The sequence below is a fragment of the Haliotis cracherodii genome, unplaced genomic scaffold (genome assembly GCF_022045235.1).
Source record: "Haliotis cracherodii isolate W230 unplaced genomic scaffold, xgHalCrac1.p SCAF_5, whole genome shotgun sequence".
In the NCBI taxonomy this organism is placed as follows: domain Eukaryota; kingdom Metazoa; phylum Mollusca; class Gastropoda; order Lepetellida; family Haliotidae; genus Haliotis; species Haliotis cracherodii.
The window spans coordinates 23330883-23402971 of NW_027266308.1; the positions used below are offsets into that span (position 1 = coordinate 23330883).

At 42.2% G+C, this 72089-nt stretch overlaps 3 protein-coding genes across 3 annotated transcripts; all 3 read right to left on the reverse strand.

Moving 5' to 3' along the window:
* Positions 1 to 9170: 9170 nt before the first annotated feature.
* On the reverse strand, positions 9171 to 26320 carry LOC139443607 (salivary peroxidase/catechol oxidase-like). The gene is made up of 12 exons (XM_071224566.1): positions 26197 to 26320; positions 24171 to 24306; positions 23299 to 23441; positions 21907 to 22086; positions 21248 to 21323; positions 20988 to 21094; positions 15461 to 15562; positions 14778 to 14876; positions 13525 to 14239; positions 13057 to 13226; positions 12051 to 12153; positions 9171 to 9555 (listed from the first exon to the last, which is right to left on the reverse strand). The coding sequence occupies exons 1-12, from the start codon at positions 26318 to 26320 to the stop codon at positions 9171 to 9173; spliced, it is 2340 nt and encodes a 779-aa protein (XP_071080667.1).
* A 10453-nt stretch (positions 26321 to 36773) lies between these two features.
* Positions 36774 to 48036, reverse strand: LOC139443608 (salivary peroxidase/catechol oxidase-like). Its single transcript, XM_071224567.1, has 14 exons — positions 47868 to 48036; positions 46899 to 46935; positions 44537 to 44673; positions 42889 to 43018; positions 42552 to 42694; positions 41933 to 42112; positions 41693 to 41774; positions 41362 to 41468; positions 39957 to 40058; positions 39241 to 39339; positions 38169 to 38883; positions 37824 to 37993; positions 37604 to 37706; positions 36774 to 37050 (listed from the first exon to the last, which is right to left on the reverse strand). Exons 1-14 carry the CDS (start codon positions 48034 to 48036, stop codon positions 36774 to 36776), a joined length of 2451 nt encoding a protein of 816 aa, XP_071080668.1.
* A 2471-nt stretch (positions 48037 to 50507) lies between these two features.
* Positions 50508 to 52851, reverse strand: LOC139443609 (flagellar attachment zone protein 1-like). Its single transcript, XM_071224568.1, has 3 exons — positions 52751 to 52851; positions 51484 to 52317; positions 50508 to 50922 (listed from the first exon to the last, which is right to left on the reverse strand). Exons 1-3 carry the CDS (start codon positions 52849 to 52851, stop codon positions 50508 to 50510), a joined length of 1350 nt encoding a protein of 449 aa, XP_071080669.1.
* Between the last annotated feature and the right edge of the window lie 19238 nt (positions 52852 to 72089).

Genomic DNA, 72089 nt, shown 5'->3' on the forward strand with positions numbered 1-72089 from the left:
CGGAGCGATGGGATGGTGTATGCTAGCGGTCGACGTTCGATTCACTAAGTACCTCGCGGCTAAATGTATATTTTAGCTCGTTTGTTTCCTTCATAAAAAAATATCCTAGAGCACCGAAATCACGATGAGTAACCTTGACACCGTTGTTCATAACTTGAATTAAGAGATATATCCTCATTTATGTTAAAGATAGGACCACTTTGTACACCGTAATGAACACGTTAAATATAGGACCACTTTACATATCGTAATGGACATGTTAAACATAGCACCTCTTTGTACATCTTAATGGACATTCTAAATATAGGACCACTTTATACATCGTAATGGACATGTAAAATATAGAAACCACTTTATATATCGTCATTGACATGTTAAATATAGGACCACTTCATACATCGTAATGGACATGTTAAACGTAGGACCACTTTTTACATCGTAATGGACATGTTAAATATAGGACCACTTTATACACCATAATCTACATGTTAACAGAGGAACTCTTTATACATCGTAATGGACATGTTAAATATAGGACCACTTTATAAATCGTAATTGACATGTTAAATATAGGACCACTTCATACATCTTAATGGACATGTTAAACGTAGGACCACTTTATACATCGTAATTGACATGTTAGATATAGGACCACTTGATACATCGTTATTGACATGTTAAATATAGGACCACTTCATACATCGTAATTGACATGTTAAATATAGGACCACTTTATACATCGTAATTGACATGTTAAACAGAGGACCACTTTTTACATCGTAATTGACATGTTAAATACCATGGCCGTTGCCATGATGCGTTTGGGCGATCGGTTTTATTGTCATCTGCTTTGGGGTTTTTGATCATCAAATTCATTTTTCAGGACAAAGTAATGTTAAATTGTAGAAACTTTGAAATAAAATACCCAGTTATATAAAGGACAACTTTTCATGCACTGTTACATGGGGTGACGTTTCTTTTGCGGTTCAGTTTTATTGAAATCGTAATTGACATGTTAAACAGAGGACCACTTTATACATCGTAATGGACATGTTAAATATAGGACAACTATATAAATCGTAATTGACATGCTAAACACAGGACCACTTTATACTGTACATGTTAAATGCTGTACATGTTAAATATAGGACCACTTTGTTCACCGTGGTGCACGTGTTAAACATAGGACCACTTTATACATCGTAATGGACATGTTAAACACAGGACCACTTTATACATCGTGCTGTACATGTTAAATACAGGGGCACATTGCACATCGGGGTGCACGTGTTAAACATAGGACCACTTTATACATCGTAATGGACATGTAAAACATAGCACCACGTTATATATCATTAAGTACACGTTAAACATAGGACCACTGGATGAAAGAATAAATATGAAAAGGGTTTTGTCGCTTTAATACACATTTGCAATCGTGTTATTATAACATACGGTTGTCTGGTAAAGATTATTATTTACATACCGCCGTCATTTAACCGGAATATTGCTGTATATTGCTGCATTTTGCAACAAACAAACAAAATTTTGATTACATCTGCTCTATTCAGGTCGATCTTGAATAAGTTTGTGGATGAGCAGTGCGGGATTGTGGTTCATAGTTCACATTTCTTTGCCAGCGTGGTGGCACGTGGTCAGGTGAAGGTGGTCGGTCTCGGAGAGTAGTTGGATGGGTGACCACGTTAAGCAGCTTGACTCTTGAGAGTTTCTAGGGCTTCGGTCCTGCCCTGCGCCGAAGCACATGTACCACATGTGGTGTCTCCTTGCCACATGTGGCAAGTGACTTTGTTCGAAATGTGCCTCTGTTCACCCATCAGTGAGTGGGTATCCGATAGGATGAGATGGTAATGTGGCTGTTAACCTTCTAGCGCCTCACAGGCAGCTTCCGTTGTATACTCTCCAGGGAGATGAGAATGAAATTCGAGTGCTCACTGATCCACTGACCGGGGTAGTAATAGTGCAGCGCTATGGGCATTCACTTGGTGAATGGAGTCTGGCGCATTATAAATGCAAAAAATTTCAAAAAATTGTTTTATGGGAAAAAAACCAGCTGCGCTTCATGTGCGCTGCCCGGTTACACCTCATGGCGGGAATCAATACGTCACTTAAAAGATATGACGTAAACGGTGACGTCATCCACGTTAGCTTTCTGATTAACGCGCATCTCCACTTGGATAGCCGCCCGCTCCAGATGTGTTTTGCCCTGTCTCATTTTAGCAACTTAAAACCACCTCCTCCCAAGCCTCCTCCTCTCTATCTCGCTATTTGGGTTCCTTTTTCTTAGTCATGTGCGTGTATGCGTCGATTCCCCCACTTTTGTGGCTTATTTCATACAATTTCGGATTGGCGAATTGTATGCTTAGGCGTTTATATATACCTTGTAATAAATCTGTCCGCCTTTTGTGAGGGCATAAACAACATTATAAATGAACTTATTAAAGCAGGTCATGTGTGACAGATATACATGTGTGACTGCACGTTGCATATTATGCATAATTAAGATCTATTTTCGCTTCTACGCAGCCTCTCAAGGAACATAGTTTCATGTTGTCAACCACAATTGTCATTGTCCGACACCCAGGAATAATCGCATCTGTATTCAATATGTCATGAAAAAACATTATTTTACATTTCGTTAATTTAGTGTTGCTTTCCAATTTCATTTTATTCTGCTTTGGATCACGTAGTTTTCACATCAGGCGTGATTCAGGATACCAGCTCTCAGCCCAATATCTCTCAGAGAATTTAAGTTTTGTCTAGCTCTGGACAATGGGCCTAATCGGATTGATAACGGATCATGCCGGAATATACTGTGTTCGATTTCGTGTCAGATACCTGGACCCGGAAGATCCGGGTTAGAATAGGTCTTCAGTAAGCCATACTTGTCGTAACATGTGACTGTGCTTGTCGTAAGAGGCGACTAACAGGATCGGGTGGTCAGGCTCGCTGACTTGGTTGATGCATGTTATCGTATCCCAATTGTGTAGATCGATGCTCATGATATCAATCACTGGATTGTCTGGTCCAGACTGGATTATTTTCAGACTGCCGTCATATAGCTGGAATATTGTTGAGAGCGGCGTTAAAAACAAACAACACCAACTCCAAATACATCGCCATCGTCATCTTTAACAATATCAGCTCATCCATCTTCATTTGTGGGGGGCACGGGTGGCCCAATCGTCTAAGGCGCCGCGATTCGCTGTGTCGAGTTGCGTCCCTTGGGCACGCCAGAAACCTATGATTCTGGGTTCGAATCCCGGTTCGCCCCGATTATGTTTCTAGGTTTGTCAGCACCATACCCGTGCTCGTGGGTTTCACCGAAGTTGAGTTATTTTATTACACAATCGGTTTGTACTGTGTAATATTGAGAAGGAAACCCGAAAATATACATCCCACAGTACATAATATAGCATGGTAAATCACGCATGCTGGAGTAATATATATTACTCCAGCATGCGTGATTCACCATGATTTACCAGTCATGAGGAAGAAGTCTGCACCAATACGTTACTGTTCTTGTCATACAGATAGACTGTTGAGGGAGTTTGCCACACTCTCCAAGTACCATATTATTAAGTTTATTCTTAGAGAGACGAATATATCTTTACTGAACGATATTTGGACATTTTCAATTAATTTGTTGCACTATGTACCCCAAACCTTCAGCTCCGTAACACAAAATCGGAACGACAACACAGTCAAATATTTTCAAGGCATCTTGAAATGATAGGTATCCATTTTTCTTTGATAGTAGTTGATGAATCTGATTGAGTTGTTTGCTTGAGCTGTTAGACTGCTGAGGGTCCTACTCCACGACTTGGGGGTGAAAACTGGACCTAAGTATTTATAAAACATTCACAACTTAAGTACCATTTTTCGAAGCTTTTCAATATTTTATTTAAATTTACTTCAAGAACATTTAATGTTTTTTGTAGCTGTAAAGTACTGTCCGCAACAGACGGCCCATCGTCTGAGTATAATAATGCAAATAGACGTGGTATCGCACTACTAATAAATATGCCTTGACCACCATTTTATTCCATCACTGTGAGTTCATTTAAAAAGATAATAAAAAAGTTTTGGGCTCAAAACCGACATTAAAGGTGAAATAATAAGAAAGACCGTCCTTCATTAGAACACTTTATGATAAGTAAGAGTACCACGATTCTAGTAATCGTAGAAAGTTCCAATTTATTCCCACTTGATTTAAAATTTTAAGAATGGTGTGGTTTACTCTGTCGAAAACTACGAAAAGTCAATAAAGATGCAGTAAAATCTACCCTTGGTCTCCGATATGTAAAACTCAATCTCATTGAAAGCAGATCTCAGTTCTCGCTGCCGCTAAACAAAGATCTGAGGACATCCAATTACAGGGTCACGTCAGACCGACCTTTCGCGAACTCTGACCGACCAATGGAATTACTGACGACATTAGCCGACATTAGCCAATCAGAAGTCAGCTTTCTCGTGCTTTACGGCACTAACTGCAAATTGGCGACTACGCTTCGAAACATATTTTGACAAATTCTCGCTTAAAAATTTAAAAACCTGAACAAAAGAACATTCTCGAATGGCTAATATATGGTCTGTATTGTATAGATTCAGTCGTTAAGCAAGTAACTATCGTTCGGAATACCCCGTTTTAAAGTTTTCGAGGCTGCATAATTAGAAATCACATTTCGACTGTCACTTTCATGATCTGGTAAGCGACGCTCTGATTGGTCGGATGAAAGGTCGTTCTGACGTGACCCCTAATGGGATGTCCTCAGATCTTTGTCTAGCGGTAGCGAGAACTAAGATCTGATTTTAATGAGATTGTGTAAAACTATACAGATGCATGGAGTAAATATTTGGTCTGTGTTGGATTATGCTGGTCTAAAACCTGTTTGTGGTTCACTTAAGATATTGATATTGTCACACCAGGACTGGAGGCGTCTGTCCAGAATGGAAGCCAATACCTTACATAAAGTGTCATTCCCCTGTAATTATCTGGTTCAACCTTATTACTTCCCTTGAAGTTGGGACAGATTATGCTCTTTCCATACTCCTCTTTAAAAACTACAATGTGAAGGTGAGTGAGTGAGTGAGTTGGGTTTTACGCCGCTTTTAACAGTATTCCAGTTATATCACGTATGGTGCTGACAAACCTAGAAACATAATCGGGGCGAACCGGGATTCGAACCCACAATCATAGGTTTCTGGTGTGCCCAAGGGACGCAACTCTGCACAGCGAATCGCGGCGCCTTAGACGACTGGGCCACCCGTGCCCCCTACAATGTGAAGGATTCTGTTGAACAATTTGGTTCCAAACAAAGATGCTCTAGACGGAAAAGGGAGCACACGAGAGCTCCACTTTCTATTTGCAAGTCATTTACTCAAACCTGTTGGAACTCGTTTTTGTTTTCTCAAATAATCTGACGTACTCAGACTTGTTTTTCTTCTACCTTCTTAGAAAACTAAACGAAACTTCAAAAACTATTTTAACATATAGATGCTGATTTTTCTCATGGTGTTTTCAAGAAACACATGTGCGGGCTATATGCGGCTTTCCTTGCCTCACCAAAACAAATTTATTTAAGTCCTTGAATGGCAGTGAGTGTTTATCTCCTTTACCCGAAAAGCTCTATTGAGCACTAGCTTTGAAATTCGGCGTATGTTATTTAGGCAGCCAGGAAGACACATGTCAGGTTGGAATTCAAGCCTGGAACTCAGTCCTCTACTCCCGTCAGGCTCTGTTGCAACAGATTGTTCAAGAAGAATAAATACCAGGCTTCTATAAAGTATGACTTTGTGAAATAATGTTTCAAAATTGCATTGAGTTCGAACAGGGAAACAGATGATGCCAAATAAGTACATACATTTTCCATATTGTTTGGTATTATATAAAAACAAATTGTTATCTATGTGTGGTGATTCCTCAGGGTGCAAAGTTCAGCACAGTATTGTTTCACGTTTGTCATGTTTCTATATTGTTAAAAATGTTTGTTGTCACATATAGAATACCTAACCACGTTCACACCTTACATATTTAGTTTACTAGTAACTGTTGTTTTTTGCTTCATTTCAATTACAAGGTTTTTAAGCGTTTCATCATAATTTTATGCCGTCCATGCTCCTTATCATAAAGGGAGCGAATGAAACCTCTGCTATTCTTAAAGCCCCCAGAAAACCATTGTGATAAGGGATAATATCTTATGCCAAAAAAATATTGTCCAGTAATTGATACCGCTCAACATGACTTAGTCCTTTTGGGCACGTGTCACATATACAATGAAACAGAAGGTTGCATTTTAATGAAAATGTCACTAATTCAAACCATTCTGATTTTTGTTTGTATTTTCACATTACCTTCCTTACATTTCCGTCCTATGAACAAAACATTTTCTGAAAATAAAGCTGCTTCCTTTTTGTTTTCTTCTACAGTAGTTCGTTGTATGTAATGTATGATTCTTACCATTGTATATGGTGCTTTACGGTAATTTAGTTTACTTAATATATTCATATAATCAACAGATTGGTCTGTAATTTTGCAATTCGTTCACTAAATTGGTGTAATATTTTCCTTTGAAAATGTTTGCATGATATATTCACAATGAGGTGAGGTGAGGTGAAATTTGGTTTAACGTCGCGTCCAAGATTATTGCACTTATATAGCGACGTGCATGTACGTGTGTGTGTGTGTGTGTGGCTGCTTGTACTAGTCCGGACTGATGCCGATTTATAGTGCTAGCCCACTGAGATACCATGCCGTAGTTTAACATGAATACCCCTCTCAGACACAGTATACTGACTCCGAGCCGACCAGTCCTTGTTTTAGCCCCTTAATGCCGAGCGCCAGACAAGGTAACACCAAGTACCATCTTTTAACGTCTTTTGGTATGACGCGGTCGGGGATCGAACCCCGAACCTTCCGCTCTCCGGGCGGACGCTCTACCACAAGACCATGGAGGCGGTCTATATTCACAATGGTGGGTAGAACATAGTCAACATTCTTCTAAACATACTTTAAATGTAAACCGGAAGTAATCACACCACAAACCTTGATCGCCAAACTGAATAGTAAAAACCGTATCAAACTATCACACAACAAAAATTCTAATACCAATAGATTTTAGTACTTAACACCATTCCTCTCGTACCATTGCTATGCGTACTATATTTGTATTTGACATTATTCGGAGGAAACATTTGCTGTACTGCATCAATGTCTACTTGTATCTATTTGTACCAAGCAATTATGACCGCATCGATATTTCCGCGTTATCTCTCTTAGACCAACCAGAATGGTTTTACGCCGTTTTGGGCAATATTCTAGCAAAATCACGGCAGGGGACACCTGAAATGGACTTCACACATTGTACCCATGTAGAGATTATGTACAAATAGTTGCTTCATATCTGTACCAGGATTGTTTTATTCATATATTATTCAATTTGTAGATATATTATTCTCCAAGATATGGTTGATGTAAGTCTCCTACAATCCATCAGGGACTTTAGGACATGATTGGTTTCCCTGCAAATCACATATTTATGCAAGTGCATACAGAATTAACAACAAACTATTTGTATATCCTAGAATTCACAAATCCCTCTTCGAATAACTCACTATCCCACATTCACACTTTTTGCCTTCATTCAAACTACCCTTACATAACCTTTTTCACATATGTTTTGTTATCAATAAACCGAGGGAGAAAAGAAAGTACCCCGAGTATGTTTTTTTTGTATTTGAACATTGAATTTTTTTTGGTGTTAAATTTGATTATGTCTATTGAACCCCTCTCCTGCAACAGTTTGTAAATAGTAGCTGTGGCTGGGTAATTTTGTGTAAAGATTACTTAGTTCAGTGAAGACTCAGCTAAGAAAGGAATTTGCAACCACATGATCCCTACAATGGTTGAAATGTTGTAAATTTGTGCCGAAAAAAGCCTAACATTGATTTTTAAAGATAAATGCTAAGGTACACATCAGCAGTTGTGTTTTATGTGAATTATCTAAGTACAGTTATTTTTTAAAACATAATAGCGCGGACTTAAGATATTTGGAAACTGAAAATACAACATATGATAAAATCAACTGAGAGGTATAGATTATTTTGCCCCTCAGTTTATTGCAAGGCGCCATGCGCCGTGCTTTATTTGTTTTTGGTTTGAGAACGCTACATGAGGATGAGTAATATTTGTAAAGATGTAAACACGCTTTTAAAAGCAACGTTATCTCTGTCTCAAAATATGTATAATGCTATGCGGGCATACGTGATACATAATTATGAAAATATTTTGAAAACTGTACATTAAAACGCTAAACACGTTTGTGTTAGTCGGTACACTTTTTAGAGGGAGCTTCCCTCTGTCCTAGACTGGTTTGCCTGCCTTAGAGCCCTTGCGCATCTCGCCTGCATCCGCTAAGAGGCAAAGAGCAGGGTACCAGTCTATCTCTATCCGACCTATTTCCCCGTACAGCATTTTGCTGCGGTGAAACGTCGACCCATGTCCGTGTAGCGGATCTGCCTGTCGAGAGGTCTGGGATAGGCCTGCAGCATATCGCTTTGCAGGAAACGTTGACCGCTTTCAGTGTAGCGAGGTATGCCTGTCAAGGTGTACGGGGACTGGCCTAAAACATATCGCTATCCAGGAAACGTTGACCGCTTTCAGTGTAGCGAGGTCTGCCTGTCAAGGGGTACGGGGACTGGCCTAAAAGATATCGCTATGCAGGAAACGTTGACCACTTTCAGTGTAGCGAGGTCTGCTTGTCAAGGAGTACGGTGACTGACCTAAACATATCACAGTGCAGGAAACGTTCTTGTGTAGCGCGTAATTAGCACTTTTGGACAGCGTGAATAATTGTCAATAATTGAATAACTTTACCACCATAAATATATCAATGTCAACAATTTCATGCATACCAATATGATTGTGTCAACTTAATACCCCTTGTCCTTCAAAACAATAACAAATGATTCAGGAAGTTTCAGCATTGTTGTGAAAACATATTACTAGTTTTGGTTTTATTATGTGTCTTTTCTACTTATATATTACTTAAATATTTATGTGCGCTTTATGTATCTTGTACAGACTAAATATAACAAATCGAGTTCAAGTATGCTCTGCTTTATTTGATCAAGAAGCTGAGTGAGAACATGTCTCAGTTCCAGTGTTTAAAGATGCCATACATTCTTTTACACCCTATTGTGTGCTTGAAGATGGTGAACCGATCACACTCTTTTGACTGGAAGAGGTCCCCGTAGCGGCACCTTCTACAGGTGCACACGCGTGTTCTGTAGCGACACCCCTGCACACAGTGACCCCAGGACGCCCAATGCCCAAACGTACACCCCGAGTTACACGCCTTCTTCTCCCTGGACGCCCCGGGACATCCACGACTCTTCCGCTGACATCTCCTAGTGCGTGTCCTCTTTCCGAGGTAGCAGCTTGACCACCTTGACCAGTGGGACCATATTCCTTTCTTCGAGTCCCGCCAAGCCCTCAAGTCCACTGCTGGCAGCTTTCTGCAAAGTCTCATTTTGTTCCTGTAACACGGGATAAATTGTTTAAAATCGGTATATCATTTCGTGTGGAATAGGTGAGGTGAAGGTGAAATGGGGTTTAACGTCGCGTCCAAGATTTATAGAGCGACGTGCATGCACGTGTCTGTGTGGTTGCTTGTACTAGTCAGACTGATGCCGATTTACAGAGATACCATGCCGCAGTTGAACAAGAATAGACACAGTATACTGACTCCGAGCCGACAAGTCCTTGTTTTAGCCCCCTAATGCCCAGCGCTAGGCAGAGTAACAACAAGTACCATATATTTAGTCTTTCGGTATGTTGCGGCCGGGCTTTCCAGGTGGACGCTCTACCACTAGACCACGGAGGCGGCCATAGTGGGAAAACATATGTGAAGGTGAATCTGGCCGAGGATCGAATCCCGGACCTTCCGCTTTCCGGGTGGACGCTCTACCACTAGACCACGGAGGCGGTTCTACTGGGGAATACATGTGTGAAGGTGTATGTTAGATATTAAAGTTTCTATTAAAGTCTGATTCTGTTAATTCTGTTAATGTAACATTAAGAGAATAACCAACGAGCTTCGAGGATTTACGGATTAATTGTCCCAAGGGATTGTAAGCCTGAGTCGACCATTTTATGTTCTCGACAGGGTTGGGGTGGGGTTTGAATGGGGATTAGATCAAACATATTCAGCAACAGCTGCAAAACCAGATCTTTTTTAATTAGTGAGTGAGTATGGTTTTACGCCGCTTTTAACAATATTCCAGCAATATCACGACAGGGGACACCACAAATGGGCTTCACACATCGTACCCATGTCGGGAATTGAAACCGGGTCTTCGGCGTGACGAGCAAATTTAACCACTAACCACTAGGTTACCGACCGCCCCCTTTTTTAATTAAACCTATGAGCCTGAAAATATTTTTTTAAGAAGAACCCCTTGCAACAATGTATTTTTTGTGCCTGTTAAGTCCGCCTGACCTGTCAGAATTGATTTTAAGCAACCCATGCTTGTCGTAAAAGGCGACTGACGGGATCGGATGGTGGTCAGGTTCGTTGATTGGGTGAAGTCATCGTATCTCATTTGCGTAGATCGATGCTCATGATTTAGAGACAGCCGTGATATAGTTGGAATATGGCTAATATGAATATGGCGGCGTTAAACAAACCAATACAATCACTTTGGAACAGTGCCTTTTTCTGGTCCCCGCCGTGATATTGATGAAATATTGCTAACCTAATTACTCACTCACTAACTCACAGCCGTTGCGTCTCAATCTCTTTTATCAAGTGAAAGTGTTTTTTTAAGGCAGAGATATCACGGCGACCTGTCAATAATTTAATCGGGATCAGGCAAACCAGCGACAGTGCATGAGCACCGATCAACGCCATCAGGGCAGACAACACATGCAATCAACCAAGTCTCATAACCTGACCAAATGATCCATTTATCCGACAATCATATGTTGTTGAGGACCACTTCTACCCCGGAATTCTTTTTAGAGGTACATTCAAATCATTTCATTTAACGCCAACTGGAATCTGTTTCAGCAGATAATCTATACTGATTATTCCCTAGCGTTGACAATTTGTATTTACTAAATACAGGTAGAGGTACATTAGTTGTGGCTGTAGATTATCAGCATCTGTATCTTGTAAGTTTAAGTGTCTGTATGTGTTTTAGTTCAGTATTGTTATATGGCAATATAGTTAGTTAGTGTATTTGTAATGATTGTCAGTGGCAGCAAAAGATTGAAGCGCTTGTAAAATGTCGAGTACTGACGGCGGCACGGAGTGAGTGGAATATAGAGTTACCGCCCCTGGTTTACCAATATGTTAGGTTTGATCTTTCAAGAAGTTTCGGACTGTATCTAGAAGGCTGTAATAGAGCGTTCGAGACCCTTTTCGGCCTCAGCTGCATGTATGTCTTATCTATTTGCCAAGTGTGGATTGGATACCTATCTGAAAACACTGAATTCCCGCCAGCTTCAAACACTATTCCGTTTTCCAGAATGGACACAGGTCTGTCACAGTGACCAAACATATTATGGGGCTTGTTAGTTATTGCGGCTGTGTATATTGTAGTGTGAGTGAGTGAGTTTGGTTTAACGCTGCTTTTAACAGTATTCCAGTTAAATCGCGGCGTGTCAGCATAATGTGGGAGGAAAGCCCGAAGTGATGCAGGTCTCAGACGTTTAACACTTCGTTGAAATCCGAGGGCACGGGTATGGTGCTGACAAACCTAGAAACATAATCGGGGCGAACCGGGATTCGAACCCACAATCATAGGTTTCTGGCGAATCGCGGCGCCTTAGACGACTGGGCCATCCGTGCCCCCGTGTTTATTGTAAACCTACAACTGTGTGTTTCAACATTTGTATGGATTACTAAGTGATTCAGTGTGGTCATTTGCTGATTTCCCAATTTATTTTTTTACGTAACGATTTCTTGGTCAACTTTAGTGCTTCAGTTTGAAAGTAACCTCGTAGCAGTATTTACAACCATTGTACACACCCGTTTCCTATTTTTCTAAAGGCGTTAGGCTGGATCTTGTAGGTGTCGGTGTTGTCGCAGACCACACGGGAGAGAGACGAGGCACGGAGTTCAGACAGCTGTCCTGATGGGAGAGGAAACACACATTAGCAGGTGAGGTGAGGTGAAATGGGGTTTAACGTCGCGTCCAAGATTATTGCACTTATATAGCGACGTGCATGTACGTGTGTGTGTTTGTGTGGCTGCTTGTACTAGTCCGGACTGATGCCGATTTATAGTGCTAGCCCACTGAGATACCATGCCGCAGTTTAACATGAATACCCCTCTCAGACACAGTATACTGACTCCGAGCCGACCAGTCCTTGTTTTAGCTCTTTAATGCCGAGCGCCAGACAAGGTAACACCAAGTACCATCTTTTAACGTCTTTTGGTATGACGCGGTCGGGGATCGACCTTCCGCTCTCCGGGCGGACGCTCTACCACTAGACCACGGAGGCGGTCACACATTAGCAAGCAACACTACCTAGATCTTGGTGTCCGCCGAAGTGACATGACTTTCGCAGATTTCAAAGGGCGTCATGTGACACTTGTTCAAAAGATGTGTGATCAAGACCCAAAAGGTTCTATGGTAGTCCTGTGGATGAATGTCCGATGTATGTCCATATTTTGGCATCTTGCATCATTATGTTTGGACATCGGAATTGCCTTTACATGTGACGGGTGCCACCGGTGGGACAGGATACGCTCACCAATTCGCGAACACCTGGTATCATCGGTATATGATGGTGATTTATAAACACATGCTCATGATACAGCCCATGATATAGCCTTATTATTATGGAAACGGATTTGTCTCTTTTATCAAACATGGATTATAAAGGCGTGAAACTCCCACTCACTCAAATGCATAGGATAAGTTGAACTATTGATATAATCCGACATAAACATATGCAACCAACCATGTCGGATTAATGGGACTTGACTGTATCATGAAATACTCGTCTGATGTTCACAGGGGGCTACATACCTCGGGTAAACCTGACGACATCATTATTCGTCTCATACCAGAATCTGTCGCCCACTTTCAGCAGTTCAAACTGACGGCCAACAATACAGGAGAACGTGTTCCCTAGGAGACCTCCACCAACTGGGCGTTCAGACACGCCCCCGGAGAACAGGTCGATGTCTTCAGGAGATCTATAAGTATTAAATTTAAAGGGCATTTATAATTAACACTGACAGCATTTAATACAGCCTTGACGAATGTCATACAGACAAAAACTGTTTATCTCTTCTATAGTGCCCACAGTCCAATCTCATCTGATTGATAAGCTAGTACCTTAAAAACGGACAAAGGCAGCCTCTTAAATCCTGACCTAAACTCTACACACCACCGCTCCCATTCCGAGTTTGATCAAGTCTCTTATCGCTATTATCTACTTTGGATTATCCTTGATCTCTCCCTGTATCAGACTTCTATCTGCTTTCAACGTACCTATACACCAACTCTAGAGCAGCTGCAGCATCATCAGGATGATCCACAAGACCTCCACGTTTTGTTTTAAAATCTTTAGCTTCTGGGAGCCCACACCATCTCCGCCAAGCATTGTACCCTGGTAGGCCATGGTCGCGGCCACGTTGAATGTTTAAAGCCATCAAATCGAGACTGTTACCTTCATCATCTGGGAAGAGGAAGTCTGTAACTTCAGGGGTGATGTGTCTGTCAACGGAATTGGCCCTATCGACCAGCAGCCCTCTTGTTAGCTCGTTTACAGCATCACCAGCGGATGAAAGAATAATGGATGTGTTTCCAAATGAGTCTCTAAGTCGGAGATCTTTTCCACCCCTAAATCTCCTGTTTGGACGACTAAAGAAGGATCTTATCATAGAGTGGCCGAAGCGGTAGGCAGCTGTAGCAAAGGCATTGCGAACACTGGCATCAATACTGGGATTGTAAATATTAACAGGACCAGTCGATGGTCGGAGACGAAACTTGTTGAGAAACTTGGGTGAGAGGACGAGGGGAAGGAAGTCGGCGTAGGAGATGTGCTGTATCATGGCTCCCAGAATCCTCCTGGTTTCCTGGAACAGCCGCTCATCATCCCAGTGTGGGTTGATACGTGCAAGCCTCCTGGCCACTCTGTTGTGTTCCCGCAGCCAGATGGTGTGCATACTTGTCAGAGACATGTGCTCGTCCACTCTCTCGTCACCTGTACATAAATGATAAAAGGTATCAGTTACGCTTCTCTACAGCCATTGAAGAACCAGCTTATACTCAAATCCGGTAGCAGGCAACCAATGATCTGTTCAAATTGATACCTGTACAATTAATGGGATGCTGACAGTCTGTCCAGACACGAACTTGTGTAATACGGACATGGTTCTGAACCTGGTCGAGGGTACTGGCTTTATTAGTGAAGGTAATATATTATTATAATAGTAATAGTATGTTATACTCACTTTATAATGGCAGTATACAGTTTTACTCGCTAATGAAGATATCTTGGTGAACAGAACACATATGAATCACTACTGTAGATCAATCAATAATGCGTCTGATGGAAGCTGAGTAATTAAGATGGACCCGATGCAGAACTTTGTATACATTGAATACACATTTATCACCTGACCAAGTTTCTAAATAATACTGCTGTCTCACCTAGACACGTCAGTGTCTACTGACTTCAGTGTAACCAGATTCCACTACACTTCTACCCAAAAGCCCTTCATGAATAAACAATTACATACCTGCCCTGAAACAAAAGTTGGGTCCAGTGAACGTGATGCAATCCTTAACAGGGTTTCTAGGTAACAGTTCTGGCCTCATAAATGATGTTCTTAGCAATCCTGAAATACGGTAAAAGTAGAAAAAACATGTCCATATTAGTATTTGCAAACTGGTAAATGATGAACGCTTCAGTTCATGTACTTTTCCCATGTACTTTTTCAAACACTAATTAGCTCATAAGTTAGATGCTTTAAACTATTGAAAGCAAACTGTCTCGTCAGTCTATAATGTTTACATTTCACAACTTTTGGGGGTACAATTGACATTAGAAAGAGCGTCATATGGCTCTTGCTCAAAAGTTGCTTAATCAATTTTACAGTTTTCCAAAATAATTATGTTGTGGTCATTTCCAGTTAAGATGCACCAGTCATCAAAATATTGACCAAGACGATACCCGAATTACTCTTGTACCATATGTTCTCTTGTGTATCCAGGTTAACGAATGACTTGCTTTTGCATTTGTTTGTTATGGGTGCAACTGGGTATCATCTCTATTTGATAGCGATTCATAGCAATTCATAAGCACAATCGACATATACCAGAGATTTCCTATTATCATTAAAATGGTTTTGTCCCTTTTATTTCCAATAATAGTACAATGGGAGAATTTGTGTAGCACTTCATGTATGTATATGTGTCATACCTCCCGTGTGAGCCCTGAGTTCGTCCTGCTCCTCTTGTGTCGAGCCATACACCTGGGATGCATCCACATAGGCTGTCAGCTGGTTCAGCTGCTCTGCTGGGGCTACAAGGAGATGACATACATTAACTCTGTTTGACTGTACAATACTACGGATACCAAGCCACAATAATCATAAATCTGAAGTCACCCTTCTACTATCTAACTGACATCAATAATAACTGTGACCCGCTAGGAGAAAGAGTCCTGGGATCCAATTGTGCTGTAATGTCACGAAAGAAAATATTTTGACGTAAACTAGCTTCCATGGAAATCACCACGTGTGCCGGCTGTACAAACATCTCAAGTTTTCTCTCGTCCTTTCATACTGTACTTAGTGAGTGGGTGAGTATGGTTTTACGCTTTTAGCAATATTCTAGCAATATCACGGCGGGGGAACCAGAAATGGGCTTCACACATTGTACCCGTGTCGGGAATAGAACCCGGGTCTTCGGCGTGACGAGCGAACGCTCTAACCACTAGGCTACCCGACCGCTCCTTTTCATACTGTGACAAAAAAAAAGATTTCATAGAATTTCAGCATATATGTCTCCTTTCGATTAATCAGATTTTATAAACTAATGATCAAAAGAATGTATACACCAACATATCATATACACCTGCTTATGACCAGACAAAGTGAAAATGTACACTTTACATATCTTTTGAAGTACATTCATTTGTGGTACAAGCCTAAAGACAATTTCACGGCACGTGGGATGGATTAACAAAAGGCAATCAAACACATCTGGGGTCACAACTGTCTTATCTTAAAAAACAGATGATGAAAAACTGATAACAAAGCTGAACGCATCCATAGCACCTCGATAATGGCATCAGTATCTAGTGTGACGTCCTCACGACCGGGCGTATAGACAGGCTTTGACACCCTGATGCCATCCGGTATGTGGTCCAACTCTTCCCATGACGTATGTTGTTGAGCAGGTTTAGAGGTTGTCATATCTGTCGCCCAAGATGATCCCATAGATGTTCTGTCGGTGAGCGTGACGGCCAAGGTAACACGGGTACGTTCTTGATGTTAAAAGTCCTGGAATATTTCGAGCAGTGTTGGGCCTGACATGCGCTGTTTGAACAGAAACCCTTGTGACTGTCTTCTGAGAAGGGACAGAACAACTAGTTACAGAATGAAATCCCCACAACGTTTAGCTTTCCAATTTCCATCGATAATGACAAGACGTCTTCCTTGCAGCTCCACACTAGGACTCCCAAGCCCCCAAAAGGGTGAACGTCTTTGATGCATCCTTGAGACAATCCTTCACCTTTCCTTCGATACACCAGCATCCGACCATCAGGATGGAACATATTAAATCTGCTCTTGTCGCTGAACAGTACTTATCACACAAACAACTTGTATTTTAATTCATAGTAAAATCATCCTGACGAATGTTGTCACTGGAAACAAAATAACTTATACCGTATTCGACGTAATAAGCGCCCAGGGTGCTCTCAAAATTGGGAATAGGGGGCTCTTATTAGAATATTATTTTGGTGGAAAAAACAGAGTTGAAAGATAAATTTTGTGATTTAAGCTGACAAACTGAAATGTTTATGTACGACAGATATATTTTTCGAGAATTAAACTGACCATAATTAAGGGTGCATATAACACACGAGTGTGTATTATACGCGAATAAATAAGTCTTGTGTACATTGATCAGTTGGAAGGGGTGCTAATTGGGATTTATACTTGCCAATATATTAACAAATATCGCCCTGGGAGCTTATTGGAGCGGGGCGGTTATTACGTCGAATACGGTAAGTCTGATTTTCTTTCCCACAGATAGTCACGACGCTGTCGTGTGACCTAGATTCAATGTCACCCAGGTTTATTATTATTTAGTCAAATTATATTTCAACCGAAGATAGACAGACAACACTGTAAATAAACCTGTTAAATTAGTATTGGTATTAGTATTAGTAAATTTAAGTTAGCTAGGTATTTTCAATGCAACAGGGAGCACCAACATTTTCATGACCTTGAGGCGGTTTCCGTTGGCGCTACCCGCGGTAAAGAATATGTCGAGTCAGCTATCACCAGCTTGCCACACACTGTTGTCAGTTAAACTTGTGCGAAGAGGACGAGGAATTGCAAGAATATATTGAAGATCGGAATCCAGTGGACGAATCAATTATTTCGGATGACATTTCCAGTGAGTGTGATGGCAACGATGACAGTTGCGGTGCGGTGTGGACGGAACAGCCGCACACAGACAAGTCAGCAGAGGATAAAAAGTCAGTGAAAGTTTCGAGCAGATGGGTGTGGGTGTAAATGTAACTGTATTCAATGGAAACTACAGGCATTTACTGCAAAATAAATTTTGATCCACACTAAATTATTCATATTGCTTATTGTAATGTTCTAGCCTGTTATCAGCACCTACCTATGAACCTACAACTCTCCCACCACCCATGAATCTCTAAACCTATAACTCTCCAACACCCATGAATATCTGAACGTATTACACTCCCATCTCCCATGGATCTCTGAACCTATAACTCTCCCACCACCCATGAATCTCTAAACCTATAACTCTCCCACCACCCATGAATCTCTAAACCTATAACTCTCCACCACCCATGAATATCTGAACGTATTACACTCCCATCTCCCATGGATCTCTGAGCCTATAACTATCCCAACACCCATGAATCTCTGAACCTATAACTCTCCACCACCCATGAATCTCTGAACCTATAACTCTCCCACCACCTATGGATCTCTGAACCTATTACCCCACCCACCACCCATGAATCCCTGAACCTATAACTATCTTACCACCCACGAATCTCTGAACCTATAACTCTCCCACCACCCATGAATCTCTAAACCTATAACTCTCCACCACCCATGAATATCTGAACGTATTACACTCCCATCTCCCATGGATCTCTGAGCCTATAACTATCCCAACACCCATGAATCTCTGAACCTATAACTCTCCACCACCCATGAATCTCTGAACCTATAACTCTCCCACCACCTATGGATCTCTGAACCTATTACCCCACCCACCACCCATGAATCCCTGAACCTATAACTATCTTACCACCCACGAATCTCTGAACCTACAACTCTCCCACCACCCATGAATCTCTGAACCTAAAACTCCCCCACCACCCACGAATCTCTGAACCTACAACTCTCCACCACCCATGAATCTCTGAACCTAAAACTCTCCCATCACCCATGGATCTCTGAACCTATAACTCTCCCACCCCCTATGCATCTCTGAACCTATTAGCCCACCCACCACCCATGAATCCCTGAACCTATAACTATCTTACCACCCACGAATCTCTGAACCTACAACTCTCCCACCACCCATGAATCTCTGAACCTATAACTCTCCCACCACCCATGAATCTCTAAACCTATAACTCTCCACCACCCATGAATCTCTAAACCTACAACTCTCCACCACCCATGAATCTCTGAACCTAAAACTCCCCCACCACCCACGAATCTCTGAACCTATAACTCCCCCACCACCCACGAATCTCTGAACCTACAACTCTCCCACCACCCATGAATCCCTGAACCTAAAACTCCCCCACCACCCATGAATCTCTGAACCTATAACTCTCCAACACCCATGAATCTCTGAACCTATAACTCTCCCACCACCCATGAATCTCTGAACCTAAAACTCCCCCACCACCCACGAATCTCTGAACCTATAACTCTCCACCACCCATGAATCTCTGAACTTATAACTCTCCCACCTCCCATGAATCCCTGAACCTATAACTATCATACCACCCATGAATCTCTGAACTTATAACTTTCCCACCTCCCATGAATCCCTGAACCTATAACTATCATACCACCCATGGATCTCTGAACCTAAAATTCTCCCACCTCTGACACTGTGATTGTATTACACTCCCACCACCTATGGTACTCTGAGCGAATCACATTCCCACCTCCCATGACGCTCTGCATTTACTACGCTACCACCTCACATGTCGTTGCTGAACCTTTTACGTTTAATCACTTACAACCATAACCAATAACACTTGAACCTAAAACTTGAACCTCCCACCTCCCGTGAATATCTGAACCTATCACTCGACCGCCTATGACCCTCTGAATGTAGCTCCCATAACACTCTGAGCATAACACCCATGACACTCTGAGCGTAACACCCATGACACTCTGAACGTAACACAATAACAATCTGAACTTAATACATGACTCTCTGAACGTAGCACCCATAACACTCTGAGCGTACAGCCATGACACTCTGAACGTAACACCATAACAATCTGAACTTAATACATGACTCTCTGAACGTAGCACCCATAACACTCTGAGCGTAACACCCATGACACTCTGAACGTAACACCATAACAATCTGAACGTACTACATGACTCTCTGAACGTAGCACCCATAACACTCTGAGAGTAACACCCATAACACTCTTAACGTAACACCCATGACTCCATAACAATCTGAACGTAATACTTGTACATGACTCTCTGAACGTAACACCCATGACGCTCTGAACGTAACGCCCATGACACTCTAAACGTAACACCCACCACCATGAGTCTCTGAACGTAACACCATGACAATCTGAACGTAACACCCATGACACTCTGAACGTAACACTCACGACGCTCTGAACGTAACACCCATGGCGCTCTGAACGTAACACCCATGACGCTCTGAACGTAACACCCATGACACTCTGAACGTAATACCCACGACGCTCTGAACGTTACACACACAACCCATAACTGTCTGAATGTAACACACATGACACTCTGAACGTAACACCCATGACGCGCTGAACATAACACCCATTACTCTCTGAACGTAACACCCATGACGCTCTGAACGTAATACCCATGACACTCTGAACGTAACATCCATGACGCGCTGAACATAACACCCATGACACTCTGAACATAACACCCACCACCCATGACACTCTGAACGTAACACCCATGACGCTCTGAACGTAACACCTATGACACTCTGAACGTAGCACCCACCACCCATGACTCTCTAAACGTAACGCCCATGACACTATGAACGTAACACCAATGACCCTCGGAACGTAACACCCACCACCCATGAGTCTCTGAACGTAACACCATGACAATCTGAACGTAACCCCATGACAATCTGAACGTAACACCTATGACTCTCTGAACGTTACACCCACAACCCATGACTCTCTGAAAGTAACACACATGACTCTCTGATCGTAACACCCATGACACTCTGAACGTAAGACACATAACACTCTGAACGTAACACCCATGACATCTGAACGTAACACATACCACCCATGACTCTCTGAACGTAGCACCATGACACTCTGAACGTAGCACCATGACACTCTGAACGTCACACCCATGACATCTGAACGTAACACATACCACCCATGACTCTCTGAACGTAGCACCATGACACTCTGATCGTAGCGCCCACCACCAATGAATCTCTGATTTTGTACTCACTAATGTCACAGTTTGTGTTGGACACTTGCACTGATCGGACAAAGTTGAGACATGTGCGGTTGAACCTTCGATCTCCTGGTGGCACGGCAATGTTGAAGCACTGATATCTGGCAGAAAGTAGGGATAATCATTATTCAAGATGAAGTCCTTTTCATTCGTACCACTCGCACTATGTCTGTGTTTGTCAAATTTAACTTTTTCATTTGTATTATTAATTTCATAGAAGCGGTGTGCAGTGTTGTCTCCTAGTATATATGTACCTGTCGGTGATGTGGGCAGAAGGGGTGCGATTTGGGACGTCATCCTTACAACAGATTATTGGAGCCCCATCTGCGCCTGAAACACAGAATTTGTATTTTCATCCAAGTACTTGACAAATATCAAGATCCAATCAAGATACACTTCTCTGATTTGATCATGAATAAATCTTACGTATGGCGGTTCCGACAAGACATGAAGTGAATGAAACACTAATTTAGCTTCATCGGGTGCTATGGGAACTTAACTCCAGACACATATTAGTACTTACTTATCGGGAGGCACAGTCGTCGACGTTACCGCAATTCCTAGTGCAGAGTTGCTTCCCTAAGACACGCCAGAAACATATGACAGTGGGTTCTCCACCTGATTCGCGCAGATTATGTTTCTAGGTTTCTCAGCACGATACCACGCTCGTGGGTTTCAACAAAGTGATCAATGTCTGAGACCTGCATCCCTTCAGGCTTTCCTCGCACATTTAGCTGACACGCCATGATGGAACTGGAATACTGTCAAAGGCGGCGTTAAACAAAACTCCTCTACGCGAATTATAGAAAACTCACCACGAAACCCCCTATTGCAGTCTTACCTCAGTAGTTCTTCTTATAGGGTTGCTCTACAGAGTTACCAAGGGAGTGACTATGTAATGAGTGTAGCTCACCGCGTTGTATAGGAGTGTTGCTGAGATCGTGATCCAGAAACTGACCCCACTGCATGGCCATGTGTGTGACGTCACTCCGTGACGTGGCGTCGACGTCAGCAGTGTGCAGAGTGGTGCTCACTAGCCGAGGACTTACAAGCGGGCGTCTATACACTCCCTTGATTCGTGGTGAGGATATGCCTGCAGACAATAGAGATATGTGGGGATGTGTAGTGTGTGGAGATGAAGTTATGAAGTTTACGCACATGGTGAGGTAAGGGGAAATGAGGATTAACGTCGCGTTCAAGATTATTGCTCGCATATAGTGACGTGTGCGTCCTTGCGTGATCGCGAGACCACTGAGACGGCATGTCGAATAAAATAAAAGCGACAAAACCCTTTCCATATTCCTAAGAATCATCTGCCAAAATCAGAGTCGATTGTACGATTTGTGACCATATCATAAGCATGTGTGTATATATCGCTATCAAATAGTGATGACACCAGGTGCTCGAAAATAGGAACTGCATCGGACATAACCTTTGTCACTGGTGCGTCAATTTGGAAATGTTTTCCACATGTCTACCATAAAACGTTTGAAAGCTTTACTGATGCCTTGAATGTTGTAACCTTGTTCAAACAACTTCTAGGCATGACGCTCTTTGAAATGTTTGTAGAAATAGCATGTACCTCAAAAGTTGTGACATGTAAACACCAAAGGGAAATTGCTCGGCATAAAGGAAGAATTGACTTTTGGAAAGTTTAAGTCTTCCCTCTTGTCATACAGTCCTGTAGAAAGTGTTTTGTCACTCTGAATCTTTATGCACAGATATACATATGAAACAGATGAGGCGGTCTCACTGGTCTCCTTTATTTCTAGTTCATGTGAGTAAATCAGTGGAAGGGAATTTGCCGTTTGATGGTTATTGAACGATATCAGATCATCGATATACCTGAAGCTTATGTTAAACTTCTTGGCAAATATTACCCTTTGTTATTTTTCCAGTCCGAGCAGATCTTCCGACTCCTATGCATAAAACAAGGACGGGGGACATATGATGCAACTGCCGATGTCTACCTCTTGCTAAAATGTCTTTCCCAAAACTTTAACACAGATGAGGAAGTCCAGCATTAAAATTAGTTTAACAAGGATTCCCCACAGTATACTGAATCTGAGCCGATCAGTCCTTGGTTCAGCCCCTTCACGTCCAGCAGTGTATCAAAAAGTATTATCATTTAAATTCTATTGGTATGACGTGGCCGGGATTGAAACACCGACCTTCCTCTTGACCACGGAGGCGGTCCAAAGCACATGAACATAGAATATATGTATGCTAAAGCGCACATGCACGTATCACGGGCGTGGAGCACACTACTATGAACGAGTCAGAACTATGTATGTATAGAACTCACCATCGCCATACTGTGGCAGAAGGAACCTCCTCATTGGGATGAAGCTCTTTCCCCAGTCAGGATGCTGGATGTTGTTACAGCTGCCGTCCGCTGACCGGAACATGTCGGTCTTGTTACACACCACGGAGTTGCTGCAGACGTCCCTGTGAACGTAGATGAAGATGGATATGACATTCTTGTACAATAAAAGATGACGCATCATAATAGGGTTTTTGCTATAATGAAAAGTCACATTCCTAGAAATGCCACAATTTATTGCCATTACCTTCAACATAACCCTCTTCAAGTGAGCGAGTGAGTGAGTTGGAATTAACGCCGCTTTGAACAGTATCCCAGTTATATCACGGTGTGTCAACTTAATGTTGGAAGAAAGCAGGAAGTGATGCAGGTCTCAGACGTTTACCACTTACCGGGTATGATGCTGACAAATCTAGAATATAATCTTGGCGAATCGGGACTCGAGCCCACAATGAGAGGTTTCTGGCGCGCCTAAGGAACGCAACTTAGCAGAGCGAATGGCGGCGCCTTAGACGACTGGGGTACCCGTGACCCTCCCTCTTTAACAATAATGTTGCCAGACCATCAAACATTCATTAGACTATTTTCAATGGTTGTCTTGATTGTGTTAATAAGAGCGACAAAATCCTTTCCATATTCATCAAATATTATCTGCTTGAAAGCAGATTCCATTGTACTATTCCGACCCCATCATAATCATGTGTATATATATCACTATCAAATAATGATGACACCAGGTGTTCGCGAAAGGGTGTTCACTGCTTTCCATTATGATCTGAGGTTTACAACCATCGAGGATGTTCACTTGTTTTCGATTCTGACCGATTCTACAATAACTCTTATGAAACACTTACTTTGAAGTCCGTTTTCCAGATTGTACTGAGAGAAACTTCTCTCTGTATTCGTGACTGAGTCGCATTGCCTCTGGCGATGTGGGTGTAAACGATGCGTGTTGTTCAATTGTCGATGTCCCCCCGCGACGGTCAACACCTGCAATATTGCGAGTGAAGACTTTCTTTTCTACGTGTACGATGTCATGCTAAATGAGTGAGTGAGTGAGTAAGTGAGTGAGTTAGTGAGTTAGTGAGTGAGTGAGTTGGGTTTAACGTCGCTTTTCACAATAGTCCAGTTATATCGCGGCGTGTCAGCTTCATGTGGGAGGGAAGCCCGAAGTGATGCAGGTCTCAGACGTTTACCACTTCGGTGAAACCCACGAGAACGGGCATTGTGCTGACAAACCTAGAAACATAATCGGGGAGAACCGGGATTCGAACCCACAATCATAGGTTTCTGGCGTGCCCAAGGGACGCAACTCTGCACAACGAATCATGTCGACTTAGACGACTGGGCCACCCGTGCCCCCTCATTCCATATGAGGTGAGGTGAGGTAAAATAGGGTTTAACGTCGCGTTCATGGTTATTGCACTTTTAGTGACGTGCATGCACGTGTGTGTATGTGTACCTGTATGTTTTGCTGCTTGTACTAGTCCGGACAAGCAAGTTTTGGTATTATGATCGAACTCCGGCCTTCCACTCTCCGGGTAGCCGCTCTACCAAAAGATCACGAAGGCAGTCCACGTGCTATATTAATGCACAAGTATCTCATTCACTGTTATAGTGTGCCTTTTAAATAAGTGATTCAGACAGCTTTAAATAGTAGTTCAGCACATCACTAGTGCATACAACATCTCTACATTTGCAATAAAAATGTGTTTGTCACAAATTACATCGTAGCCCTTCAGTGAATTCAGAGAAACGGAACAGATTATATCAATTAAACTTGGTCAATATAAATTTGAAATTGGAGATAAAACACCACTAAACATAATGATGAGCCGATTAAATTGTATTTCCTGTTCTGACTGGCATGGTTTTATATGCAGAGATTAAGATTACCGTGCTCCCTGTCTCGTAAACTAAGCCTGAAGTAGCATTCAACTGTACACACTTTTCTCGGAATCTACCGGTGATTCGGCCAATGCTATAATTTTAAAGAATTTTGATACAATGAGTGGAAGAACTGTATCTGAAACTCTTTTTTTATCAGGAATAATTTATTCCAATATCATGTGTAGTTGCAGCTTCACTATATTTATGTGAAATAAATTAATAACCATATGCGTAGCACTTTGGTTCAGCTGATCGCCATTGCCGGAAATGATTTCGAATGGAAAAAATTGAAACAATCAGCGTCCATGCGCCCGCGATTGCGAAAACTTAATGTTGACATATAGCAGTGAAACTACAACAAGTATGACTTTTAGCGGTTCAATGTATGGCATATATATATATATATATATATATATATATATATATATATATATATATATATATATATATAAAATAACATAAAATACGCAACCCTGTGTATAAGACGACCCCCCCCCACACACACACACACACACGCACACACACCTTGAAAGCCTCCTAATTCTAGTTATGAAAAACTCGCCTTATAGTTACACACACGATATACGGATTTGGATTCTTACTAGTGTGTACACAAGCCAAAAAAGGGGCCGCCCGCCCGCACGATATTTTCAAAAGCTATTGTCTGAGAACCAATTTCTTTTCAGCCTAATATTTTGGTAAACAAGTTTTGTGGTCAATAAATGCTATAAACTGTTATTTATTTTACTCAGTGAACACACACACACACACATGATAATGAATTTGAAGGATATTTGACAGTGTCTGCTAGGTTTTACAAGTTCAAGAAAATACAGCCCCGTATTTAACATTTTCCTTTGGGTATATATGCGGCGTTTAAACAAACACAATGAGCAAGTATGAAGGCACACACCTAGGCTTCGCTGAATTGAGCCCTTTAATGAGTCGTCATGGTCTATATCTCACAACATTGCATTATTGTGGTTATACCTGATTCTAATAACTTCAGGTCTTTCTGTATTTCAGCGAAAGCCTCCTTTGAGGTGGACTGGGCTGCAACTGTCTGTTCCATGGCGAAGACAACCACCACCAGGAGGAGGAACCTTGGCCCCATGTCTGCAGATAATAATATTCAGGTTTAGGATAATGGCAACAAAGAAGTAGCGTTTTGGTGATGGCCAGATGCCATCGGAATGACCGAAACATGTTTCACATGATGAAGATTCCTTAGATTTACAGTTCAGTCACCAGCTGTGACACACAGACCTAGTCAGTCACCAGCTGTGACACACAGACCTAGTCTGTCACCAGCTGTGACACACAGACCTGTTCAGTCACCAGCTGCGACACACAGACCTAGTCAGTCACCAGCTGTGACACATGGACCTAGTCAGTCACCACCTGAGACACGTGGGCCTAGTCGGTCACCAGCTGAGACACATGGGCCTAGTCGGTCACCAGCTGTGACACATGGACCTAGTCGGTCACCAGCTGTGACACATGGACCTAGTCAGTCACCAGCTGAGACACATGGACCTAGTCAGTCACCAGCTGTGACACACGGACCTAGTCAGTCACCAGCTGAGACACATGGACCTAGTCGGTCACCAGCTGTGACACACGGTCCTAGTCAGGCACCAACTGTGACACACAGTCCTAGTCAGTCACCAGCTGTGACACACGGTCCTAGTCAGGCACCAACTGTGATACACGGGCCTAGTCAGTCACCAGCTGTGACACACGGGCCTAGTCAGTCACCAGCTGTGACACACGGTCCTAGTCAGTCACCAACTGTGATACACGGACCGACTCATCACGATTCACGAACCTGGTCAGTCACCAGCTGATGTTTCGTAAAGATGTGTGAAATTTCTACAAACCTCAGTGTTGACGGATGTTGCGTTAGTATTTGTTGATTTAGTACAAAACCTTGGTGTCCTGAAAACGAAATATGTGCCAGTCAAGAATTATTTCTGTGTACTACTGGAATTTCTGAAATATCTGAGAATACGTCCATTATAGCCTTATACTTGATTCCTAAGCTTCAGAAGACTCCATACACATAAAGATATATTGCAACGTCCAGCAAAGGTACCAGCAAAACCTTGACAAAACTAAAAACAAATAATTTTGACGCCCATCAAGCAAGGACTAATTACGTAATTACCATCAGACAATGTATGAGAGTAGTGGAGTTCATCACTTATGGATCTTGAAACATTTAAATTATTAATTGGAATGAACATACAATACCATTAAGAATGTGGTCAAATGTAACAAATGTTATATTTGGGATAACACTTTCTTAGTAAAGTACAGATTCTCGGTCTTTTTTGGGTTGAGTCCCCTCCGGGATAAATTAGATTTATTGGAAGTTATAAAATCTGGGAAAATGCATTCGATTTATCCACCCTTCACACAACCATCCCTCGTGATAAGATGAAAGAGAAGTTATAGTTCTCTCATCACGAGGGCTTTTGTTTCCTCAGAGTCAGATATATTTAGATGACGTCATTTCTTTCAACAAAGCTACGCTAAATGAAAATCTTTACTTCATCTTTTTATCAGAGTTGGAATGAAAGAAACAAGTGAAAATATTCAGTGTCATATCAGGATCCCTGCATAGAAATTCAAAATGCTGGCAGCCTCTGTCCCAGGCTGTACGGCAAGAGGGATGATTTCGAGTTTCCAATCGTGAATTCGCCTTCATGAAGACCAATATACCATCTGTAAAATTCCATCAGCAGGAAGCTATATTCGCCTTCATGTCTACCTCTCAGCTACTAATTAATACACGTTAATTGTCAACATAATGCACGATTCTATCCAATGCTATGACATTTGAAAACTCCGTATCCACCATCACATATATCTCAAATGAAACTTGTGTGTGTGACGAGTGCTACTCGTAGGCATAACCCTTAGTGTCAACAATAATTTTCAGCTATCCATTCATATATTTGCCTTTTTCGTCCTATGGAACCTGTTTCGACAGAAATTTGAAACTGTTCATTCTCCAACATTGGCCTCCGATAGTAAATAAGTCTCAAGAAACAAGAATATATATAAAATTAAGATATACTCTCCAAAAAACGTAACGCATAAATATTTTTTATGGTCACTGTAGTTTGCAATATTTAAGATGAAGATAAAAGTTGTACTTTACCTTGGTATTACCTGGCTCTGGTTACTGGACTAACATCTCAACACACACCCTATATATACTTTGGGGTTTGGGGAGTGGGCTGGCCTTACCTTGAACTTATGATCAACGAAAAATAATGTATTGTATGATTTGAGGGAAAAGTTCGATATTTTGCTCAATGGTCTTTTTAACCGTTTCAATTGATTCTGTCAATGAGCGCAGGATGGATTATGTAAAAAGTTAAATCGTAACTTAATACAGCTATATAACCGTTTTAATTGTAAAGTGATTAATGATTCTGTCAGGGAGCGGCAGGATGTTCATGTGAAAGGTTATATGTTTACTTAATCAAAAGCGCCTCTGCAGTAAAGATCGAGCCAAATGTTTAACAATGCGCATTGATCCTATTGGTCAGTGTAGTTATATCACAGCGTGACTGAGTGCTTGAAAAGTACCACCATTTGGTCATGTCATATTGTACTTGTTGTTCCTCTAGAATTAACTTAAGCGGGTATTATTGTATCCTTTTCGAGATAGGCCTCATTTGAACGAAGAGGTATGATTTGGGGCGCATCTAAATATGACAGTTCTTACGATATACATAAATCTTAATAGGACAGTTCTGACAATGTACATAAATCTTAATAGGACAGTTCTTACAATGTACACAACCCTTAATAGGACAGTTCTTATAATATACATAAATCTTAATAGGACAGTTCTTACAATGTACATAAATCTTAATAAGACAGTTCTTACAATATACATAAATCTTAATAGGACAATTCTTACAATGTACACAACTATTAATAGAACAGTTCTTACAATATACATAAATCTTAACAGGACACTTCTTACACTGTACATAAATCTTAATAGGACAGTTCTTACAATATACATAAATCTTAATAGGACAGTTCTTACAATATACATAAATCTTAATAGGACAGTTCTTACAATGTACACAACCCTTAATAGGACAGTTCTTACAATATACATAAATCTTAATAGGACAGTTCTTACAATGTACATAAATCTTAATAGGACAGTTCTTACAATATACATAAATCTTAACAGGACACTTCTTACACTGTACATAACTCTTAATAGGACAGTTCTTACAATGTACACAAATATTGATACTTACAGTTCTTAGAATCTACATTAATAGGGCATTTGGGAATTTGGCCAAGAAGTTTAACTTCAGGTAAAGGTGGTTGTCTCCTAAAACAACTACATGCCAACATCACTACATGCCAAAATCACTACTTAGTTAAATCACTGATGTAGCTAAATAGTCCAGGAGTAGGGATTAGATAGAATTAGATGCCCTTATTTTAACTAGAAGTTGGTTTGTTCAAACAAGTATATCCATATGGTAGCAACTTAATATGGTATTCATAATATGAATTCAAACAAACATGACCATGTATTTGATATAAGAGGTTAAATAAGGTGAGTTAACCAATTAGAAGTAAGTAACACAAATACAAAATAGCTATGGTATAAATGTGCAAGATTCCCCTTGCCATTCTTAAAACAAGATTTTCTTTTGTATTTAAACGCAGCTAAGTTTTAGATATCGGAGATATGATCAATGAAAAAATCTACCACCAATTTAACGATTTAAAAAGGATCCTTATGTGAAACCCATTTAACATTCAATATAGGCAATATCGAGAAAATTTACAAATTTTATGCTCGCTTTGGTCTTTATCTCTGTATGTTTGAAAATGTCAGGATTTTTTTAATATAATAATGTGTACCTGTCAGGAATAAATGTGCGAAATACTGGTTAATTCGTCCCATGTTTAATCAAGCCTTTACTGTTTCAAATAACCCACCCTCTTTACAGTACATGTTTTGAAATAAATCCAGCAGACAGGGCTAAGAAGTGTGGAAACATTTCAGCAGGCTAAAGGCCACAGCAACAACAACTTGCCACCGGTATCACAACGATACGTCAGGGCCAAAGACAAACAACAACGCGTAGGAATTCCTTAGACATTTACTAAAACTTGGTTGACTTGCTAATCTTAGTGCAAACATTTTAATATTTAAGATCATTTAAAACTGTTGGTGCTAAAAGGATTAAATAATGATGTGACATGAAAGTGTATGCTTTGTTATATGTTAATGATATGTTATTGTTCTGACTCAATAAAGCTTCATTTTAGTTTAATCATTCAGTGTTTATGTATTTGTATGTTGTAGATTACTCCACTTGCAAAATATGGCATCAGGTGGAGGATTAGCTGCCCACTGGACCATTAGCTGTGGGTTTTTTTAGACTGTAGTGATTTTGGAATGTATTTATTTTTTATTTTTTTTAGGGGGTACTTCGACGATCTGTTATCTTTCAATAATGGTCAAATAGCCAATTCCCTTCCAGTGATTTACCCTTTCACCTGAACTAGAAATAAAAGACACCAGTGAGGTCACCTCATCTGTTTTTAGGTATGTGCTAAAAGTTTCAGAGTGACAAAACATACTCCCCACAAGACTGTATAGCAAGAGGGATGGCTTTAACTTTCCAATAGTCAACTTTCCCTTTATGTCGAGCAATATAGTTCCAGCAGCTCCAGCCTTTGGTGTCTACATTTCACAACTTACAATTGAAATCTACCAAGATTTCAAAGAACGTCACATGACTCTTTCTCAAAAGTAGTTTGATCAGGGTTACAACAATCAAAGCCCGAACAAAGTTTAAAAAAAGTTATATTGTAAACATGTGGAGGTCATGCCGACAACTGACGCATCAGTGACAAAAATTATGTTTTTCAGAGACTGGAGTATGGTGTCTATTTGGATAGGACCTGCAACCACGCAGTTCCAACATTTCTTCTGGTCCCGACTGGGGGCATGGGTGGCCCAGTCGTCTAAGGCGTCGCGATTCGCTGTGCAGAGTTGCGTCCCTTGGGCACGCCAGAAACCTATGATTGTGGGTTCGAATCCCGGTTCGCCCCGATTATGTTTCTAGGTTTGTCAGCACCATACCCGAGATCGTGGGTTTCACCGAAGTGGTAAACGTCAGAGACCTGCATCACTTCGGGCTTTCCTCCCACATTAAGCTGACACGCCGCGATATAACTGGGATACTGTTAAAAGCGGCGTTAAACCCAACTCACTCACTCTCGTGCCGACTTTTCTTACATTTCAATTTGAAGTTTTCATATAACGAATATTTCAAAGAACAAACCTCTGACTGTCTCGATGAACGTAACGTGCACCTGGCTGTTTGCTGTTGTGATATCAACGTAGTTGTTGTATTTAGTGTTTTAGTGGTCATCTTCTGCCCAAGCTGTTTCGGTGAGCCGACCTTCTTTGGGACTCATGTGTAAGTAACGTACACATATCCATTGGGATTTGTATTATTGCTAAGATTCCCGTATTTGTATTAATAAGATGTTTATTTTCGTATTTATATGATTTGACTTTCTTTCTTTTATATCCACTGATCAACAGCCTCGCTTTATATCTGAAATACTTAATAGGATGAAGTTGCTGTGAGAATAGAGGTGACAGAGCTAAGCTAATTTGTAATAACAAACTGGCTTTGTTTACAAGAAATACTTGACAACATTAACTCAATGTCAGAATAGTTTATACACCCACCCATTTTAGTTCGTAATAACCGTAGTTCGTTATTAGCATATATGCAGCATATATGCAACACATGGCCAGGGCTAACAAGTAAGTTCGTTATATCGGTTAGTTCGTTATAAGCGTGTTCGTTATAACCGTAGTTTACTGTAGAAGAATGCATGGTCTCTTTAATTATTGTTCAGCGCTAGATGTCTTCTGATTACCATGATTATAGACTTGAAGAGATTAATAATAACGTTATGTTTCTGCAGGATCTTTGGTGTTCTAAATTTACTGGCAATCCAAGAGCCAAAGAGTTGTTATTGAGTAATATGTCTTTTAAGATTTTATTTTGTTCAGGATATATGTGGGTATATTTCCTGTCAGTTGAAGCAATCTTTTTGGTCTCCTCATGTCCAAGTTTCTCAGAGCATTTATGATCAATTACGGTAATTAAGTCTTTTCATTGCAGTTTCTAGGCACTAGCATGCCCAATCAGTTTTGACACTTCACGGGCACCTGCAAATCGGATTCAGCGGGAACAATGGCAACAAACAAACAAATAAACCGATATAAACTGGAGGCCATGACTACAACGTGTTGCACTCGAGTGTCACGATATCGCTCTCGCCTGTCATTACGCTTAGCCTGATATAGCATATACAACCTTTATATGATAAATTAGTTTGTCAATGTTCCCCCAACTTGCTGACTGTGTACCTTTTCAAGAGGGATGGGCAGAACAAAAGCCTGACATGAAAGCTGTTGGACGTGTACCACACAATGCATCTGTTGCAAACAGTGTTACATTCTACCAGCTACAAGCTTTCATGTTAAAAGAATAGTTGTTGAATGGTTATCGTAGTGTAGTTGTTTAACATTGCTTTTGCCCGTCTAAAACCCAGCCCTTTTAAAGTGTTTTCTTACATGACAAATCAGATTCTCTTCTAGATTAATCAAATCCTTGTTAGTCAAACAAACGAATAGTTTGGTCAGTAATATGCCCAAGATGAATAGTTTGTTGGCAGTGGTGAAAAAAATAAAAAGCTTGTTGGCAGTGGTGAAAAAAAATGAATAGCATGTATCGTGGAAAATACGCAAACGTCAAATGTTTTGTGTGATAATGAATAGACTGTTCGATGGCGCTCAGTAAATAGATAGTTTCTTGGTTACAGCAAGGAAAAGGTGGATTGTTTGCAAAGAACTATGCATCTGTATGTACTCCTCTCATTTCCGAACTAAATAAAAGATACTATTCAGGATTTTAAAATGAATGAAATTCATTTAATGCAGGGCACAATAAGTATGTTGTGTATCTACCAGGCAGAGCCCACACAGTATATTGTGTGGCTAGCAGGCAGAGCACATGCAGTATATTGTGTATCTACCAGGCACAGCACATGCAGTATATTGTGTATCTACCAGGCAGAGCACATGCAGTATATTGTGTGGCTAGCAGGCAGTGCACAAGCAGTATATTGTGTGGCTAGCAGGCAGAGCACATACAGTATATTGTGAATCTACCAGGCAGAGCACATGCAGTATATTGTGTGACAAGCAGGCAGAGCACATGCAGTATATTGTGTATCTACCAGGCAGAGCACATGCAGTATATTGTGTATCTACCAGGCACAGCCCATGCAGTATATTGTGTATCTACCAGGCAGAGCACATGCAGTATATTGTGTATCTACCAGGCAGAGCACATGCAGTATATTGTGTGGCAAGCAGGCAGAGCACATGCAGTATATTGTGTGGCAAGCAGGCAGAGCACATGCAATATATTGTGTGGCAAGCAGGCACAGCACATGCAGTATATTGTGTATCTACCAGGAAGAGCACATGCAATATATTGTGTATCTACCAGGCAGGGCACATGCAGTATATTGTGTGGCATGCTGGCAGAGCACATGCAGTATATTGTGTATCTACCAGGCACAGCACATGCAGTATATTGTGTGGCTAGCAGGCACAGCACATACAGTATATTGTGTATCTATCAGGAACAGCACATGCAGTATATTGTGTGGCAAGCAGGTAGAGCACATACAGTATATTGTGTATCTACCAGGCAGAGCCCACGCTGTATATTGTGTATCTACCAGGCAGAGCACATGCAGTATATTGTGTATCTACCAGGCAGAGCACATGCAGTATATTGTGTATCTACCAGGCAGAGCACATGCAGTATATTGTGTATCTACCAGGCAGAGCACATGCAGTATATTGTGTATCTACCAGGCACAGCACATGCAGTATATTGTGTGGCAAGCAGGCACAGCACATGCAGTATATTGTGTGGCTAGCAGGCAGAGCACATGCAGTATATTGTGTGGCTAGCAGGCAGAGCACATACAGAATATTGTGCATCTACCAGGCAGAGCACATACAGAATATTGTGTATCTACCAGGCAGAGCACATGCAGTATATTGTGTATCTACCAGGCAGAGCACATGCAGTATATTGTGTATCTACCAGGCAGAGCACATGCAGTATATTGTGTGGCAAGCAGGCAGAGCACATGCAATATATTGTGTGGCAAGCAGGCAGGGCACATGCAATATATTGTGTGGCAAGCAGGCACAGCACATGCAGTATATTGTGTATCTACCAGAAAGAGCACATGCAATATATTGTGTATCTACCAGGCAGGGCACATGCAGTATATTGTGTGGCATGCTGGCAGAGCACATGCAGTATATTGTGTATCTACCAGGCACAGCACATGCAGTATATTGTGTGGCTAGCAGGCACAGCACATACAATATTTTGTGTATCTATCAGGCACAGCACATGCAGTATATTGTGTGGCAAGCAGGTAGAGCACATACAGTATATTGTGTATCTACCAGGCAGAGTCCACGCAGTATATTGTGTATCTACCAGGCAGAGCACATGCAATTGTGTGGCAAGCAGGCAGAGCACATGCAGTATATTGTGTGGCAAGCAGGCAGAGCACATGCAGTATATTGTGTGGCTAGCAGGCAGAGCACATACAGTATATTGTGTATCTACCAGGCAGAGCACATACAGTATATTGTGTATCTACCAGGCAGAGCCCATACAGTATATTGTGTATCTACCAGGCAGAGCCCATGCAGTATATTGTGTGGCAAACAGGCAGAGCACATGCAATATATTGTGTGGCAAGCAGGCACAGCACATGCAGTATATTGTGTATCTACCAGGAAGAGCACATGCAGTATATTGTGTATCTACCAGGCAGGGCACATGCAGTATATTGTGTTGCATGCTGGCACAGCACATGCAGTATATTGTGTGGCTAGCAGGCACAGCACATACAGTATATTGTGTATCTACCAGGCAGAGCACATGCAGTATATTGTGTGGCAAGCAGGTAGAGCACATACAGTATATTGTGTATCTACTAGGCAGAGCACATGCAGTTTATTGTGTGGCTAGCAGGCAGAGCACATGCAGTATATTGTGTGGCAAGCAGGCAGAGCCCATGCAGTATATTATGTGGCAAGCAGGCAGAGCACATGCAGTATATTGTGTGGCAAGCAGGCAGGGCACATGCAGTATATTGTGTGGCAAGCTGGCAGAGCTCGTGCGACAGTGATTAACTTTTACAAGGGGTGCTTAACATTTTTGCAGGTGTATACTAGTATATGGTTAACATGTTACAGTAGATTTCAAGCGTGAAGTATTGTCACACTTTACAGTGAAGCCGCTGTCGATCGCTACCTTCTTTATTGAAATTGGGTGTGTGCGTGGATGTCTGTGTCGGGTATAGCCGGGGCCACACTAACGGGATTTCACTATATCTAGTAAACAAGGTGGTATTTGTTGGTGGATATTATCACTTTTATATGTTAGAATAACAGTGCCATACAGGTTAGATGGGTGTGTTTCTATCTACCCTCACAAAGCATTTGTTTAATTGGCAGCTGTCCGCCTCCGTGGTCTAGGGGTAGAGCGTCTGCCCGGAGAGCGGAAGATATGAGTTCGACCCCCAGTCGCGTCATACCAAAATACGTTACAATATGGTACTTGTTGTTACCCTGGCGCGCGATTTGACTGGCGCGCAGCATCAAGCAAATCCTTTGAGCTTTTGAGAACCAACATGGTATTAAATCCACTTGTCTCAAATACTTTCTTTGAATATGAAGAATGTCCTTCATTGTATCGGGGGGCACGGGTGGCCCAGTTGTCTAAGGCGCCGCGATTCGCTGTGAAGAGTTGCGTCCCTTGGGCACGCCAAAATCCCGGTTCGCCCCGATTATGTTTCTAGGTTTGTCAGCACCATACCCGTGCTCGTGGGTTTCATCGAAGTGGTAAACGTCTGAGACCTGCATCACTTCGGGCTTTCCTCCCACATTAAGCTGAAACGCTGCGATATAACTGGAATACTGTTAAAAGCGGTGTTAAACCCAACTCACTCACTCACTCATTGTATCGTTAGATTATCGTTAATCATTGAGACAGATATTTGGTGATACATTTGCTGTACCCTGCAATCTTTGACTGTCTTTTAATGAAGCTTTGGAATCCAGTACAAGAGATGAATGTAACCTATTAAAGCCAAAAGTTGATAATACTGATGGGTGGTTTTGGCAGACTTCTTCCCGAGTTAACAATTAATGTGGTGATGATTACATGAAATGGTTATGTTATTAGAGGAGTTGTCAATGGTCAATCTTCTTTTTGGCCAATGTTCTTTGATAAAAAAAAGTATGCAGTGCTTACAGTCATAATTATTATTTTTTTCAGATGCCTTCAACATATATATTCTCACTGTTCGTGCAAAGAATAATGCAACAACTGGAGTAGTTTCTTTATTTCGCTGCAAGACATGATTAGATTGATAAGAGATCATGTTTCATACCAGAGCCTCAGGTACCCATACAGGCGGTTGCAGCTACGTGTGTATCTATTCCTGACATGCAAGCCACACCTTCGTGACTGGAAGAGGCTCCCATGGCTGCACGTCCTACAGCTGCGCACCCGACTTCTGAAGCGACACCCCAGCACACAAGGACCCCAGGATCCCCACTGCCGAAACGCACACCCCGGCCCACACATGCCCTCTGAGTCTTGCCACGCCCACAGATCCACTTTTGGCAGCCGATTGCAAAATCTGATCCGGTTCCTGTAACACACAGTGAGGGAGTAAGTATATTCATTACGCTTTCAGCAAAATCAAGCAATATCACAGCAGGGGACACCAGAAATGGGCTTCAAACATTGTACCAATGAGGTGAATCAAACCCGGGCTTTTGGGTTAACCACCAGGCTACCCTATTGCTCTGTTTCACGCAGAATGCATTTTGGTCAGGGGAGTGAGTGAGTGAGTTAGGTTTACCGCCGCTGTTAACATTATTCCAGTTATATCGCGGCGTGTCAGCTTAATGTGGGAGGAAAGCCCGAAGTGATGCAGGTCTCTGACGTTTACCACTTCGGTGAAACCCACGAGCACGGGTATGGTGCTGACAAACCTAGAAACATAATCGGGGCGAACCGGGATTCGAACCCACAATCATAGGTTTCTGGCGTGCCCAAGGGACGCAACTCTGCACAGCGAATCGCGACGCCTTAGACGACTGGGCCACCCATGCCCCCATTGGTCAGGGGAAATGTGTATGTCCGGACACTTTGTTCAGGTGAAGCGTGAAATATTTAGAAGCTGGCCATACTTTACTCACCTTGGTTCAGCGTTCCTAAAGGCGTTAGGCTGGATCCTGTTGGTGTCGGTGTTGTCGCAGACCACGCGAGAGAGAGACGTTTGACGGATCTCAGCCAGCTGTTCTAATAGAAGAGTGAAAACGCATAAAGCACTTCAGTGAACAACACTTAAACCAACACAGCTTTAGTATCAGAACGTCATGGCAGATATTTGTGTGTTGAGAATATAAAAATACATACTTTGGGTAAACCCGACAACCGCATCATCCGTCTCATACCAGAATCTGTCACCGATCTTCAACAGCTCGAATTGACGGGCGACAATACAAGAGAAAGTGTTCCCTAATAGTCCCCCATCAACTGGACGTTCTGACACGCCTCCAGAGAACAGATCAATGTCATCAGGAGATCTGCAAAACAATCAATTATATATACAGACATAACCTTAAAACACCTTCAATTTCTTCAGCTCTGTAAGGACACCATTCTCGTCCTCATATCTGACACTAATCTTTCACCTATCCCGTACCCTTCGATGTCTCTCACACCTAGCAATATCTAGTCTGTGTCCGAACACCATCGTACCTGTACAACACTTGTAGAGAAGCCGCAGCATCGTTCGGATGATCCACAAGACCTCCAGGGCTGGTTGAGAAGTTTTCAGCTTCTGGGAGTCCACACCACCTCCGCCAAGCATTGTACCCTGGTATAGCATGATCACGGCCACGTTGAATGTTTAAAGACATCAGATCGAGACTGTTACCTTCATCATCTGGGAAGAGGAAGTCTGTAACTTCAGGGGTGACGTGTCTGTCAACGGAATTGGCCCTATCGACCAGGAGCCCTCTTGTTAGCTCGTTTACAGCATCACCAGCGGATGAAAGAATAATGGATGTGTTTCCAAATGAGTCTCTAAGTCGGAGATCTTCTCCACCCCTAAATCTCCTGTTTGGACGACTAAAGAAGGATCTTATCATAGAGTGGCCGAAGCGGTAGGCAGCTGTAGCAAAGGCATTGCGAATACTGGCATCAATACTGGCATTGTAAATATTAACAGGACCAGTCGATGGTCGGAGACCAAACTTGGTGAGAAACTTTGGTGAGAGGACGAGGGGAAGGAAGTCGGCGTAGGAGATGTGCTGTATCATGGCTCCCAGAATCCTCCTGGTTTCCTGGAACAGCCGCTCATCATCCCAGTGAGGGTTGATATGTGCAAGCCTCCTGGCCACTCTGTTGTGTTCCCGCAGCCAGATGGTGTGCATACTTGCCAGAGACATGTGCTCGTCCACTCTCTCGTCACCTGTACATAAATAATAAAAGGTATGAGTTACGCTTCTGGCGTTCTCAGTGAAGGTAATATATAATTATAATAGTAATAGTATGTTATACTCACTTTATAATGGCAGTATACAGTTTTACCCGCTAATGAAGATATCTTGGTGAACAGAACACATATGAATCACTACTGGAGATCAATCAATAATGCGTCTGATGGAAGCTGAGTAATTTAGATGGACCCGATGCAGAACTTTGTATACTCTGAATAAACATTAATCACCTGACCAAGTTTCTAAATAACAGTGTCTACTGACTTCATTGTAACCAGATTCCACTACACTTCTACCCAAACGCCCTGCATGAATAAACAATTACATACCTGCCCTGAAACAAAAGTTGGGTCCAGTGAACGTGATGCAATCCAAAACAGGGTTTCTAGGCAACAGTTCTGGCCTCATAAATGATGTTCTTAGCAATCCTGAAATACCGTACAAGTAGAAAAAACGTGCATATTAGTATTTGCAAACTGGTAAATGATTTTAATTGTCACTGATGATAAGCCAACAGTAGCACACATCAGAACCCTTGTTTGACTATCGGGAGCCTTTGACAGAGCCCATGTACTTTTTCAAACACTTATTAGCTCATAAGTTAGATGCTTTAAACTATTGAAAGCAAACTGTCTCGTTAGTCTATAATTTCTACATTTCACATCTTTAGGGGGTACAATTGACATTCTCTTTCTACAATGATTAGAAAGAGAGTAATATGGTTGCTAAATCAAGGTTACAGTTTTCCAAAATATTTATGTTGTGGTCATTTCCTGTTTAGATGCACCAGCGATAGCCGAATTACACTTGTACCATATGTTCTCTTGTTTATTCAGGTTAACAAATGACTTGCCTTTGCATTTGTTTGTTATGGGTGCCACTGGGTATCATCTCTATTTGATAGCGATTCATAGCAATTCATAAGCACAATCGACATATACCAGAGATTTCCTATTATCATTAAAATGGTTTTGTCCCTTTTATTTCCAATAATAGTACAATGGGAGAATTTGTGTAGCACTTCATGTATGTATATGTGCAATACCTCCCGTGTGAGCCCTGAGTTCGTCCTGCTCCTCCTGTGTCGAGCCATACACCTGGGATGCATCCACATAGGCTGTCAGCTGGTTCAGCTGCTCTCCTGGGGCTACATGAATATGTATAATATTTAATGATATTTTATCAAGACAATAAATGTCATTAGTATTTTTGAACTGGTCAGGTACTTACTACCACGGCCATTGTAATCACACTGCCAACCCAACCCAAACTCAACCACTGTGAAATCCAGCACCTCAAACACGTGACAAGGATTTGAAACCTTCCATTTCAATTATTCGACATCTCTCATAACCCATACCTCTTTTATTTACACCACTCCAGATCCATCATTGTTAAAAATGTTGTCATCACCTGCTTCGAACACCTCCTCCAATTCCACCACCTTCAGTTTTGTCCTTACCACATCAAAACCCTATCAACTGCCATCACCCCTCGGTCCTCCGAACAACTACCATCACCCATACCTTTGCTCTCTATTTTACCCCTATAATGACTCCCATGACAGCTTTTAAAGCTACCCCCTCAAAAATCCCCTTCAACCTCCTTTGACACTACGCTCGCATCCCTTTGCTCCTTCAAATCAACCCGCACCTTTCACGTCCTTCACTTCAGCTAGCACAATTCGACTCCTCCAGCTCAACTCGCAGCCTTCGCTTCCTCCAATTCATTTCACACCCTTCACAATCTCCACCTCACCTCGCTCCCTTCACCTTCACCACCTCAACTCGTACCCTTCGCCTCCTTCACCTCAACTTGCACACTTCACCTCAACTCGAATTCTTCGTTCCCTCAATCTCAAATCGACTGCTCCATCTCAACTCGCACCCTCCACCACCTCAACTGGAACCCTTCGCTTCCTCGACCTCAACTCGCACCCTTCGCTTCCACCACCTCAACTCGCACCCTTCGCTTCCACCACCTCAACTGGAACCCTTCGCTTCCACCACCTCAACTCGCACCCTTCTCTGCCACCACCTCAACTGGAACCCTTCTCTGCCACCACCTCAACTCGCACCCTTCTCTGCCACCACCTCAACTGGAACCCTTCTCTGCCACCACCTCAACTCGCACCCTTCTCTGCCACCACCTCAACTGGAACCCTTCGCTGCCATCACCTCAACTCAAACCCTTCACTTTCACCACCACAACTCACACGCTCCTTCGTCTACCTCAACTCGAACCAGTCGAATTGTCCACCTCCCCCCCCCCCCTTTCGCTTCCACCATCTCAACTTTCAACACTTTTCCCACCACCTAAACCCGCACTCCTTCGCTCCTCGATCTTCACTCTACACCACTTCATCCCAACCACCCTACTCTCACATTTTATCCCTAAAGCCTCGTACCGCGTCAATTTCTTTTGCCATGTCAATGTGGAGTTGTACTTACCTAAGTTACAGCTTGCGTTGGCAATCTGTACTGAGCGGACAAAGTTGAGGCAGGTGCGGTTGAACCTGCGATCTCCTGTTGGAACTGGAATCGGAAAACATTGGCGTCTGAAAGAAAAAGAGCATAACAATAATTGTGAATATCTTTAATAACTTCATGGAAGAGACTGACATATATTTCATAACTGCACATCTATGAAAACGATTTTATTACATCTCAGCATCTCAGTGATATACTAGTAGTCATGTTTTGTATACAAACATCAACAATTAACTTCTAAAGCATAATCATTTGACACAAAAGGTAGAAGTTCCAGATTATTGCTGTTTACCTGTCAGTGAGGTTGAGGCTGCTAAGAGGTATTCCTTCAGGAACGTCATCTTCACAGCAGATGATGGTGGCTCCATCTGCACCTGAGACCGATTTGTTTGTTATTGTTTTCATGTTTACAGTCATGTATTTCATAGATGTCACATATATTTCAGTTAAGGGAATGATATGTGTACACACAGTAGACCTATTCCAGACTTCATATTTGAGCTCTACATAATAATTTATAACTTCAACTGACCTCGTTCCACTGCAGTGCTAGCGAACTCATGATCCAGAAACTGAGCCCACTGCATGACCATGTGTGTGACGTCACTCTGTGACGTGGCGTCGACGTCAGCAGTATGCAGAGTGGTGCTCACCAGACGAGGACTTACAAGTGGGGTTCCGTCACTTCCGGTTGTTCGTGGTAAAGATATACCTGTAGACAGATGCAAGGCCAACTTCAATGGCAAGGACTCCAATGTTGCATATATAGGTTATCGGCGGTAATAATATTGACTGGATACAAATGTTTATGCATGACTAGGCAAACAATTGATTATCTGTGACAGAAACACTGGGATAAAGGTCGATAAAGGAGTATCATAAACATATCAATTGCACATAACTTGATATCGGGTCAGAAGTTACATGTGCACGTTCTACAAATACAGAAAACTGAAGCCTTTTAAGAGAAGGGCTTGACACAACTGGAGTAGACAGGCAGCTTAAGCAAAGGAATACGCACGCACACACACACACACACACACACACACACACACACACACACACACACACACACACACACACACACACACACACACACACACACACAAACACACACAAACACACACACACAGTCAAACATACAAACTCACCATCGGCATACTGTGGTGGAAGGAACCTTCTCAAGGCGATGAAGCTTTGTCCCCAGTCAGGGTTTTCAAGGTTGTTACAGCTGCCGTTCGCTGACCGGAACATGTCGTTGGCATTACACGCCACAGATTTGGGACAGCCGCTACTGACGTATATCGAAAATTCATGATCATAATATCACATTAAAAAGAACCTGCATGAGGATAATCTATTTGTCGACTTTTAAAGGGGCATCAGAAACCAGCAAAAAGAGTTGTCTGTTTGTAGAATTTGAAAAACTTGTCCTCATCATCCTCCAAATTTGTTTTCTTCAAGGAATAACATTTGAACAAAACTTACTCATCAACAGTTGGTGTTCCTGAAAATAGTTTCTTCCTGTACAGTTGACCGAGTGTGACTGACTTCGGGTTTGTTGACGTGAAGGACGCGTGTTGTTCCGAGGTCGACGTCCCTCCGAGTCGGTCAACACCTGCAGTATCACAGAAATTCAGTTCCTAGAGGTTGAATGCCATGCACGCATGCATCAGATTTAGCTTGCATGTGACATATTAGATTTTTCGTTCTTCCAAGATTTGCTTTATCGCATGTTATGTATACCTATCTTCTGGATTTTGCTTTATTAAGTACTCTAGGGTCGTTATGGCCAGATTCCGCCTGCTGAAGTTTGACACATCCCAGAGGGTTCTTTTAATTATAATTTCAGTGGATTTTTCTTAGGCATTCGATTTAATCAATAAACAAGTATTATGAAGCGAAAGTCAGACAAAACTGACACAACGCTTTCTAGTGATATGTAATGCGTACGGTATTTTTCATCTGACATATATACGAAAAATAATTACAATGTCTTCAAAAAATTTAATGTTGATGTCTACAAAACAACGTGTTGTCACAAAAAATAGGTATGTACATATGTCATATTACACTACTCATAGATAAAAAAAATAATGCATTAGATAAATCATTTTAATGTAAATAATGTTTTTGTCTGTAGATATATAATACAATGTGCAGCTAATTCCCTGAGCAATGGGCGTTATGGCTTATACACTCAATGAGTACGTGAACATGAATGAATGAAGTACACAGGTTACAAACAGGAGGACTACCCTTGATAGTTAGATGCTCCACTTGTAAACCTTCTAGAAGCAGAGAAATGTAAGGTGGTGTACTTTTCTCCCCTTTTAATCTATTTAATCTAACTGCATATGTTTGTGTCATGTCTTTAACTGCATTTGTTAGTGTCATGCGTGATTAGTGATAAAATATTCCTGATTTTTTTCATTGATTTTTCTCTTTAAAGTTTGACGGCAGAAGTAACGAAACTATGTTTGTGCAAAGCGAAAGTGGTAAAGGTGAGGAGTGCATCCACATCCACGTCTACGTCCACTACCACATCCACGTCCACATCCACGTCCACATCCACATTCACATCCACATCCACGTCTACGTCCACTACCACATCCACGTCCACATCCACGTCCACGTCCACGTCCACGTCCAAGTCCACAACCACGTCCACGTCCACGTCCACGTCCACGTCCACGTCCACGTCCAAGTCCACATCACATCCCCGTCCACGTCCACGTCCACGTCACATCCCCGTCCACAACCACATCCACATCCACGTCCACGTCCACGTCTAAGTCCATGTCCACAACCACATCCACATCCACATCCACATCCACGTCCACGTCCACCACCACATCCACATCCACATCCACATTCACGTCCACAACAACATCCACGTCAACGTCCACGACCACGACCACGTCCACATCCACGTCCACGTCCACGTCCACGTCCACATCCACATCCTTGTCCGCATCAATATCCACATCCATATCCACGTCCGCTTCTAAATATGTTCATGATATTACAAAAGTGACATTTTGTGAGTGTTTCTTCTGCCCTGGTTCGTCATGTCTAGACCCTATTACACTTCAACATCGTGGAAGCAGACAAGTGACATATTGTTGGTACTGACCTGCTTCCAAGTACTCCTCATCTTTCTGTATTTCAGCTGCAACCTGCTGTTGACCAGTGAGCTGGACCGCAAATGTTCCCTCCCTTTGACACAGAGAGACTGCGAGGAGAATTAGGAGCAGCCTTGGATCCATGACTCTGGGCAAATATTTAAAGTATACTGAACAAAACAGTTAGGGATCATGAATATTTGGGGGAATATTTTTTTATGAAATTGTGTTCTCAGTCTACAAAAAAATATCCCCCAAAATATTTATGATCCCTAGCTATATTTGTTCATTATAGTTAACAAACTCGAAACTTATGCTACTAAAGACAGGAGATTTTGTATTAATCGCACTTCTGTTAGCATGGAACCTCGGCGACTCGCTTCTCAATGGTTTACCGTAATGTATAGGATAAGTTATAATATACAGGATACAATTCTGCCTCGCTTCTCACTGGTTTACCGTAACGTATAGGATAAGTTATAATATACAGGATACAATTCTGACTCGCTTCTCACTGGTTTACCGTAACGTATAGGATAAGTTAAGACACACACTAACAGGATACAGTTCTTTCTTGCTTCTCACTTGTTTATCGTAATGTATGGGATAAGTTAAGATATACGGGATACAGCTCTTCCGAGATTTTCACCGGTTTATCGTAATGTATAGGAAAATAAATGTTAAGACAAACATGATACAGTTCTTTTTCGCTTCTCACGGATTTACCGTAATGTATAGGATAAGTTAAGACATACTGGATACAGTTCTGGCTCGCTTCTCACTGGTTTACTGTAATATGTAGGATAAGTTATAATATACAGGATACAGTTCTTTCTCGCTTCTAAGACACACACTAACAGGATACAGTTCTTTCTTGCTTCTCACTTGTTTATCGTAATGTATGGGATAAGTTAAGATATACGGGATACAGCTCTTCCGAGATTTTCACCGGTTTATCGTAATGTATAGGAAAATAAATGTTAAGACAAACATGATACAGTTCTTTTTCGCTTCTCACGGATTTACCGTAATGTATAGGATAAGTTAAGACATACTGGATACAGTTCTGGCTCGCTTCTCACTGGTTTACTGTAATATGTAGGATAAGTTATAATATACAGGATACAGTTCTTTCTCGCTTCTCACTGATTTACCGTAATGTATAGGATAAGTTTCTCGCTTCTCACTGGTTTATCGTAATGTATAGGATAAGTTAAGATATACAAGATACAGTTCTTTCTCGCTTCTCACAGATTTACCATAATGTATAGGATAAGTTAAGACAAACATGATACAGTTCTGGCTCGCTTCTCACTGGTTTACTGTAATATGTAGGATAAGTTTCTCGCTTCTCACTGGTTTATCGTAATGTATAGGATAAGTTAAGATATACAAGATACAGTTTTTTCTCGCTTCTCAAAGATTCACCATAATGTATAGGATAAGTTAAGATAAACATGATACAGTTCTGGCTCGCTTCTCACTGGTTTACTGTAATATGCAGGATAAGTTATAATATACAGGATACAGTTCTTTCTCGCTTCTCACTGGTTTGCCGTAATGTATAGGATAAGTTAAGACACACAAGATACAGTTCTGGCTCGCTTCTCACTGGTTTATCGCAATGAATAGGATAAGTTAAGACATACAGGATACAGTTCTTTCTCGCTTCTCACTGGTTTGCCGTAATGTATAGGATAAGTTAAGACATACAGGATACAGTTCTTACTCGCTTCTCACCGGTTTGCCGTAATGAATAGGATAAGTTAAGACATACAGGATACAGTTCTTACTCGCTTCTCACTGGTTTGCCGTAATGTATAGGATAAGTTAAGACACACAAGATACAGTTCTTTCTCGCTTCTCACTGGTTTATCGTAATGAATAGGATAAGTTAAGACATACAGGATACAGTTCTTACTCGCTTCTCATTGGTTTGCCGTAATGTATAGGAAAAGTTAAAACACACAAAATACAGTTCTTTCTCGCTTTATACTGGTTTACCGTAATATGTAGGATAAGTTAAATTAGAATATTTATATTTAACTTTATTTCGGATATACAGGATGCATTTCTTGTCGAGCATATATTACAGGATACTGCTCTTTTCTACTTCTAACATGTTTACCGTTATGTCTTGCATATAATGCTCTTATTATTTTCAGTACGTTACAGTAATGTTTGCTCTCTTTCGTCTCACCCTAATGTATAGGAAATTGCCCTTCTTTAATATGATTCTTGTAATAGTACCTAAGTATAACTTGTGATGTTAAAAACCAACAAAACCAAAAGGCCGATTTGACCAAACATTATCACATCATAACAAGTAAAGTCTGGAAAATACTATAGAGTTATATATTAAGCATACCTTACCTCCGTGTGATCTTTCTTCTACTTTCGGGAAACACCACTCAGAACAGTATTCAACACCCGTTATATACCCTCTGAAGATACAGACACTTATTTATCTGAGCGTGTTACTCTCCGATTGGCTGAGCAGCACGTAATGTCTACAGCATCTGATGCATATTCATAAGATCACGTGAGAGCGCTTGTTCTGCTTCCCTGACTTTATCAGTGAATACAATATTTTAAGATTTTCTCATATCCGTGTTATTATATGCGTATTATTATGTAATTTAACTGTTGGTTTCAAAAATGTGTTTATTTTATTCATTTCAATACTAGAATGTTTAAGATTCTATTTCGAATGCTACTTATTAAAGAGGAAAGCGTGTCGGTACTCACTGGATGAGATTGATGAGTGGGTGTGGTAGAGTTGGGTGGGTTTAATGTTGTTACTCACACAGTTGTCGACGTCGGCGAGGTTTCATGTCTGCATGCGAATGTGTTGCTGACATGTTTTGAGAGATAGGTCTGTCCTGAAATAGAGGTAAGCATTTCACCATGCATCCAAGCATCCATGTTACTAGCAACATGAATTAAATGATTTATAAACGAACTTATATATAAGATAATAGAATGTATATTCATTTGGACTGATGAACAAATCTATCAATATTCAACTAGACAATATTAAATAAAGAATGTATCATAATAGCCATCACTCGTTATTTTTAATTTGATAGTAATAATAACAACGACGACGATGATTATGATTATGATTTATTATAAATCCAATGAAAACATTTATATCATTGAATTCTCTGTCTCCTTTGACACTACGGTGATTGACAAGATGAAGGGAAAACATGGCAAATATGCGGACCTCGTTTACCAAATATCAAACAGTATCCCAAGTACCAAGTGTCCGACTCCCCATTGTTCTCGTTGCCTTAGGTTTGGTGCCTACCCACCTGTTGACTGACATTGGGAGAGTACCGGGTTTTTCTGCCAGGAATACAGCCCTTGTGACAACCTGGGTAAGAAGGTTGCAGTATTGGGGAGTCTTCACATTCTCTGAAAAGTTCTGGTTGGGTTTGACTGGGCAGCGCTTCCTGGGAGAAGTCCCATTCTCTGTCAGGCCTTTTGTAGAGGGGGCAAGGGCCATGAGCTGATAATGAGCCTAACCAGCCTGACTGTGCCAGGATCAGCTAGACCCTCTTTGCTGCAGTTGTTTTTAATCTGTACATAGTAATAATGATAATAATAGTTCTCGGTGGGTTCGACTAGGCAGCGCTTCCTGGGAGAAGTCCCATTCGCTGTCTGGGCTGCGTGTAGAGGGGGCAAGGGCCCTGAGCTGATGATGAGCCTAACCAGCCTGACTGTGCCAGGATCACCCAAACCCTCTTTCTGACGAGACACGTCATATGTGGTAATATGGTTGTGTGTAGTGTGTACTAGATGACGAGACACGTGACATGTGGTAATATGGTTGTGTGCACAAGATGACGAGACATGTGACATGTGGTAATATGGTTGTGTGCACAAGATGACGAGACACGTGACATGTGGTAATTTGGTAGTGAGCACAAGATGACGAGACATGTGACATGTGGTAATTTGGTAGTGTGCACAAGATGACGAGACACGTGACATTAATAAGGTTGTGTGAGTGTGTGTGTGTAGTGTGTGTGTACGTGCGTGCGTGTGTGTGTGTATGTGGGTGTGTGGGTGTGTGGGCGTGGGTGTGTGTGAGGGAGGGAGGGGGGCTGCTTGTACTAGTCGGACTGATGCCGATTTATAGCCCACTGAGATACCATCCCGCAGTTTAACATGAATGCCGCACTCAGACACAGTATACTGCTTCCGAGCCGACCAGTCCTTGTTTTAGCCCTTTAATGTGGTAATATGGTTGTGTGTAGGGTGTAGTAGTTGACGACGATTCGTGCAAATTCAACTGAACAACTAATTGGAGAAGCAAACTCCCTCACTCACTCTACGAATGGTCGTGTCACCGTGTGGCATTAAACAACAAAACACAGAACAATTGTGAGTGTAGCGGGTGCTTCTGGCACAACACTTATTTTCAGTGATCCATTCATATAATTTTCATCAGAAATGTTTGGTGCTGTAATTCCGCCCGTACCATAACGATTGTACACAAAGGCCTGAGGCCTAAAAGAACTGAACCAAATTGATTGATTGATTGATTGACTGATTGATACTTTTCATCACTTGTGTGCATTTTTCGCTCCATGGAATCTATTACGGAAGATATTCGAAACTGATTATTCTCTGGCTTTGACTTTTAAACGATACATAATCATATGTTGAGACCCTGAACATATTTCATGAACATACGGTAAACTATTGACTATGAACAGTTGTCAGAGGAAGGCTACCCTACATTCCTTTTTCTCCAGGAACCATGTTAGGCACATGACGGTAAGGAGTGAGCCACTTGAACTTCATGTGCTACCAAAATTCAAAATCAGGGATAATATTGGAATCTCCGATCATTGGATCCTGGCACGACTAAGGGCAGCAACATTGCACAACGAACTGCTTCAGCTAAATAGGCCACATGTAGTGACTTGATCCCGGAGCTTGTACAGGTGCTTGTACCATGTGATGCATTGAAACTCCTGGAATAGACCATGTCCGGGCTATGACTGCACTCAACATGACATCCTTTTGACATAAGTTCCCCTGTTGCATTTCACAAAACACTGCTAGTTAAACTCTTTTCACTGCTAGTTAAATGTATTTATAGGTTTTATCTCAATGTGATGCAATAATATGACCTATTTACAACAAGAAATACGGAGAACACATCCTGTTGCTGTGCTTGACCTGTCTTATTAAGTAAAAATTTGGCTTGCCTTTTAAATATAAAATCTGAAGTAAGTAACACATAGAAATGAAATGCAGCCATATATATATATATATGCATCAAGTGATTTCATCAGGTGTATGCGTTTTAAATATTATTAATAATATTAAATCTGTGTTTGTGTGTGTGTATATATATATATATATATATGTGTGTGTGCATGTGTGCTTGCATCAGCAAGGAGGGACACCGCATCAGCAAGGAGGGACACCGCATCAGCAAGGAGGGGCACCGCATCAGCTAGGGGACTAGGAGGAACAACGCATCAGCTGGGAGGCTAGGATTAATACCGCATCAGCAAGGAGGCTAGGAGGGACACCGCATCAGCTTGGAGGCTAGGATCAATACCGCATCACCTAGGAGGCTAGGCGGAACACCGCGTCAGCTCGGAGGCTAGGATTAACACTGCATCAGCTGGGAGGCTAGGATTAATACCGCATCAGTTGGGAGGCTAGGATTAACACCGCATCAGCTGGGAGGCTAGGAGTAACACCGCATCAGCTAGGAGGCTAGGAGTGACACCGCATCAGCTGGGAGGCTAGGATTAACACCGCATAACCTAGGAGGCTAGGCGGAACACCGCATCAGCTTGGGGGGAGGGGGGGGGGGGCATTGCATCAGCCAGGAGGGACACCGCATCAGCAGCTGGGGGACTTGGAGGAACAACGCATCACCTAGAAGGCTTGGAGGAACAATGCATCAGCCAAAGCCTAGGGGACGAGAAGGGAGACAGCATCATCCAGAGCCTAGAGGTAACAATGCATCAGCCAATAGACTAGGGGGGACACCGCATCAGCTAGGAGGGACACCGTATCCGATAGAAGGGACACCGCATCAGCTAGGAGGGACACCGTATCAGCTAGAAGGGACACCGTATCAGCTAGAAGGGACACCGTATCAGCTAGAAGGGACACCGCATCAGCTGGGAGGGACAACGCATCAGCTAGGAGGGACACCGCATCAGCTGGGAGGGACAACGCATCAGCTAGGAGGAACACCGCATCAACTAGGAGGGACAACGCATCAGCTGGGAGGGACAACGCATCACCTAGGAAGAACACCGCATCAACTAGGAGGGACAACGCATCAGCTAGGAGGAACACCGCATCAACTAGGAGGGACAACGCATCACCTAAGAGACTAAGAGGGACACCGCATAACCTAGGAGGAACACCGCATCACCTAGGAGGGACACCGCATCACCTAAGAGACTAGGAGGGACAACGCATCAGCTGAGAGGAACACCGCATCAGCTAGGGGACTAGGAGGAACAACGCATCACCTAAGAGGCTAGGAGGAACAATGCATCAGTCAGGAGAATAGGAGGGACACCGCATCTGCTAGGAGGGACCCCGCATCAGCTGGGAGAAACACAGCATCACCTAAGAGGCTAGGAGGGACACCGTATCTGCTAGAAGGGACACCGCATCAGCTGGGAGGAACAACGCATCAGCTAGGAGGGACACCGCATCAGCTAGGAGGGACACCGCATCTACTAGAAGGGGCACCGCATCAGCTGGGAGGAACAACGCATCACCTCAGAGGCTAGGAGGGACACTGCACCAGCTAGGAGGAAGACCGCATCAGCTAGAAGGGACACCGCATCTACTAGAAGGGGCACCGCATCAGCTGGGAGGAACAACGCATCACCTCAGAGGCTAGGAGGGACACTGCATCAGCTAGGAGGAAGACCGCATCAGCTAGAAGGGACACCGCATCTACCAGAAGGGGCACCGCATCAGCTGGGAGGAACAACGCATCACCTCAGAGGCTAGGAGGGACACTGCATCAGCTAGGAGGAAGACCGCATCAGCTAGAAGGGACACCGCATCAGCTAGGAGGAACAACGCATCAGCTAGGAGGAACAACGCATCAGCTAGGAGGGACACCGCATCAGCTAGGAGGGACAACGCATCAGCTAGAAGGGACACCGCATCTGCTAGAAGGGACACCGCATCAGCTAGGAGGGACACCGCATCAGCTAGAAGGGACAACGCATCAGCTAGGAGGGACACCGCATCAGCTAGGAGGGACACCGCATCAGCTAGGAGGGACACCGTATCAGCTAGAAGGGACAACGCATCAGCTAGGAGGGACACCGCATCTGCTAGAAGGGACACCGCATCAGCTAGGAGGGACACCGCATCAGCTAGAAGGGACAACGCATCAGCTAGGAGGGACACCGCATCAGCTAGGAGGGACAACGCATCTGCTAGAAGGGACACCGCATCAGCTAGGAGGGACACCGCATCAGCTAGGAGGGACACCGCATCAGTTAGAAGGGACACCGCATCTACTAGAAGGGACACCGCATCAGCTAGGAGGGACACCGCATCAGCTGGGAGGGACAACGCATCTGCTAGAAGGGACACCGCATCAGCTAGGAGGGACACCGCATCAGCTAGGAGGGACACCGCATCAGCTAGGAGGGACACCGCATCAGCTAGGAGGGACACCGCATCAGCTAGGAGGGACAACGCATCAGCTAGGAGGGACAACGCATCTGCTAGAAGGGACACCGCATCAGCTGGGAGGAACAACGCATCACCTAAGAGGCTAGGAGGGACATCGCATCAGCTAGGAGGAACAACGCATCACCTAAGAGGCTAGGAGGGACATCGCATCAGCTAGGAGGGACACCGCATCAGCTAGGAGGAACACAGCATCATCTAGGAAGAAGACCGCATCAGCAAGGAGGGATACAGGGACCTGTACCAATTGTATTTTTGTGAATGAGAAACTGACTTTTTTACGACATACAAAATATGTCAAAAAGGCAGATCTTAGATCCTTTAGCGAACACCTGGTATCATCACTATTTCATTGTGATCAATAAACACATGCTGATAACATAGTCGGAATTGCAACTACTTTAAGCAGAAATTTCTCATAATTATGGAAATGTGTTGCGCTTTTATTTACATTTGAAATTGAGCAACTCTTTGACCCAACCTATAGAATAGTTTAAGGGACAATCTCGTGATCTCACATTCTCGCGATCGCCACGTTTGGAAACGAGCTAAATTTGCCAAAAAGTGTGAGAATGCGAGATCGCGAGATTTGGCAAATCTCAATTTGGCGATCTCGCATCCTCGTTTTCTTTTTTTGGCAAATAGCACTTTAGTCCAAAGTGGACACGAGAATGGGACATTTGGACATGATGTAAAATCTCGCAATCTCGCAATCTCTACTTGTCAAATCAGGCCACGAAAAAAACGAAATCGCGAGAAAGCGAGATCGAGACAATTCATTTTCTCGCTGTTCTTGCGCATGCGTAATAGTATAAGGTCAAGGCGCATGACCGTGTGGTCATGCTTTTCCCCTCCCGTTGTTGCAGTTTCGTTAGTATTTTAAATTAAAACCCTCAACATGCTCTATATAATTTAACAAAATAGTCCGGCAGAATGTTGACACGACCTTGCAATTTAGGTCCCAGAGTTGTTTTCGCATGATTTCATTTGTTCAGACACTGCATATAAATAAACTAATGGATGCCACTTTGGCACCATTGAGGGTTTTCAAAAAAAGGTTTTCAAAAATTAGCCCAATTTTCATATTCGGCTTCATTTTTATAGTCAGATAGAAATACATAATGAACTTTTCAGAGTATATAGATGTTAAATACACTTGATATACAACATATGTGTTTAAAACTTTTGGTCATACATGTGGCAGAAGTTCTTTTAAGTATTAAAACATAGGGAATTATCTTTAACTTATAAAAAAAACAGCAATAAAAGACTCAAATGTAAGGTTAGCTATGAACATTGCTTCATCTACTTGGCAAAAAGAAAATATGTGCATGAATGTCAAAGGATAGTGAAAACATTAAAGTGTTTAATAAGCTGGGAAAATAATATCACTGTCAGTGAGTGAGTAAATATTGCTTAAAGCTGCATCAGCAGTATTGCAGCTATTCGCGGCTACATCGTCAGTTACAGTAACAATCACAGGCCAGTTTCTCCATGACGTATCATACACGGATATTTATCAAAACACAATTCACACCGACCAAGTTTGAGCGTTTAAAACGAACTTGTCCGATGTTTGACACGACACCATATTCGCTTTTTTAGGCCATGAAAAAGTAATTAAAAGTTTTCATCCCGCCCGCCTGATTACAAAACTCCCCGCCTCAAATTACTCTACTGACTCCAAGTTCCTAGAGACAAAAAGTATCTCTAATATGTGTGTACCTACTTTCGTTTTATGATTATTAGATGAAATACCCCACACATCATTCCAATATCCCCCTGGCTCAATTCGCCAAGTCTGATGGTGAAAAGGGCCATCAGCAAGCTTTTTTGTGGAACCCGTTCAGATGGAATTATGAAGGAAAGACTGATGCTTAAAGTTATACTATCTGCTGGATCGTGTGAAATAAAATAGTCCACATGATTCCAATATCTCCCGAGCTCAAATTGCCAAGACTGAGGGAAAAATTACAAAGCTAGATTTTTCCGTGGAATTTTATCTATACACGGTATCTAATCGGAGCTCATTAGGTAATATACATATATAGCCTGTATGCTCCCCAGGGCTTATCTGCTGCATTGTTGTTCTCTATGGAGCTATTCAAACACTGGTCTTGGAATATCCGTGTTCGTGTAGCAATGTCGATTGCCTTTTCAAGATATTACATCAGCCTTTACCATGGGGTCCACTCAAAATGTCATGGCATACAAGCATGTACTGGATGTCATGTGGATATGAGTCAGTCGATATGCATTGAAAAGTGCATTTGTGTATAAAATGTTTCCTTACGCCCCAGGTAGTTTGGTAGTTTTTTTAAATGTAAGTTACTAAAATCAGACGGCCATTAAATGATCAGCATGTTAAATCCGGTTATAATATAATAAGACGATGGATGAGTAACTTTTAATAATATTACTTCGGCGTCGAACCTTTTTAATTTGGTATTACATTCAGAGGCAGGTGTGAGATGCAGATGTTGATAGTGATGACAGATGCCTCGATACAGATAAATATGACGTGGTAGCCTGTAACGGACCCACACGGGCAGGAAGAAAATGATATTAAAATTTAACATATGAAATGCCTGCATAGATAGTACACGTTAATGTGATGCACACTGATAACAGCTTGCATCCATGATCTAGTCATGAAGGATTAGAGTGTCTGTCCGCTGAGCGGAGGTCGGTGGTCAAAGCCCGGCCGCGTCATACGCCTGACATTAAATTGCTGAAACAAGGACTGTTTAGCTAGGAGTCAGTATAATGTGTCTGGGTGGGGTATCCATGTTGAACTGTGACAGACATGTGCCGAGTGGCAAAGTCATGGCGTAATTGACCATGATGACCAGGAACGGCAATACATTTAGTAACTGTAGTTGGGTCCCATTTGACGCCCGAAAGCAACAAACCCGTGTTCATGGGTTTCACTAAAGTGGTAAACATCTAAGACCTGCTTCACTTCGGGCTTTCCTCTCACATTAAGCTGACACGCCGTGATATAACTGGGATACTGTTCAAAGCCGCGTTAAACCAACTCAGTCACTTAGAAATATCTCCTATTACATCTGTTGACATCCTGGGGATGTTTGTAAACGTCAAGTCTGGTTTAAATGGGATTTATCGTCGCGTCCAAGATTATTGCACTTATAATGCGACGTGCATGCACGTGTGAGTGTGTGTGTGTGTGTGTGTGTGTGTATGTGCGTGCGTGCGTGTGTGTATGTGTGTGTGCGCGTGCGTGCGTGTGTGTGTGTGTGGGGGGGGGGGGGGGGGGGCGTGAGACTGAGACACCATGCCGCAGTTTAACATGAATACCACACTCAGACATAGTATACTGACTCTGAGCAGACCTTGTTTTAGCCCCTGAATGCCATGCACCAGACAGGGTAACAACAAGTGCCATCTTCTAACGTCTTTTGTTAAGACGCAGCCGGGGATCGCTCCCGGACCTTCCGCTGGTATGAGAAAGAAGGCTGTAAGAGAACCCAAAGGATATTCAACCAATTCAACAAAGGCATAATCAGCGTTGAACATGCAACCAGCTAACTGTATGAAGGAGCTTGTAAATTATGGAGGCTAGGCAAGTCAAGAGTAAACAGAGCAATGAATTCCTGTCAAAATCTTCCTGACCGAATTACTGAGATAACAAAAATCATACAGATTATACCATGAATCAACGCCTGCAAGTCCCACACGTGGTGTCAACACAATGCGATAAGAGGTGACACATAGGTGACATGTCCAGACTTTGGAGATGAGAGCACTACCGTTATGTTTCTCTCTGGCGTTAGCCTCTGTATCATGCACTGGTTTCATCCTTGAGTCGCCTTCTAAGGGAGTCCCTTCACGGAAGTTGCCCCGAGTTGGTATGTTTTACGCAACATGGCATGCCTACGCCTTCCACTCGCAACAGACAGTGAAACAAAATGGCGGATCACTTATCACCATTGAGGACCTGATCAGGAGCAACCATCGGCTGAAGATTAATGACATTCTAGAGAAGTTTCATGCCAACTCACAACTGTTTTACTACCACACTGAACCTCTGTCTGGGATCTACTGTATTTACCGTAAGCGACCAGGAGAGTCCGGCCATGTTCCAGATTGCCCAAAGATTACGTCCACTCTAACAAGACACGCCAGACAGATTACCGAGGCGGGTGTCGATTTTATCTTGGTCGACCTGACTAACATTGGCAAAATGAACGCTCAAGCTGACACACTGGAATACAGACCTCTGGAAGTCCTCTGTGAAGAGTGGAAGAAGCTGAGAGAACAGGGAATTGTCACTCCGGACATCGCTGCCTGGCTTCCCCTCAGCCCAGGAGACAATTCCTGGAGAACTGCCTTCACCAACGTCTACATGAACGCCTCCTACGACGATCTCATCTTGAGACATAATGGAAGAAAAGTCATCCATGCAGTGGCTTCACACGACCTTGACCCTGGGTATGTAAGACAGTTGGAATCCCATGGTATAACTGTGGTTCGAAATTGGGCCAATTTACCAACCACGAAATATTCTCAAGACGGATACTGGCGAATGATGAGCCCCTGTATGGGTTCCCATGGCCAGTACAGTACATCCGTGGTGGATGCAGACTGTTCGCCAGTCATGAGTAGGAACTCACCTCTGGGGTCGATGTTTCCTGTTGCAAGATCCTTTCAGACCGGATATGCCTCCGTTCCTTGGCAAGCTGCTGGTGCTCTCAGTGGAATGACCTTCAAGAAACAGATGAAAGCCGCTCTTGCTGCCCGTCCAGACTACCTCTTCATCTCGGGATGGAATGAACTTATAGCTCAGCCTCAGGCAAGTCCATTTGAAAAGCGCGTCAACACTTATTGGAGTATGGGCCTACAGAACACCGCCACCCATCCATCTGGCTATTTTGGAAACCATCTAAATCCCCTGTGGGTTGACGTGTACGGAGAGGAATTCCACAGAGACTTGGAGCCAACAACCTACAGTGGGGAGAAATACTACCAGCTTCTCAAGTCGTGTGTTCGTGTTTTCCGGACTGGTACTAAAGTCTGCAGTAACCAACACGAAGAATGTTGTGACATTGCATCCAGTAATATCTACACCAATATCTTCTCGTTGTACAACCTTGGCGTCAACGACAACCTCCTTACAACGTCGACACATGAACGTGGCAAACTTCTTCGATCTGGGTGGCAAGACCAATGCTCATTCTTCAGTCCAGGAGACAGCATCTTCTGCCATGCGGGTACACACTCTGACCAGTCCAACACACAGTTTATCATGTTCTCTAAGCCGGGGCCAAACAGGACGGCAGTGTACCGTTGCTATGACAACAGGTATCACTTCTTCTCTTCATCTCCCAACTGTGAAGGTAGTCATTCAGAGGGTGTCCTGGGCTTCGCTTCTACGGTGATCACTTCAGAGATGCCTCGGTCTCTCACCCGATGTGTGTTCCCCAACAACCACAGCATCCACTCTCTGGACCATGACTGTCCTCAAGGAACAAGACCTAAAGCAACCTATGGCTTTGTCCGATGAGTCCACCTGACCATTAATTAAACAGAATTGAAAACTACCTGTCTTGAAATCTTTGTTTCATACGACTCTTCATCAAACAGTCGACTGATCAAGGCTACAACATTCTATGGCTCAGTAAAGCTTTCAAACCGTTTTATGGTAGACATGATGAGGACATTTCCAAATGTGACGCAGCAGTAAAATAATGATGTCCCATGCAGTTCCCTATTTTCACTTGTACCATATGTTTCCATGTTTTTTCAGGCGAACAATTGACTTGCCTTTGCATGTGTGTATGACGGGTGCCACCGTTGGGGCAGGATACGCCCAACTTTTCATCATTATTTGATAGTGATTCACAAACAGGTGGTTATGATATAGTCGGAATCGTACAATATACTTTCAAATTGTATGATTATAGAAATGGCTTTTGTCGCATGAATACCATCTTCCCAAGGCAAGGGAGTTAACTGACTAAAAAAGTCCAGTTTCCACCCTTGCCGAACTAGGCTAATATTATGGAGTTACATTTTGGCTGGACTAACGAGTCTGTGCATAGTCCAATCAAAGTCGTGCATCGAAATCGAAATCCGGTTCGTAAACTCTCCTGCAGATTTCGGTCGATTGCAGGATTTGCAAAGCATGTGCACCGCCAACTCGTTGTCAAGAGATATTTTCCAAATCTTTTCATGTTTGAATCTAGGTGCTCACGCATTGCACGATGTAAGACCCGTTTTATCACAACACAGACATTGATTATCGATCAGATCGTACTGACTGGGCGCCACTGTTTTGTTTCAAGCAAATGCAAGTGATACGAGAGGTGGAATCTGATTGGTCTAAAGGAGAGGCTCAGAAGGGACATAACTCGTAATAGCCACTGGTGGCGCTACGATAGAGCCCAGGAATTCCAGCCTAGTTCGGCAAGGGTGGAAACTGGGCTTTTAAAGTCAGTTAACTCTCTTGCCTCGGGAAGATGCATGAATACACACTCTGTATGATCGATGATAGTCACTGACATGCTAACATTGTGTGACGTCGATACATAATCTCAGTATCAATCCTGACATAGCAGCTATCTGTCTTTTTTTACATGTTTCTAGGCTAAAAGGCCATTTTGTATGCCTACATACGGAAAACAAATCCGTTTGATTATGTTTATTGTAAAACACGAAGTAATCTCTCTCTACATATGCATTGTCGCTTATAAAGGTAAAAGCTCAGAGGCATCATTGTCAGTTGGACCTCGTGTGACATAATGTGTTGTCTTGAATTTAAGCGTTTGTCCCGAGCTAAGACCTCTTGTACACTGGCTCAGCACAATGCACAAAGACTATCCTGATGGCTCTGGAAGATTGATGCCTTGTTATGCTGTTGCTGCTGCTGCCGCTGACGAAACAGATCCGGCAACCCTTGTTGTGGTTACAGCTACATTCAGGTTTTTCTTTATTGCAGGAAAACATATTTCTAACGGGTTAGTTAGAATAACGCTGGAGTAGTGACTAACGTATTCGCTCGTCACACAGAATGGCCCTGTTCAAGTCCCCTAATGTGTGAAGCCAATTTCTGGTATCCTCCTCCGTGATATTGCAAGAATATTGATAGACACGCATGGACAACATTTAAATATCCTTAGCACCTAAAACAAGGTTGTTTTCACAACCGTTTTTGTAAATATCTCTATGCTGAACTGGTTATTGGGTGATAGCTATGTTGGTGATCAAACGGAAGTCGTGCGACAGTGTTGTGTGTTCAAGTGCGCAGACGCGTTTTCTCAAACCCGTCCAATCACATTCGCGTATTTCACGAAGTCGTGGTAGAATGGACATTGTAACTTGAAGTACAGCAAAGGTCAAGGATGTTAACGGCTTTTCTTACAACGTCATGATGCAACGGAAAACTAACATCGATTTACGTTGTATGACTGCTTGTGAGGAAAGTCATGATCATTCTGAAGACCAATATCTTTATTCCCTCTGGAGGATAAGGGGCGGTCGGTTAGCGTAGTGGTTATAGCGTTCGCTCGTCACGCCAAAGACCCGAGTTCGATTCCTGACATGGGTATAATGTCTGATGCCCATCACTGGAGGATAAACTGCTTTCGTCGACATTATAATTAGGTTCTTTTGTCTTTTAATATATACAGCTGATTATTTCACAATTGAAAGAAATATACAGAGGTTGGTTGGTAAACGTTTCTCAAGCTATAGCTCGCAACTGCACCTGTGCCTTGAACGGTAAGTCAGCGCCTTGTATAAAACGGAGCGGTGGAGTACCTAAGTGGTTAAAGCGTTCGCGCGTCACGCCAAAGACCTGGGTTCGAATCCCCACAAGGGTACAATGTGTGAAGCCCATTTCTGGAATCCCCCGTCGTGAGATTGCTGTAACATTGCTAAAAGCGGCGTAACACCATACTCACTCATTCACTTGTCTAACACCCGTGAAGATACGGGTTACCACAGCAATCCATGCTTTTCGTAAGAGGCGACTAACAGCATGAATGTCACCGTACCCCATTTGCAGAGATCGATGCTCATGATGTCAATCACTGGATTTTCTGGTATGTGAAAAACCCTCTTGAAAATCTGATACTGCTCTTTGAAAAACGTTCTGGCGCAAAAAAAAGTAAATATTTTATGGCCCCTTCATTCAATAATTCCCTAACTCTATCAGTCGTAGGAAACGTATTGTATATTTAAAACGGGTAATCGTATTGTGACAATGCGGTGAGGCTGGTTTCTCTTTTACCCATATACGTGCTGTCTAAGAACAAATATACGTAGAGTTTGTGGGACGATATCGTACCCTGAATCCCGTGGGGTGTTCCCTTGCAAGAAAACCTCTTATAAAAACTTCTTGAAAATCTGGTCAAATTGTTCCATACGAAAGAAACATCCGGCAATAGCTGCGCTTATGGTTATTAATTTACTACAAATATATGTAGTAAAATACTACTAAAATAACATGATATTGGAATAAATTATTTCGAATAAAATAATACTTTCAGATGCATCTTTAAAGTTGTATTATTGGGTGATTATTAACCAAATCACCGGTAGATTCCGAGAAACGTGTACAGCTGATTGCTACTTCCGGCTTAGTTTACGAGAATATTCACACGGTAATCTTAATCTCTGTATATAAAACAATACCTTATGAGAACAGGAAATACAAGTTAATCGATAAATGATCATGTCTATTGTTTTTTATCTCAATTTTTAAATTTGTATTGACCAAGTTTAATTGTTATGATCTGTATTTTTTTCTGCTGAAGACAAACACGTTTTTATTGCAAATGTAGGGATTGTGTATGCGCTGGTGACGGTCTTCATTCCGATTCGCTTTAGAGACAGGGTATGTATATTAGCATTGATTTTAAAGGTTTGTACAGGGTGGTCGTCTAAAACGTGGGGTCGCTTTACAGACGGCGATATACGGTAGTAAATATTTTACGGCCTCTTCATTCAATTATTATTGAACTTTATAAGTCGTGGGACAACACGTCACATTGTATATTTGTATTATTCTTACAAGGTATTAGATAAATTTGAGGGGACAGGTGCCTTGAGGGGGATGGACTTTCCCGTGTCTAGTATATAAGAAGACGTATATATACTCAACAACAAAAGTTCCTGTGACACCAATATTTTAGTGTAGTTTTCGAACAAGTAAAGTTTGGTTTTCGATATTGTTGTACATGTATGGAATCAAGTCGCAAAAACGCAACTGCTACAGAGAAGCATGCATTCCGTGCAAAAGTTGACTTAATGCAAGCCCCATGCATTTCACTACCCAAGAATGGGTATAAAAACATGTGCGTTAATGGGCTTCCATATGCATTGTTTAGCATCGTGCTGACAACAACCACTCAGAAAAACAACAAAATTACGCAATTATTCAACATTTCGAAATGCCACGCCTGTCCGAAAATGAGCGTCTGCGAGCCATTCGTATGCTTGAAGCAGGATCGAGTCAACGTGATGTTGCAAGACAATTTAACGCCCACAGCACCATTTGGTGTTTATGACAACGTTGGCAACAGACGAATGCAGTCAGAGACCATCCTCGGAGTGGCAGGCCACGCGTAACCAATAATCGACAAGACAACTGGATTCGAACAACACACCTACGAAATCGATTCCAGCCAGCAACAGTGACTGCAAGAAGCATCCCTGGCCTTCGACGAATATCTTCACAAACCGTACGTCGTCGCCTCGGATGTGCAGGGATTGTCGCCAGAAGACCCGCCAGAGGACCCGCCAGACGTCCCAGTTTGACAGGAAACCACCGTCAAGCACGTCTACAGTGGTGCAGACAGCGTCTACGCTGGACAGCCATGCAGTGGGGACAAGTTCTATTCACTGACGAGTCTCGTTTTCACCTCAGCCACAGCGATTGACGGATTCGAGTGTACCGACGTCGAGCTGAACGTTACGTCAATCATTGTGTCATGGAAGAAGATCGGCTCGGGAGCGGCAGCGTTATGGTATGGGGTGGGTTTACAGCAAGACAGGAGACCCGTTGGATAGTGATAGAGGTAAATCTCAATGGACAGCGCTACCGCGACGAGATCATCGACTCGTTTTTGCGTCGTCATGGCCCTTTCAACACGACAATGCCTGGCCTCATATTGCTCGGCTTGTTCAGGATTCTCTTCAACAAAACAACGTGAATGTCATCCCCTGGCCGGCTCTCTCCCCTGATCTTTCACCAATCGAGCACATGTGGGATGAGATGGATCGGCGCCTTCGACGTCAACCACGTGTTCCACAGACACTCCAGGAACTTCGAAACATGCTCCAGCAGATATGGACAGATATCCCACAGGACTTTGTGCGACGCCTGGTCCATTCCATGAGACGGAAGATGTGTTGCTTGCATCGCAGCCAGAGGTGGACACACGCTATTGATTTGTAAATTGACATTTTGTGATGTTCATGGTTTTTTTTATGAAATCACACATTTTCTGAAGTCAGTATGGCAAATTAAACCATTTGAACACTTGCAGGAGTCTTTTATCTGTTGCAAACAGAAATTGTTTCAGATTTGGTAAAAACATAACTTTGCATTTAATCTTATTCAATGTCACAGGAACTTTTGTTGTTCAGTATATTACAAAATGAAGTTAACCTTGATAAGGTTAGGATGGGAAGCGTGATACTACTTAAGGTTGAACGGAAGTAAACTTTAGTAAGTAGTCAAGTCTCGAAACGTGTCTAGTCACGAACTTCCAGGACCTGAAATAATATAACCTGTACATGTAGCCAGTTGTTTTTTCATATCGATGAGAGTTAATACATACAGTTCATTCGTCAATCAATGTGGTAACTCCTTCTAATTAGTATCACAGATGACATAACATCGTGTATTTAAGGAAATCTACATGCTCAATCACAAAAATATTCATAACCTACAGAAAGGTTTCTGTGGATTGAACCCCAGTGGCGTCACATATAAAATAAAATCACTGAAACCAGTGAACAAAACAGAGTTGTCTCCCTTAGAATGCCTGACTCAGAACAGTTGGGACACGATTTCTCGTTCAAGTGCAGAACGAAATAAAAGGCCCCGCCGTGTTCAGCCACAACACAAATGAGAACACGAATCGAAGGCTTCATACATCCTAACTATGTCTGTTGTCAAACCCTTGACTTTTACCCAGACAAGCAAACACGCAGATCACCCCTAAGGGAAGGCCGAATACAGCGTTTTCACACTGATTTTCACAGTATCACATTTGTTTTCGCCTTTCCTTTATTTGTTAAATAGTCGTAGCATTTTCAGTCTACCGTCAACTTGATCACCCGAAAAGAATAAATTATTGACTTTGACATATTAGTTCCCTGGTCAGCTGTAGTACAAGGTCTTGGCGAATCGTAACATACACGGATCAGCAGTTTCGTCAAGAACTGAGTAAGATTCTTAAGACTGAGAATTAATTGTGCAGTGATCGATAAATACCACTTTATTACAACACAAACATGGAAATTAACACAAAAATAGCTTTTTTCTTCCAAAATTTCAAAATACAATCAAGTCGAAGGGATCTACGTAAATACTTCGAGTTATCCGAGGCTCGACACAACCGAAAATGGTGAATAAAAAGGAATACGCAGGGGTCAAACGTTTATTACGAGACAAACGTAAGTTCGACACAAAGGCGTTTGACTCTACGTTATTCCAATAAGAAATACAAGAAAAGGGGCGTGTATTTTCAATATTGTTGTCCTATGATATTTTTCAAAAGTCTCTTGTGTATACGTTATTTCACGCAATCAAAAGCAAATTCATTTTTTAGTATTCTTAGATATTCATCCGTATCTTCGGCAGTTTGTGGTGACGACACTTGGCGTCATATGTTCATTTTGGTTTTAGTTTTTCATCAATTTATTCAGAAAGTCGTCACAACCTCGATGACGCCAGACCTTACTGATACAACAGTAGGGCAAACTGGTCTCAATAACAATAATAATCATAACATAAAAACAATAACCATTATTACAAGTTTAGAATTGACGATAACAATCTCACATATTATCATTTGGACCAAAACAATTATCAAAAGTCTATGTATAGACAAAATTATTTCCAGTTCCCAATTTCCCGCTAAAACTACTATATCTTAAAACCTGCATCTGAGCCGAAAAATCTCCCTTAAATTCAAGATTTGGTGTTGATTACAAAGCATATGATAAAACATATTTTTTTATGGAAGTGTTTACTCCATGACCTGCCCTGGCGTGGAACGGGAGCCTGTTCCCACAGCGGTTGTAAGGTATGGTATACTCTGTTACCATATACAGTTCAGTAGTAAACATTTTGTGTCACAAATGTCAGACTCACATTACATCTAAAGTATATGTCATTAACCTGTTGCGTAATACATGCACAGCTGTTTGTTCGTGTAGATTTCAGGTAGATTTCAACATATGTCACAGGAAGCACGTAAGTTGTACGTCCAGGTCAGATTGACAAATATCAAAATCTGATAATGGAGCACGTACCATCTCACATGCTAAATATGGCACTCTCACGCACACGCACACGCACACGCACACGCACACGCACACACACACACATGCACATGCTCACCCACACATATACACGCACACACACATGCACACGCTCACACATGCACATGCTCACCCACACGCAAACACACACACACACACACACACACACACACACACACACACACACACACACACACAGTATCAAGGAAGCTGATATATATTTTATTTCAGATTGAAATAGGAAGTGTCTCTTGAGAGGTTAAAAACATTAAATAATTTTATTGCGTTCAGCTTGAGTATCAGTGATGTAAACTGTAGTTAAAGAGGGATCTTCCCTGTAACACTGCATCTGTAAGATGAGTAGGACGGTCAAGGTCACAGTAGGGTTGCTGTTGATACAGAAACGTTCTCTCCCGACCACCGTGTGGACATCACGTCAGACATATCACTTGTTCTCTCCCGTCCACCGTGTGGACATTAGGTCAGACATGTCACTCGTTCTCTTTCCGTGCGCCGTGTGGACATTACGTCAGACATATCACTCGTTCTCTCTCGTCCGCCGTGTGGACATCACGTCAGACATATCACTTGTTCTCTCCCGTCCACCGTGTGGACATTAGGTCAGACATGTCACTCGTTCTCTCCCGTCCGCCGTGTGGACATCACGTCAGACATATCACTTGTTCTCTCCCGTCCACCGTGTGGACATTAGGTCAGACATGTCACTCGTTCTCTCCCGTCCGTCGTGTGGACATTACATCAGACATATCACTCGTTCTCTCTCGTCCGCCGTGTGGACATCACGTCAGACATATCACTTGTTCCCTCCCGTCCACCGTGTGGACATTAGGTCAGACATGTCACTCGTTCTATCCCGTCCGCCGTGTGGACATTACATCAGACATATCACTCGTTCTATCCCGTCCGCCGTGTGGACATTACATCAGACATATCACTCGTTCTCTCTCGTCCGCCGTGTGGACATCACGTCAGACATATCACTTGTTCTCTCCCGTCCACCGTGTGGACATCACGTCAGACATGTCACTCGTTCTCTTTCCGTCCACCATGTGGACATTAGGTCAGACATGTCACTCGTTCCCCGTCCGCCGTGTGGACATTAGGTCAGACATGTCACTCGTTCTCTCCCGTCCGCCGTGTGGACATTAGGTCAGACATATCACTCGTTCTCTCCCGTCCACCGTGTGGACATTACGTCATACATGTCACCACTTCTACACAAACACGTTAGGGTGAGTAAGTTTGGTATCCCCCTTTGCAATATTTTTTCACGCTAGTTCTCAATAAGAGCAGGAAGTTACAGGTGTTGTCATTAACACTTCCCTTCATCACGGAATGTATGGATAGATATAGATATGTGTTGTCATAGTAACTGCTGTAATTAATGAAACAGGCTGATTGGTGACACGCTGAAGTCACGTAGCAGTCACATAACCAGTTATGGATATATAGTACATTGTCTCACTTTACTTTGTATGTGATCTATACAATAGAATATAAGTAGATTCAAATGACGAGTGTGTGGTGTTCTCTGCAGCATGTATAATGTAACATTTCTCACATATTCAAATATACCAGTTCTACTGTCGTAAAGTATACCAGTTCTCATGTCGTAACGTATACAAGTTCTCACATGGTACAGTATACCAGTTCTTACATAGTAAAATATACCTGTTCTCTCATAGTAAAGTATACCAGTTCTCACATAGTACATTATACCAGTTCTCACACAGTAAATCATATCAGTTATCACACAGTAAAGTGTACCAGTTTTCACACAGTAATGTATACCAGTTCTCACATAGTAATGTATACCAGCTCTCACATAGTAAATTTTACCAGTTCTCACAGAGTAACGTATACCAGTTCTCACACAGAAAATATACCAGTTCTCACACAGTAACATATACAAGTTTTCACACAGTAATGTATACTAGTTCTCACATAGTAGTGTATACCAGCTCTAACATAGTAAATTATGCCAGTTCTCACACAGTAAAGTATACCAGTTCTCACACAGTAAAGAATACCAGTTCTCACACAGTAAAGAATACCAGTTCTCACACAGTAAAGTATACCAGTTCTCACACAGTAAAGAATACCAGTTTTCACACAGTAAAGTATACCAGTTCTCACACAGTAAAGTATACCAGTTCTCACACAGTAAAGTATACCAGTTCTCACACAGTAAAGAATACCAGTTCGCTCCACATTTTCCGCTCACTCGTTCATTCGCCCACTCTGTGGGAAAAATTGAGAACCTTGGATCGTGACGGCTCTGATGAGGATGAAATTGTCCCCCTCCCCCTCTGATTCCCCCACAACCACGATACATATCAACAAGAGAAACCAGTAGCACCATGCACGGTCTTTCAAGAGCACAGACGAAATAATGGAAACTAGTTTTCAACTAACAAGACAGTCCTTGGTCATGGGTTCTCCGATTACGATCAAAGTTCGTTCACTTCACCAAAGCGGTAAGGATCTGACACCTGGGTTATAGTGTGAGCTAACCTCCCCAATTTAGCTACCTCGATTTAACCGAAATTCTTGTCAAAGTTAGGTTAAACCCAACTCACTCATTGAACCAACCTGTGGGTATCGGTTCAGAGTTGGGAATCGAACACGACCTTTGTGCAGCCAGCATATAACCACTGTGCTACCTCGATTCTGTTGTTTTGTGATCGACGTCATCGTCAACACGCTGCGCGAAATGAGTGGTTTGTAGAGTTGAATCGCTCGCTAAGCATGAACTGAAGCCCAGGCTCATATGTTTGTTTGTTTGTTTTTGAAAGCCGAAATCAGCAATATTCCAGCTTTGTGACGGCGATCTGTAAATAATCGAGTCTGGATCAGACAATTCAGTGATTGAACATCATGAGCATCGATCAATTGGTATACGATGACATGTATCAACGAAGTCAGCGAGCCTGACCACCCGATGCCGTTATTCGCCTCTTACGACATACAATTCTTGCCCAAGGGATCTTCATATGGCCCAATAAAGATAGTTCAGCCCCATAAGACTTATTTAGAGCTCCGTCTCCGAGATCCTTGTTTCTTTATAACAGCTTATATTAACCTCGTGAATGAAAGTGCACTTTGACTTATGAAAAACACCTGTATTATGCTTCTTTAAAACATTTGTGGGTAATATAAATCTGATTTATTAAAATTACAAGATTTTTGGTTTATTAGAGAATCAAATGTGATATTAGAGGATGACGAAACCGCTTTGTTCGCATTCCGTCATTAAGAGCGCGTGTCGGATCAAAGGGACCGCCTTCTTACGGGATGCTGAAGGTGTGACGACGATAGCAGCTGATGCACTTAGCGTCTCGGACACTTGTAAACTCCAGCCTTGAGACTTACACTTGTAGGCCGAATTGTTTCCATGTAACTGTCGTGTAGCAGGTCGCCGAATCTTGTTTACGGCCTACAATGGTTGCTACTCGTTATTTTGCGTGAACTTTGCCGTGTTTGTGCGACTATTACGAGCAGTTGGAACTGCTGGGACGTGGGGTCTAAATGAATTAGGTTCTAACGCTGTTTACTCATAGCATTTACCTGTAGATTGGGCCGGCGGCCAGGTGTGAACACAGGTATAACGCCGGTTTGTCTCACATGTTTGGATTACTCCTATATACATGCGCACTGTAAGCCTCCCCGCCGACTCGCTGTCCCACTACAGGCCATGACCCACCTGACTCCACGCCCGACTCTATACTTTCGTCAACTTTGGCGACAATGTCCCAATGATTGACACCTACGTGAAAAACGACCTTTTAACCACATTTTCATCTTCACGTTTCACAACACGTAATAGTGTGAATATGGACAAAAGAAATATCCAATTTGTCTGTCGGGTATTTACGGAAGCCTTTTAGGGCCATTTGCTTATATATTTTTCGTGAAATTTCAAGATACTAAATTGAAATTTCAAGATATTAAGTTGAAATTTCAAGATACTTTAAACTTGAAATTTCAAGATACTTTAAACTTGAAATTTCAAGATATTAAGTTGAAATTTCAAGATACTAACTTGAAATTTCAAGATAATTTCATCATGATACTACTCATGCTGATTTGTTAGACATTTATAAAATATAACAGTTACCACATTGCCGGGCAAAAGAAAGTATACACTTGAAAATCCACACTTCACTCTGATCATTACTGTTACATTGCGACACCACGCTCCTTGAGACGTCGTGTGCACGTCATCTGTTGTGAGATACTCATTGTTATGATGCATGTAACATCGCCTTTGATACCCGTATCAAATACATCACCATCCACTAACCGTTTCTTGTTTCATTTTAGCCGGTATCAAACACGAGTGTATACTTTCTTTTGCCCGGTACACTCACTCATGTATTTAATCGCCGTTTTCTGCTCGGGGTTGGCGAGATATATGAATTCAAGGGTACTGACTACATCATACACACAGACAACCGGTTATCGTGCACGTGTTCACGTCGCCTCACAACAAGGCCCGTCAGGAATGTATTCAATGTTTTGTACGACATCGCAGTAAAGATGCCTCGCTAGGCTAGAAACCCGGGAGCGCAATATGTCATAAAGGATTTGTTTCATAAAAAGTGTTAACTTAGTGGCATTTTTATAAACTAAAAACAGGCGTTCAAATTGCAAAATAACTCAAATTTCGAATCAAACAAAAGTTAGCACCACCCCACCCCCCAACCCGATAACAATTTCTAAATGTAAAACAGTTTTGTTTGTTTCAGTAAGGCAGTAAGGGACAGTATATTATTTCATATTCCGTCAACACCTGCGTGGTCAAGTACATAGAGAATCTGCCTGGAGAGGAGAAGGTCGGACGTTCATGCCTAAAGTCGTTAAAAGATGGAACTTGTTGTTACTTCTCCCCCTGGCGCTCGGTATTAAGGGGATAAAATAAGGACTGATCGGCTCTGAGTCAGTATATTGGGTTTGAATAAAGTGTCGTCCGTGTTAAACTGCGGCAAGGTATCTCAGTGAGTCAGCACCCATAAGTAGACACACACGCACGCACGCACGTACGCGCACACGCACGCATGCACACGCACGCACACACACACACACACACACACACACACACACACACACACGTGCATGCACTTCGCTATATAAATGCAATAATCTTGAACTCGATATATAAACCACATTTAACCTCACCTCAAATTTCTTCAAATGACTGCATTTTCTGCAACCTGTTTTACGCGAATGTATATATCAATCCTCAGTACACGGCTCTTACTTGTGTGATCGTCTCTTGTTAAAATTCATTCCCATCGGATGTGATTAACATAATATTATTTCAGAAAGTTCTTCAAGACCCCGCATAGCTTTTTGGATGAATTATTAATCGTAGGGGGCCGCGAAGTGTATTGAAGTTAAGAAAATAAAATATTTTGAGTTGATAATAATTAATTAATTAATTTAGTTACAGTATATACTGTTGGCCACGTACGCCATAAGCAATGCAGGCAGTAGGGTGAGTCAACGCTCCATTGTTACCGAGGCACACGTTCATAGCTGTCGTCTAACTTCAGTGGCACACAAAAACAAACCGGATCCACAAACGCATAGTATTCTTAGCGATAAGGATGAGTGAGTGAGTTGGCTTCAACGCGGCTTTGAACAGTATTCCAGTTATATCACGGCGTGTCTGCTTAATGTGGGCGGAAAGCCCGAAGTGATGCAGGTCTCAGATGTTTACCACCTTGGTGAAATGCTGACAAACCTTTAAACATAATCGAGGCGAACCGGGTTAGCGACAACTCTTATACAAAAAAGCAAACTTTCAATATTCGTAGAACTAAATCACTTTATGCAATTTGGCTCTTGGTTGTATTTACTATGACAGATTTACGGAAAGAAAGTAAGATTTGATGTTCAGTTCTTGCATTAAAATTGTTGCAAGCGAGGAATTAATATGGACATTATCAAATAGCGTTTGTGCCTGTCGAAGATGGAAGAACAATCCAACTAACAGAACTTCTCACAATGTTGTTATGTGTTGTACGTTATATATACTACTCAACTCTAGATAGGGATAATCCCATATGTCCTTCTACTTAAATACTAGCATACATTTTCAAGACATTAAATTTACCCCTTTCAAAGTTTGAGTAGTATACACCGACACAAACAATCGTAAACGTGATTATGAAGTCAGACTCGCTGCTTGATGCGTGTTATTGTATCCCAATTGCGGAGATCGATGTTCATGATGTCAGTCACTGGATTGTCCAGTACAGACTCGGTTATTTACAGATCGCTGTCATAAAGCTGGAATATATTGCGTTAAACAACAATCAACATCAACGTATATTATACTGGACCCCGTTTCGTAAACCGATCGTCGCGCTACGACGATCGAACTCCCATAAATTATCACAGACGAACGACTATTGTAGCGATACGATCACTTTGGGAAACGGGGACGTTATTTGAACACTGAATAAAGAAGTACGGGCATGTAATATATTGTTTCAAAACTGTTTCCATCCCTATTTAAACCGAGCGTCACGACTGGGCATTTTACAACGGAGAAAGCGTCGTTTACCTCACCATCGCCCATTCACTTCATATCATGTATACACTACTTGACCACAGGTCCACACTTGACCACAGGCTAAGGTTGGGCGAGATTAAGGGCTACCACAGTTAGGTTGCTATGGGTTACCAGTCATTGCATGGTGATGTTGCCATAACAACCAAAAGATCACCCGTGGCAGAACGTAGTGTCGTGGCTAGGATATAATTGATTGTGCGTGGTTGATATAACATAATCTACGACAGATCTGTGGTGTGTGATTGATATAACATAATCTACGACAGATCTGTGATGTTTGATTGATATAACATAATCTACGACAGGCCTGTGATGTGTGATTGATATAATATCTACGACAGACCTGTGGTGTGTGATTGATATAACATAATCCACGACAGACCTGTGGTGTGTGATTGATATAATATCTACGACAGACCTGTGGTGTGTGATTCATATAATACCTACGACAGACCTGTGGTGTGTAATTGATATAATATCTAAGACAGACCTGTGATCTGTGATTGATATAACATAATCTACGACCTGTGGTACGTAAATGATATAACATCGTCGGCAGTTCAATCGTGTGTGATTGATATAACATAATCTAAGACAGGCCAATTGTGTGTGATTGATAAAACATAATACAAGACCGACCAATTGTGTGTGATTGATATAACATAATCTACAATAGACCTGTGGCGTGTGATAGATATAACATAATATAAGGCAGTTCAATGGTGTGTGATTGATATAAC

What these genes read in the sequence shown, in the direction of transcription:
- LOC139443607 (XM_071224566.1), bottom strand. Translation starts at nt 26,320, where the DNA reads ATGGGGCCAAGGTTCCTCCTCCTGGTGGTGGTTGTCTTCGCCATGGAA. An exon ending in CCTGAAGTTATTAGAATCAG is followed by an intron (nt 24,307 to 26,196) that starts GTATAACCACAA and finishes GCAATATTGCAG; the next exon opens with GTGTTGACCGTCGCGGGGGG. An exon ending in CAACACAAACTGTGACATTA is followed by an intron (nt 15,563 to 20,987) that starts GTGAGTACAAAA and finishes ATCTCCTTGTAG; the next exon opens with CCCCAGCAGAGCAGCTGAAC.
- LOC139443608 (XM_071224567.1), bottom strand. Translation starts at nt 48,036, where the DNA reads ATGGCCCTTGCCCCCTCTACAAAAGGCCTGACAGAGAATGGGACTTCT. An exon ending in ATTCCTGGCAGAAAAACCCG is followed by an intron (nt 46,936 to 47,867) that starts GTACTCTCCCAA and finishes TACTGTTCTGAG; the next exon opens with TGGTGTTTCCCGAAAGTAGA. An exon ending in TGAGGAGTACTTGGAAGCAG is followed by an intron (nt 43,019 to 44,536) that starts GTCAGTACCAAC and finishes GTGATACTGCAG; the next exon opens with GTGTTGACCGACTCGGAGGG.
- LOC139443609 (XM_071224568.1), bottom strand. Translation starts at nt 52,851, where the DNA reads ATGCGAGATCGCCAAATTGAGATTTGCCAAATCTCGCGATCTCGCATT. An exon ending in AACGTGGCGATCGCGAGAAT is followed by an intron (nt 52,318 to 52,750) that starts GTGAGATCACGA and finishes TGTCCCTCCTAG; the next exon opens with CCTCTTAGGTGATGCGTTGT. An exon ending in CTGATGCGGTGCCCCTTCTG is followed by an intron (nt 50,923 to 51,483) that starts GTAGATGCGGTG and finishes TGTTCCTCCTAG; the next exon opens with GTTATGCGGTGTCCCTCTTA.